This window comes from Lotus japonicus, chromosome 2, assembly GCF_012489685.1.
Source record: "Lotus japonicus ecotype B-129 chromosome 2, LjGifu_v1.2".
Classification (NCBI taxonomy): domain Eukaryota; kingdom Viridiplantae; phylum Streptophyta; class Magnoliopsida; order Fabales; family Fabaceae; genus Lotus; species Lotus japonicus.
Window position 1 is genome coordinate 968,799 of NC_080042.1, and position 72,089 is coordinate 1,040,887.

The following is a 72,089-nucleotide window of genomic DNA, read 5'->3' on the forward strand; positions in this document are numbered from 1 at the left end:
CAAACACATGCAAATGCAAAACAAAGGGGAAAAATGCATGAAAAAGGACGAAATACTACATGAGACAAAGAAAAATGCTAAAAAGAAGCAACGAAAAGGCCCTAAAAATTGTGTGGTGCTTATTTCCAGCTTCTGTTTAGGGGTTATTTTGGGTGGTAGGCTTGTGTTTGAATACTCTTTTTCCCCCTTAGGGTTTTTCCCACTGGGTTTTTCCTAGGGGGGTTTTAATGAAGCTCTTCACAAGTCTCCTTTGTCACCTAAATAACTGAAGGGTCTGTTATGTATAGTTTCCTTAGTTGGTTGAGGGATGTATGTCTTTTATCGTCATTTTTTACACAATCTACATGAGGGGATTGTTCTCATGCCTTATTTCTATTATCAATATAATCTTTTTGCTCTAAAAAAAACTAGGACAAAACCCGGGTCATCAGGCATGGACGTGGATCCATTGTGTGCTTTGTGTGGTTTGAGTGCTGAAACAGTAGATCATTTATGAGTTGAATGCTTGGTGGCAAAGAAGCTTTTGGTTTGGTTAGCCTCTAGCTCTTCGTTTGGATTCTTTTAACAGCTGTTGCTGGTTTTCTGCATAATGTTTTCGCTGTAGCTGATACAGATCAGGTGACTTTGTGTCAAGCGACCTCTTATGTCCTTTGGAAAGCTCTCAATAAGCTTGTGTTTGAGGGGAGGCTTATCTCGTGTGGGGAAACTTTGCAGCGTGCTGCTACGCTCACAGTGGTGAGCTTCGAGGTGGATGTTGTGAACCGATCAGGTATTGGGTTGTCTGCGTGTTGGGCGCGACCGGTGGAGGATGTAGTCAAGGTTAATTTCCACACGTCATTCAGGAGAGATTTTCAAGCTGGGGTGGGCTTGGTGGCCCGAGACCACAAGGGCTAGGTCCTGGCCGCAACAACAGACGAGTTCCTTTTCATGGTTTCCTCGGCATTGATGGCGGAGGCCTTGGCGCTTCGGTGGTTAATTGGTTTGACTTTTCAGCTTGGGTTTCAGTCGGTTTGCTTTGAGATGGATTGTCTCTCTTTGTTCTAAGGGTGTAAAAAGCCATTAGATGGAGATTCTTACTTATCTTCCATTCTTTGGGAGTGTGGTTACCTTTGTTGCTCTTTTATTTCTATGTACCATACTTTTGTTAGACGTTCGGGCAACATGGTTGCTGACTTTCTGGCCAGGAATGACTCCTCATTGGTTGGATTTGTGAGAATTGAGGAGGTTCCTTTATGAAAATGTTCTCTTGTAACTACTGATATTTTGGCCTCGGGGTCGGTTCTAATTTAAATAACATGCATGCATTTTTCAAAAAAAAAAATAACATCTTACTTCAGAGTTGCTTCATTTTTTATTTCATCTTGTGTCAACACATTTAAATTTCATTATAATACTTCTTTTAATATGGCTAAAAGGATAATCAATGCTTTAGCATACATGCTACTATCATAATGAAAATAACAGTTGCATTTTGTTTAAAAACAAACATACCACGAGTGCACTAAATAAAATGACAATAAAATATACACATAAATAAAGTAGTTGTAGTTCTCTTGTGTACCGATATTTCTCCTCTAATTTTCTCAAAGAAATCTGTACAGATAAAATGTACAGTATGTTAAGTTTAAACATTATTTATATCGTTTATCATATTTTGAACGATAACAATTTCAAGGAAATAAGTGTAATCGTTAAAAATTTCATATATAAATTGTATTTCAGGAAATACCGAAATATCACTTATAGTCTATACTCTCTACTGTCTGATGATAAATGTAGGACAAAGCTACAAGACAATTTACTCAAGAGAAGATTGGTCAAAGCTGCGAGACAATTTGTGCAAGAGAAGAATAGTCATATCTACTAGACAGTCTGCCCAAGAGAAGACTACACTGATTGAATGCATCAATCGTCTATCTCAAACTGATCAATTAAAGTGTTGTGCAGAGAATGAACGTCATCTTCAAATTGGAAAAATATCTCTAACATTCATGAAGAGAAAGTCAAGTGCAAAAGGATCACGTGATTCTCTAGAAAGCACACTAACCAAGAAAACAAGTACAACGTTGTCACAATTGAGTTTCCTCTTTCTTTCTCTAAAGGAATGAAACAAAGCTCAAGTGCTACCTACCAGCTGACAAGATACATTTTGGTGGTAACAAGTCTCAGTCAAAGGGTACAATGCATCTAATGCATCTGACGAAAGGAGCGTTTGATCAAACGCGTAGAACTTGATGTGCTCTACACGCTCCAACGACTCTCAACAAACCCTAGAAGCACTTGAAGTATAAAAGGAAGACTTGAAAATTTTTAGAAATAATAATCATCAACGCAAGAACTTATTCTCTGACTTAGAAATCTTCTTAAGTAAAAAGTGATAAAGTCCTTATACCGTATGAGAGAGCAAACCTTAAGAGTCAAATCTGTACATCTCATTCTCTCCTCTGTAACACCCCGATTTCGGTGGCGTCACTTTAGTAACCAAAAACAAACTTAATGCGGAAAAAAACGTGAATATTTTTTTTTCGTCGATAATGTAAACAAGACTGAAATAAATAAAACCCAAATGCGAAAAACAACAGAACTAATATACAATATATATAACAGCCCCCGCTGTAAGTAGCAACCTCGTCACGAGTAACCTCCAGTGACGGAAAGAAGAAAAGTGTAACGCCCGTAGGCAAAATATACAAACCAACAGGAAAGGTTAAGTGTCCGCAACACAACCTTCAAAAATGAGAATAAGTTGGCCTAATGGCCTGAAAAGAAGACCTCCTAAGTCCAACCAACTCTCTGTGATTCCCGTAAGGAAACCACACAAAAAGCTATAGGCGGGAAACTACCCTGTCCCCAAGGAAACAAATGACAGTCAGAGCTAAGACTCTACTCCTACACTAATCCTATCTCGAGGAGCTCACACCAGCACTCAAAACTATGTGCTAGCATGATCGTCGTCTGAATCAGAATCCAGAACGACCAAGTCTACATACACTACCCGTCCTCCTCTCGCAACCGCGATGCGCTCCGGTGCTGGACTCACGGGCTTAGGGCCCGATCCATGATCATCTATAACAGCAACGGTGGGTGAACTGGACTCTGCAGAAGTCCCTCCCACCGGCTCCTCCTCTGAGGGATCCTCCTCATCCGAAGATAACGGTGGTGGTGGTGGTGGTCCTCCTACTCGTTGTCCGCAATGCACACCGGGTGGCAAGTTGAAACTGACAGTGCATCTCCGCAGCACTCCTGACGTCAAGTATCCTACCCTATCTACATGGTCCTCCATGATCCGCCCCGAGTACGTCGCTCGATGGCTAGCGGGGTCAACCACCCACGAACCGGGGTCATCCTGGTCTATCATCTCGTATCTAATCCCCCCCGAAGGGTGGACCATTGTGAACCAGTCCGCTATGGACATCTGACAAAGGGCGTTGTCCGCCAAAACACACACAGAAGACGCGAGGGTCAACTCCAAAGAATTATGTAGATAATAAATCCAATAGATACAGATAAGAGATAGCCACTTAGGCTTATAGCTAGAGATAACATCCTAGGGTTGCATACTCCACAATGAATGTAAACAACTGTAATAACAAATAGCATGCATCAAATAGGATTAACAAGTATCAATCACACTCAGCAACTAAGTCAGCATGCATGTTGCATGAAATGATATGACAGTTAACCCAGTTAACCAAATGCATTCCGGAAGGGATGGACATCAAACGGATCAGCCCTAACACCAGCCACGGTGGGACCATTTTGGCCCGCGTGCCTCTTACTCCAACAACAACAATAGTCAGATCAGCAGTAAACCCGAAGGTCTGCCATTTCGGTCTGCTACTAAGAGTCGCCTACAAGCGCTCTTACGCGGAAATCCGGTCTTATGACCATTTTGGAATCCACCGAGGTCCGAAGTCCGTCTCGTGTTAATACCTCATTAATGTTGCATGAATGCAGGATGATTAGTCAAACAACGTCTCCGACCTCACTCGACACGTCGCCACGTGTTCTAGGTAAATTAATGTCTCTAAAAGCTTACCCTAAGGTAAAGTCGATTCTGCGACAAAAGACACTTCTTCACAACAACACAATAACTCATGATGATCTCCAAATCATCCGACTCATCTCCATCTGATGGTCAAAACTGCTCAACGAGCAAAGAGTATCACATACTCGGAAACTACCTGTTTCCCGGACTTATCCCCCGGATAGCCCAACAACACAACTGCTCCCAGAGCACAAGAGTATCAACATACTCAAAACTTACCAATCTCCTCAACACTTGGATCCGACGACACTTCTCGTTTTCCAAAACTAAGATTTGCATCCTAAGCTTCCTTTCGAGTTTATTATCATTATTTGAAGATTTAGAGGTTGTTTAATGTCTTATGAGGTTTCTTTACAAAATAATATCCTTTTAGGCTTATCGCAAATCTTATGAGTTTTCAACATCCCATAATTCCCAATTAATTCCCCGAGAATGTCTCGATCCATATAACCATAACAAGGCCCGAATCTCATTCGTCCTATCAAACTTTCCCCAAAATCTCAAAATAAAATCGACCTGCCCGCTATTCTCACTACTCAGAATCACAGATATCAGTGCAAGGACATAATTCAATCAGCACAATCAACAAACATGTCATATATCAACACATTCTAAAATAACCACGTAGCACTTAGCATATAAAGCATGCATCACACATCCTAGATTACCCACTTAGCACGTACCATGTAATTCAATCTCAAAAACATTCAGTAGATGAATCATCTACATTGTCAACCGAAGCCTCAGAAAACATTTTCCCAGGCAAACACAAACAAGTGCTTAAACAGTAAATCAATGTCGAAAGCATCGACCCTAAGCATTAACTAAGGATTCCGTGAGTAGCCCTCACCTGTAGATTCTCCAGGGTTCCCGTCTAGCGTTCCTTCACAATCAATGCCTTGCTCCTCAGAAAAATCCTCAAAAGCACCTTTAGAGCAAAACCACAGAAATCAATCACAATGAGTCAGAAACTCAACAACCAAGACTCACTAAGGTTACACGAAGTAGTATATACTCCGAGGTACGATAATCTAGCGCGAAAGGACAAGTTTTTGAAAAAGAAATTTTCCTCCTCCTCCTCTATAGCTCTCGGCCACTATTGGTAATTAGGTGGCTCGATTTTTCTTCGATCAAACTTGGTTCCTATGCTATCATTGGCCGTAACTAAGGGTATTCTAAACTCGGAAAAATTATCGGATCAAAAACTGTCACAGGGGTATTTTGGTCAATATTTTAGCTCAGAATTTCAAAACTGAAATTTCGAAAAGCAAATTGGATGGGGACGTCACCAACGACGTTTATGACAACTAATCCTACTAGCACTAAGCTAAGGCGATAGTTTTCAGCCCAAAGGACGAAGCTTTGCCCCAAAATGGGTATTTTAAGCAGAATTGAAACTCGACGGTAGTTTTTCGAGAATCGGCGCAGTATTATTAGCTAAACATACTCAAGAGAACGTAGGGAAGATGTTTAGAATCAAAAATGGAATTATCAGGATAGTTTTGCAAAAACCTCAAAACTATGAGCACAGAAAGACATAGAGAAAAGCTATGGAAAAGACGATCAGAGGTAAGGATAGTTTTGCCATTTTTTCTCCTTTTCTTGCTATATATAGAGGTTGGAAAAACGCGGGAAAATGAAAGTTTCGCGATTCTGATTTTTTCCGGCTTCATTCTCCGTGAATTCTAAGATAGGTTTTGGCGACATAAATCCAAAACTCAAAAGAGGTTTCCTTGTATTTTAGGTGACTAATGCAAAGTCGGTGTAAAACTATTTTACCCGATAAGTTGCTTTTTGCATCGGATGTCGGAATAGAAAACTTTTTTCTGAAGAAAGATTGAAATCATCAAGAGAAATGGGTGTACGCGTGTGGAATCTTCATTTGATGTTCTGAATAGAAAAAGTCTTCATCGTCGGTTGATTCTAGGGTTTTTGAACTATCAGGGTTCTAGTTTCGGCAAACTTCCGATGATTGGAATCGGACGTTCGTACATTCTAGAGTTTCGCCTTGAAACGATTGTGATATATGGATTAAGAGAAATTCTAACATTTCTCTGAAGATTTTTGGAAATTAGTTTCCATCGTGACTTTAAGTGAAAACTAGTTATTTACTAGGGTTTCAGACCTAGGTTTAAGCGTATGTCGATCGTGCTATACCTTTTATCGATTTTGGTACAATCCTTAGACTTTTCCTGAACTTTCTCCTTCATAAATTTATTTCATTTGGTAAACTCTTGTTCAGGTTTCCCTTCACGATACATCAACCCTAATCGTGAATAGGATTCTATTCACTTGACATAATCTTAAAAACTTGGGTCTTACATCCTCATCTAGAACAAAAAGTATATCTTAATAGTCAAATCTACTTCAATACTTTGTAGCTCATGTGCTCAGAAACTTTCTACCATCCCTCTTGTAAGAAGAGAACCTTGTAGAAGCAAACAATCTTGAGAAATATTGTAGGAGAAGTCCTTGATTATACTTGATTCAGGAGAAGTCCTTGATAGTACTTGGGTTAGGAGTGTTGATCCAAGAAATGCACAAGAAGAGGAGGGTTTGAATTGTGCCCTTCAAAAACTTTAAGATCCAAACGATAGTTGATGATAGACGAGGAACTTAATCGTTTGGCGCAGCGGATACGTAAGAGTAGATAAAAGAGACAATGTCACACAAGCTTTTAAATTGGTTCACCCCTAGAACGCGCGATAGGGTTACATTTAGTCCTCGGTGTTAACCGAGATTTCACTAAGTGTGAGTTCCAAGGACTCTTCCTTACATGTATTCTTCTGTTTGCCTCCTCAGGCAAGAGTATTATTTAGCAACTGCATCTCCAGGCATTGAGTATTATAGCCTATCCAGGTAAGTATTATTTCAGAACTGCCTCTCCAGGCATTGAGTACTCTTAAAGCCCCTCCAGGCTAAGTATTATTTCAGCACTGCCTCTCTAGGCATTGAGTATTCTTTGTCCCTGCCTCTCCAGGCAGAACAAGTATTATTGTACATGCCTCTCCGGGCATACAAGTACTCTTTGTCCCTGCCTCTCCAAACAGTTGAGTATTCTTTGACCATTACCTCTCTAGGCATTGATTATTCTTAACGCTTCTCCCGGCTCACGAGTATTCTAAGAATTCCTCCTCTCCGAGTATTAGACGGGACTCTTCCCTACAAGTATAAAGGATTTCTCCTAAATGATCTTTTTCAAAACCATTTCTCCTACTTTACAATCTCTTCTGAATAAGAGGGATAGTAGTAATATGAAGCGCTAAGAACTATAAAGTATTATAAAATTACTTTATGTTCTTTTACAATAAGAAAGAAGATAAAAAATCTATCTCCTAAGTTTAGCAACCTGAATAAAGCACCCTCTCACCCTAGCCATTCATAGAATCAAGCAGCTGGTTTATATTATCTTAATTTCATAGGAATCAGCACATGCATAGCAATCAGCACTCAGCACAAAAGAAAATTCACCAAATCAATAGAAACTTTCAAGAGATATTCTAATTTTCAATTTCTAGTGATTGCTTTCCCTTTCAATTTCAATGTTATCTAGTTAAAGAAAAGCTTAGCTAGTTTTAATTACTTTTTTAGTTACTAGAAGCATGTGCAAGTTAAATGGACATTGTTAGCATTAGTAGAATAGTAGTTACTCAAACTCAGAAACACACATACCAACAAGTTAGTGTCGATGTAAAAGTTATAGTTCTACCACATTTGCAATCAGTCCCTCCTGCACCCTGCACGTAAGGCTTTTTGCAGTGCAACTTGAATCATCAAGCAGGTAAAATAAAAATTTAACAGAAATGGAATCCAATAATACATGTATACTATTGTAAGCTAATTAGTTTGTGAATAAAAGAATCTGTTAACTCTACCAGAGAAGTTAGAGAAAATACTTATTTTTGAAAGGCCAATTAATATTAATTAAAAATAAAAAGAGTAGCATAAGAGATGCTACAGCTCGTACAAGGGAATAAAGCCCAGCAAAAGAAAGGAAACAAACAAAACAGAACCACAATTAAGTCGGAAGAAGAAGTGCTTGCGGTGGAGATAGATAGGAAGTTCTCGTTGGAAGAAGAAGTGCCTGCGGTAATGGAGAAGACGAATGGTGGTTCGTGACGGTCTCGCTCTCGAAAGTTCTCGTTGGAAGAAGAAGTTCCTGCGGTAATGGAGAAGACGAATGGTGGTTCGCCACGGTCTCACTCTCTGTGAACGACGCACAGCGGAGATAGATCGGAAGTTCTCGTCGGAAGAAGAAGAAGCGGTAATGGTGAAGATGGTGAGAAGGAAAAGGAATCAAGAGTGTGGATCAGGAATCGACTGTGTTTCCATGGTGAGAGTGAGAAACGAGAGAGTCAGAGTGAGATTGAGAACGAAATTAACGTGAGTGAGAGAGAGTGGGAGAGTGAGTGAGATTCAGAGTGAAAATCGGGAACCACTTAGCTAAGTATGAGGGGCTCATTAAAACCTCACTAATTAATAGAAATTAACGAAATTTGCGGGGGTTACAACAAATTTTTTGTAGTGTTTGTTCTCTACGATTTTTTATATTTAGAAAACATTTCACAATTTTTTCATTCTCCACACTATCAAATATTTCCCTCTCTATATAACTAACTAAGTAATTATTCAATCATTCTTGATTGTGTGCTTTAAGGGCATTTATTTTTCTGGTGGGAGCAACTAAATATAATACTAATAAAATATGGCATAGTAGGAAGAAATTTTCAGAATTTACATAGGAGCATTTGCCCCACCCTCTCCCCAAGTGCATATATCCGTCACTGACCGCAACCCCGTTACTAAAACCCCTAAAACACATCCTACAACATTGAACAAACAACCCCAATGTTAAGGGCAAAGCATTTGGAAGCTCTCTCTCTGCGTAATTTTATAACTATATGTTCTTATCTTGTACGGATAATGATGCAAGGCAGGGGAATGAACAGTATTAATGAACAGTTAAGTGAAATGAAAATTGCCTAAAATCGGGGAATACAGAATAATGCCAAAAAAATGGTACAGGTTACAAAGACCTGAGATCTGCTTTAATCATAGCATGAAACCTTGACAAGTTCCTTTCAAGGTAAAAAGGGGAAACATAGGAAGCCCACTGGCTTTTAACCTTTTATCCTTTTTTCATGTATGCACTCATATTCATTCTGATTCACCTCTAATGGTTAATAACATGAACAACACAAAAAACCAAAAGACATGTAGCCCCACGTATATAGTACTTCTTAATAACTACGCTTCATCAGTTTGCACCAATTGGTCAATAACCATAATAGAAGCCCCTTTTATCTGATAGCATTTGCTATATATAGTGCTTATTGTTTGTCTGTGTCCAAATCAGTGGGATTCTGTTGGTGCTTGTGCAAAAGACAGATAGTGAGTGAGAGAGAGAGATGATGGAGGGAAGCGAAATTGGAGAAAATGGAAGGAGAAAGGAGGTTGAGGGAAGTGATATTGTAGAGAAAGAAAATGAAGAGGATTTGAAGAAGATTATTGCAAGCCATCCTTTGTATGAAGTATTGATTGAATCTCACATGAACTGTTTGAAGGTAATTTCATGTTAATTTCCTCTCTTTCTGTAAATTTGCTATTTATGGTCAACAATCATGAGAAAGAAAGAGACAGAAGCCATTATATATAGCGCACTGAATAATCATTGAAAGGTACTAAGATAGCTAGCTAAGGACCACATGGAATACTTACATTGTTCCCTAAAATAACAAAAAATAGGGTCAACAAGACAATTAAAGGGTGGAGAAGGAAATAGCTCACACTTTAATATGATAAATGTGTATTTGAAAAATGAAAACTCTATTTGGGGCCTGAAGAGATTCAGGAAGGAACTAATAGAAGTAGTTTTGTGAAGAAAAAAGTGATTATGTGTAAATCATGGTCATACCAAAATCATGGAGAAGAGAAACTACTTCCCTCGGTCCTCAGGCTTCTCCAATAGTAGAATCGATTCTAGGTTCCAAGACTTAACCATGATTTGAATTTGATGTAAACGACTATACACTACAATCACAAATCCGAGCCGCCTTACTAATATTGGACAGTTTGCATTTCAATAAAAGCTAAGAAAAAGCAATTTGTTACTTTGATCTTGCTGTCACTTTAATTGTGATCTTGAAGGGAACAAATTAACTTGACGTGGGAATATAGGCTAAGAATTTTGTCAGATTAATGTCAGCATAGACCAATTTATACTTGGAAAAGTATTCAAGTAAGAAAGCTTCATTATTTTTGTGTACCTTACTCAACTTATTACGTATCAGGTAGGGTCTGAGGAAGCTGGAGAGTTTGATATCACAACTGATGCATGGAAGAATCTGATCAACTCAAATTCCAAAGCAACTAGTAGTCTAGAGCTAGACACTTCAGAGCTTGATCACTTCATGGTATTCTAAATGACTAAAGTTTTACTTGCATTGTGTTTTGGTTTTGGTGATTCACAAATTAAAAGAGTTTTTTTTTTATAAATTAATTATAAGTTTATAGTAACACATAGATAGCATGTTTTTTTTTTGAACGTTAGATAGCATGTTTTAAATATTATGAGTTATAAAATTATAATTCATGTGGGTTTCCCAGTTTCATTTATATACATTTCCTTTATTTCTCAAAAAAAAAAATTATAATTCATGGAGTGAAATAGTTTTTAAGAAATATATGTATAACAAAATTTAAGGCTTTTTTATTGGACAGGAAGCATATTGCATGGCACTGAAGCAGCTCAAAGAAGCGATAGAGGGACCTGCAAAAGAAGCAAAAGCTTTCATTAATGCCACGTATATTCAAGTGAAGGAACTTAGTGACCCAACTAATCCAGAGCTTTTGATAAGCAGCAAGGACCTTGATGGTGGTTTCTCTCCTTAGTGCAACTTGGTCTTCTTTTCCAGCCATAACTTAATTTGGTGTTTAATTGTAACAAATAACTTCCTCAAATCATATTACTTTTGCTGGGTTAGTCATTGTTTTACTTGGTATTTGGTAGGTATACTACATATATAAGTAGAAAACCTCCCTTGTGTTGTGGATATTCTTAATGTGCTATGTTAATGTGTTTTATTCTATTTTTTATGTTCATGTAAATCTAAAAATCTTGGTTTCCATTAGTGTTCAACCAAAACCCTTTGATTGGATTGAGAAATTGCCCTGAAAATGGTTGCATTTGGTTAGCAACCTGAATAAAGCACCCTCTCACCCTAACCAACTCTTAAGTTCTAGAGCTAGTGAGCTACCACCAACACTCAAATTGTGGGTCTGATGCGTTCTAACAAATGCCCTAGAGGTACAAAAGTCTCGTGTGTTGTTGGGATGATCATCCGACTAAGGGAACCTCGGTCTCGTAGTTCTAGGTGCAAATGCCAACGAATGCTTAGGGGCACAGAAGCCCTGCACGGGGTTGGCACGAGCACCGGACTACCGAAACAGTACGTAGTCCCTTAACTCTAGGCGTGTAGAGACAATAGAGATCGAGAGGTATGCCGAGTGCAACTCATGAGAGTCCTATCGCTGTTTTGGTTTAGAATATTCTCATCGATTATGAATTTGAAAGCCGTAGCAGGTTGGAGCAAGCATCCAATTTGAATGATGATGCTTCTCAATACGCATCTACCCAGTCAAATTATATATGAATTCACTTCTAATCATCTATTGTTCTTTGTCTAATTATCTAATTATTAATTCTTTAACCAAGTAGAACTTTTAATTAACTTTTTAGAGCTAATTCCTTAGACCCTAATTATATATTGAACCAAAGCATGGGAAGCATAATAAATCATGAAGTCAGCAAAATTAAGCATCACCCTTATCATGAAAGTTCCTAATTATTTAATTACTTCTCAAACACATATTTAATTTTGTACCAATTTCACAGTTGCGTAGACAAAAGCAAAATATCTACATGGTTATAGATCCAATAAAAATGAGGAAAAAGCAATTCATAGATGAAAAGAGAAACTCATATATAAAAATGAATATATCAAAGCATAGTAAAAATAATCCTTTACCAAAAAAAATAGTAAAAATAATCCACTACCTCGGCTCGTACCCCACTACAACGAGGGTTAGCCAAATTTCTTCCATAGACATAATCAAAGAGAAAGAACTCATTAGAATCCTGGAAAGCTTTGAGAAACCGCCAAAGTGAAACAGATGTTTAGAATACTTCAAAAGTCCCCAAACTTAAGTTAAAACAAAGTTTAAAATCCTTTTTTCACATGATTTAGGCGCATGTGCGCCCAATCCAAGCGCATATGCGCTCAACTTCTGGTCAACCTTCAGGAATCTCTTTTGAGGCAAAAATCTAGAGCGCAATGGCTTAAGATGGTAATGCAAATTCTGGCTTTTTTCACAGATGGTGAATTGGAGGAGAAGAACCAATGCAATAGATGGTTTAAATTTAGATGGTGCATGGCAAGAAGAACCTGTGGCAGTGAATTGAAGGAGGGTATTAAGGTTTTCTTTGAGCAGAAATTTAAGGAATATGGTGGTGATGGACCAAATCTTGACGGGATTCCTTTTGCACAATTATCAGAGGTAGATAATGTGTTATTGACATTTGAGTTTGACATGTCTGAAATTAAAGCTGTTGTGTGGGAATGTGATGTCAATAAAAGTCTTGGGCCAAAATTAGCTGATTACCATTGTCTTGTGTCGGCTCAGGGACAGAAGGCTTTGCGCATGGAGATCCATTCTCTGAATTCAGCTCCTTCTCACCAACTTTCACAGGCTGTTGAATCCTCTCTTAGGTTGGGCACGTAGATGCCGTGTATGAGGGATGTAGTAGCTGAAGCTGCTAAATCATGGAAGCTGGGAAAAGAGCTTGGTATGACTTACCAAGGAAATGATGAAGACATGATCACTGCTTTGGAGGCTTTAAAGGTAAGGGATATGGATCTTTTGAATGACCAGGTAAATGCAGGGGTAGTTGGATTAAATGAACTGTCCTGATGATCTTGTTGTCCTATAATGTGAGGGGGTTAGGAAGTAGTGTGAAGATGAGGGCGGTCGGAGAGTTGGTGAAGCATGAAAAAGTGGATATGGTGCTGATTCAAGAATCCAAACTGGAAATAGTGGATTCTAGAGTTTGTCGTTCAATTTGGGGGGATGTGGACTGTGAATGGGCCTTTAAAGCAAGCAACAATAGATCCGGAGGATTAATTTGCATATGGCAGAAAGGAAAGTTTGTGTTGCAGGATATTGTTGAAGCAGATGGCTTTATTGCAATAAGGGGACTGTGGGAAAACCAATCCTCTGTTTGTGGCATCATAAATGTGTATGCCCCCTGTACAGTGGTAGGCAAACAGAAGTTGTGGGCGGACTTAGAAGATTATGTTTCTGGTTCTGGGGTTTCTAGTATATGTATTGTAGGGGACTTTAATGCAGTATTATCTTTTGAGGAGAGAGTGGGTGTGGGTAATTCTGATGGTTATGGTCGTCGTGAAACTACAGACTTCAATTCCTTTGTAGCTAATTTGAATCTGGTTGAACCCACAATGGTGGGGAATAAATTTACGTGGTTCCGTCCTAATGGCCTCGTCGCCAGCAGATTAGATCAGTTTCTTGTATCTTCTGATTGGTGTTCTTTGTGGCCAAATGGTAATCAGGTAATTTTGAATAGAAACCTTTCAGATCATTGTCCGGTTTTGTTCCGTTGCAAAGTTGTCGATTGGGGCCCGAAGCCCTTTAAAGTTCTGAACTGTTGGTTTATGGACCCGCGATTCAAAAACTTTGTATCTAAGGAATGGGAGCAGATTAATGTGTCAAGATCCGGGGGATATGTCTTGAAGGAAAAACTGAAGAGGCTCAAAGCAAGGCACAAAGTTTGGAACTCAGATATCTTTGGTGATGTTAATAGGAATTTAAAATCCCTTGAGTCCCAACTCGAAGTCCTTGACCAGAAATTGGTGTGTCCAGGTTTGTCTGATCATGAGGTACAGTAGCGGAAAATTATCCAATCGGATTTGTGGCGAGCAGCAAAGTATAGAGACTCAATCCTATTCCAGAAATCTCGCTGTAAATGGATTCAGGAGGGTGATTCAAATTCGAAATTTTTTCATTCCTTTGTTAATTGGAGAAGACAATCTAACACTTTAATTGGCTTGAACCTGAATGGGTTATGGACTGAAAATCCTGATATTATAAAGTGTGGCGCGAAATAATTTTTTGAGCAGAAATTCAGCAGTGTAAATCCATTAGCTCCATCTTTGGACGGGGTACCTTTCCGCCAGATTCATGGGGAGGACAGAGCTATGCTAATTGCGAAAATCGATCCTTTGGAGGTGAAAGAGGTTGTGTGGGAATGTGGGAGTGATAAAAGCCCTGGCCCCGATGGTTTAAATTTTCAGTTTATTAAATCATTATGGCATCTATTGTCCAAGGATTTTCATAACCTCCTTGATGATTTTCATGCTCATGGACGTTGGCCTAAAGGAGGTAACTCTTCTTTTATAACTCTGGTTCCCAAGAAGGATTATCCCTCTGATTTATCTGATTATAGACTGGTCTCTCTAATCGGTTGTGCCTATAAAGTGGTTTCGAAGGTCTTGGCACATCGTCTAAAACAGGTGCTGCCATATGTAATTGATGAGTCCCAAAGTGCTTTTCTGGAAGGTCGGGGTCTCCTAGATAGTGTCGTAGTGGCCAACGAATGGGTCCATGAGGCAATGTTGAGAAAGAAGAGCTCTATGGCTTTTAAAGTAGACTTTGAAAAAGCCTACAATTCCGTTCGATGGGATTTCCTCTATTATATGATGCAACAAATGAATTTTGATACTAAGTGGATTTTATGGATCAAAGGTTGTATCGAATCTGCAAGGATTTCAGTACTAGTCAATGGCAGTCCAAGTGATGAATTCAGTATGGGGAGAGGTATATGACAAGGGGATCCAATTGCCTCTTTTTTTTATTTCTCATTATTGCTGAAGGCTTGAATGGCCTCTTGAAGCAAGCTGCTACTTTGGATAAATTTAAAGGTTTTAAGTTTGATGGGCTGAACAGTGAAGAGGTTTCTATTTTGCAGAAGAACCTGTGGAGAAGCAACAAGCCACCTTGTTCATTGGAGAAGCAACAAGACAAAACACTTTCTCTCTAAAGTGCATTCTTCACTGCTTTGAATTGGCTTCGGGCTTAAAGGTCAACTTTTTTAAAAGTTGTTTGCTTGGGGTGGCAGTTGATGCGAGGGAACTTCAGGTTCTTTCTGCGATTCTGAATTGCAAAGAGATGAAAATTCTGTTTCTCTACTTGGGATTACAGGTTGGAGGTAACCCACGGAATCTGGATTTTTGGTATCCTATCCTATGTAAGCTCCAGAGCAGGCTTTCGAGGTGGAGAAGGAAATCCTTATCTTTTGGTGGGCATGTGTGCTTGATTAACATCACACTGTCTTCCATTCCTTTGTTTTATTTATCATTCTATCGAATGCTTGTGGGGGTGGAACAAGAATGTGTAAAAATTATGAGAAATTTTTTATGGCGAAGTGTTGATGAGACCCAATCCAAAATAGCGTGGATTAGATGGGATGTAGCTTGTAAACCCAAATGCCTAGGAGGTCTGGGAATTAAGGATTGAGGCGATTTCAATAAAGCCTTGCTCGGTAAATGGTGCTGGAGGCTATGTTCTGGTGATAATGGGTTCTGGGCTCGTATAATCAGATCTAAATATCAGGTGTTAAATGGTCTCATTGGAGAAGTTCAGCCTGGTAAGCAATCGGTGTGGTGGAGGGATATAGTGAAGCTGTGTTTCGTTTCCCCTTCTTGATAGTGGTTTTCCAATGTCGTTGTTCAAAAGTTAGGGGATGGTAATACTGTTAGGTTTTGGTTGGACACCTGGATAGGAAATGAGCCCTTAGCTGGTAAATTCGATAGGATTTATCAGCTTTCTTCCCAGAAACAAAGTGTTTTGGCAGATATGGAATCTTGGCAAAATGGTATTTGGAGTTGGTCCCGTTCTTGGCGGCGTGATCTATGCGAAAGGGAATTATCATGGCTGGCTATACTGATGAGAACTGTTGAGCAGTGTGTGCTAAGAGAAGGGGTGAATGATAGGTGGGTGTGGAAGGAAAATGTGTGTGAAGGCTATACTGTTAGGTCTGCTTATTCGTTGATCAGAGGGAACTTAAATTCTCAACCAATCCAGGAGTTTGAGGATATGTGGAAGGCTTTTGTCCCTTCAAGTGTAAAAGCCTTCATGTGGAGACTTCTATGGGGCCGCATTTAGACCAAGCATAACCTTGTAAGGAGAGGTATTCCACTAAATCCTGCTGAATTAAACTGTCCTTTTTGTGATGAAGATACTGAAACGGTAGATCATCTTCTTTTTACCTGCAAACGCTCCTCAGCTGTTTGGTACTCGTGTTTTAATTGGTTGGGTTATTGTACTGCCCTCCCTCTTGAATGTAGGCTTCATTTTCTGCAGTTTTCCCATGGTCAATGGAATTTGAAAAGGAGGCGTGTGTGGTGGACAATTTGGGGAGCGGTGGCTTGGTCAATTTGGCAACTTCGGAATAGGTTTGTGTTTTCCAATGAGGAACCTGATTGGGACAATTTGTTGGGCTTTATTCAATGGAAGGCTTGGTTATGGTTATCAACGGGAGTGAGGGATTTTCGTAGCTCTATGGCAGAATGGATTGCTGATCCATGCTCATGTATTGTACAGATTTCGTAGAAAGGTGTTGCAGCAAGAACTTCTTTGGGGTGTTGTGTGGACTTGCAGATTTTCGAAATCTTATGTCTGCTATCTGTTTTGATTTTTCTATGCGGGTCTTGATGAGAATTACTTGGTGATGGATTTGGTTTTGGTAGATTTTTGGATGTTGTTCTCTCAAGATAAGGGGTTGATGCTTTCCTTTGCGTGGTGGGCCTCAATGGATTTTGAAAGGTTTTTGCTTGAAGAAGCTATACTGGTGGTGGTTGTTGATTATTGCTACTGTTCGTTTGTTTCTTCTCCTTGGAGATGCTTGTTGGTTTTTTATTTGGTGTTGTATTTTTTAGGGTTAATGGTCAAATTGGTCCATGTGTTTGTAGTGACTTTTAATTTTAGTCCCTCCCCAGAAAAAACTAGCTGATATCTCCTGTAAGATCAAGATTTGGTCATGTGGTACAACTCTATGTTTTGATGATAACAAGTATTTATTTGTGGATGAACAATTATGATACTCTAATGTTTGTCTTGAGTGTTTTGACAAACAGGTTCTGATTCTGACACCAGAAGATATATTCGTCAGAAGTTCTGAAGATCAGAGGATCTGAGGATCAGAGGATCAGAAGATCTGAAGATCAGAGGATCTGAAGATCTGAGGATCAGAGGATCAGAGGATCAGAAGATCAGAGGATCAGAAGATCTGAGGATCAGAAGATCTGAAGACCAGAAGCTCTGAGGGACCAGAGGCTCTGAAGGTTCAGAAGCTTTGAAGGTCCAGAAGCAGAAGTTACGAAGGTCAGAGGATCCAAGCATCCCTCTGACTCTGATCACCAAGCTTCACAAGTTCCAACACGAAGCATAACTCTGATCAGAAGTCAATGGTTAAAGGCAAATGTCTCTATCGAGAAGTACAAGAGCAGTGTACTATTCTGAAAAGCCTACCTACCAAGGTTCAGCCACAGCAGGTTCTGGAAGTTCCAGAAATGCCCTCCAACGGTCATATTCTCTCAACAGAAATATCCTTTGCACCTTGGACTATAAAAGGCTGAAGAAAAAGAAGAAAGCTAAGAGAGAAATCAAGAGCTGCAATACAAGAAAAGATTCAAGCCTCTACTTTCTTCATCTATTCTTATTTGGTTTACACTCAGCTTATTTAGAAGCAAACCTTTGTAAACACCAACCTCAAACAGTTGTTTGATTTTCCTTAAGGGACCAGGTAGGTCAGTATCCTTAAGAAGACTAAGAGAGTAAATCTTAGTGGTGATTCCTTTAGGAGATCAAGGTTGATCGGATCCTAGAGAAGACTAAGAGAGTGAATCTTAGTGATAGCTAAGTCAGTGTATTGTTAGTCACTTGTAGGTTTCAAGTGCAGTTGTAACAATTATCTGATTAGTGGATTGCCTTCATTCTAAGAAGGAAGAAATCACCTTAACGGGTGGACTGGATTAGCTTGAGGGATTTATCAAGTGAACCAGGATAAAATACTTGTGTGCTTTTCTCTTCTCTCTATCTTTATCCGCTGCACCATCTATCTTAGAGAAACCGAAAAGATTTACTTTAAATCTTAAGGGGAAAGTTTTTATATTCAAAACGCTATTCAACCCCCCCCCTTCTAGTCGTTTTTCACACCTTCAATTGGTATCAGAGCGCAAGTTCTGATTACCACACTTAACAGTGTTCAGTAGATCCGGGCCAGTGTGAAAAACTCATGGATTCCACCACTACTACAAGCAAATATCAATACAGTGCAAGACCACCTATCTTTGATGGTCAGAGATTTGATTTCTGGAAAGATAGAATCAAAAGCTTCTTTCTTGGCTTTGATCCTGATCTCTGGGATTTTGTTGTTGATGGTTACACCCCTCCTGTTGATAAACATGGTGTAAAAATCCCAAGGGAGAAGATGAGTGAAGATCAAAAGAAGGAGTTCAGAGATCATCACCGATCAAGAGCTATTCTGCAAAGTGCCATTTCATATGAAGAATATGTGAAAATTACTGATCGTGATTCAGCTAAGTGTATCTTTGAATCCTTGAAGATGTCTCATGAAGGAAACAAGAAAGTGAAAGAATCAAAGGCACTGTCTTTGATCCAGAAATATGAATCCTTCCAAATGGAAACTGACGAATCCATTGAAGATATGTTTTCCAGATTCCAGTTGATTATTGCTGGAATAAGACCCCTCAGCAATAGCTACACTACTGCGGATCATGTCATGAGGATCCTTAGAGGTCTTCCGGAAAGCTGGATGCCTTTGATAACTTCCTTGGAGCTAACTAGAGATGTTGAGCAGATGAGTTTGGAAGAACTCATAAGCATACTGAAGTGTCATGAACTAAAGCGTGCTGAACATCAAGATCACAAGAAGAAGTCTATTGCCTTGAAATCCAAATCTGAAAAGGCTAAGGCTCTCCAAGCAGCAGCAGAAGAATCTGAAGAAGCATCAGAAGATTCTGATGAAGATGAGCTGACTCTGATATCCAGAAAGTTCAACTGCATCTGGAAGCACAGGCAGAGCAAATACAAAGGTTCATCAAAGGACGAAAAGTCAAAGAAGCATTTCAAACCAAAGAAAAGTCTGATGGTGACTTTTGATGAATCAGAATCAGAGGATGTTGACTCTGATGGTGAAGTCCAAGGACTCATGGCTATTGTCAAAGACAAAGGAGCAGAGTCAAAGGAAGCTGTTGACTCTGACTCAGAATCAGAAGGAGATCCAGACTCTGACGATGAAAATGAGGTATTTGATTCTTTCTCAACTTCTGAACTTAAAGATGCTTTGTCTGAAATTATGGATAAATATAACTCTCTCTTGACTAAGCATAAAAGGTTGAAAAAGAATTTCCCTGCTGCCTCTGAAACTTCTGTTGAACATGAGAAAATTATTTCTGATTTGAAAAATGATAATCATGCTTTAGTTAATTCTAACTCTGTGCTTAAGAATCAAATTGCTAAGTTAGAAGAAGTTATTGCCTGCGATGCCTCTGATAGTAAGCATGAATCTAAGTATGAAAAATCTTTTCAAAGATTCCTGGCTAAAAGTGTAGATAGAAGCTTGATAGCTTCATTGATCTATGGCGTGAGCAGAAATGGAATGCGTGGCATTGGGTATTCTAAACCAATTAGAAATGAGCCCTCTGTGCCTAAAGCTAAATCTTTGTATGAATGCTTTGTTCCCTCTGGTACCATATTGCCTGACCCTGTACCTGCTGAAGCTGCTAAACCTCCTCTTATAAAGGGATCTTTCTCCATGTCTAAATATCATGCAAAAATTCCTGTATATTATCCTGTTGAAAGACCCAATGTTGTCAGAACTTCTGGGCTAACTAACAAGAAAGGACCCAGAAAGTGGGTACCTAGGGATAAGATTATATATGTTGCAGATATCTTCAGTAGGTCCATCGAAACTCCAACCATGGAACCTGGACAGTGGATGCAGGCAATACATGACGGGAGAAAGGCATATGTCCCAAGATCCAAAACTTGAACCTGAAGGTGAAGTTAATCTTGGAGGCATCAGTAGAGTAAGATTTGGTCAAGTCAAAGCTAGCTGAAAAAGCTTGTAGAGATGAGCATGACTGTTTCAGATAGAAACAAAGACTCAGAACTTGTCGAACCAGAAGCAACAACATCAAAAGATGCTAATACAACTTCTGACTTGCGTCATCAGAAGAAGAGTAGGTTCATAGCTTCTCATTCTGAAGCATCTGAAGATGGAATTTTTTCAGAATGGAGATGTCACAAGAACCTCTGGACTTTGACACTTCTGCTCTCATAAGAAGATATACTAATCAGCAGCCAAGTATCCATTGGTATTCATTCTGAGGGGGAGTATTTCGTCTTTTGCTCTTACTATTTTTTTTTTTTCCACCTTCATTCTTTTTGCTTATGACAAAAAGGGGGAGAACTTATAGTATCTTGACAACTCCTATATTATTTAGCTCAGAATCTAGATATTACTAACGTTGATATTAAGTATTAGATTCAGGGGGAGCTTAGCTCAGAATCAAGCACGAGTCTTGGATTCAGAAGGAGCAAGATAAACTATACACATCAGGATAAGTTTTAACTCTGATACCTTATACTCTGAGTGTATTCAGTTTATTTGTTTAGAGTTGTTCATCAAAATACATGGTTTTGTCATCATCAAAAAGGGGGAGATTGTAAGATCAAGATTTGGTCATGTGGTACAACTCTATGTTTTGATGATAACAAGTATTTATTTGTGGATGAACAATTATGATACTCTAATGTTTGTCTTGAGTGTTTTGACAAACAGGTTCTGATTCTGACACCAGAAGATATATTCGTCAGAAGTTCTGAAGATCAGAGGATCTGAGGATCAGAGGATCAGAAGATCTGAAGATCAGAGGATCTGAAGATCTGAGGATCAGAGGATCAGAGGATCAGAAGATCAGAGGATCAGAAGATCTGAGGATCAGAAGATCTGAAGACCAGAAGCTCTGAGGGACCAGAGGCTCTGAAGGTTCAGAAGCTTTGAAGGTCCAGAAGCAGAAGTTACGAAGGTCAGAGGATCCAAGCATCCCTCTGACTCTGATCACCAAGCTTCACAAGTTCCAACACGAAGCATAACTCTGATCAGAAGTCAATGGTTAAAGGCAAATGTCTCTATCGAGAAGTACAAGAGCAGTGTACTATTCTGAAAAGCCTACCTACCAAGGTTCAGCCACAGCAGGTTCTGGAAGTTCCAGAAATGCCCTCCAACGGTCATATTCTCTCAACAGAAATATCCTTTGCACCTTGGACTATAAAAGGCTGAAGAAAAAGAAGAAAGCTAAGAGAGAAATCAAGAGCTGCAATACAAGAAAAGATTCAAGCCTCTACTTTCTTCATCTATTCTTATTTGGTTTACACTCAGCTTATTTAGAAGCAAACCTTTGTAAACACCAACCTCAAACAGTTGTTTGATTTTCCTTAAGGGACCAGGTAGGTCAGTATCCTTAAGAAGACTAAGAGAGTAAATCTTAGTGGTGATTCCTTTAGGAGATCAAGGTTGATCGGATCCTAGAGAAGACTAAGAGAGTGAATCTTAGTGATAGCTAAGTCAGTGTATTGTTAGTCACTTGTAGGTTTCAAGTGCAGTTGTAACAATTATCTGATTAGTGGATTGCCTTCATTCTAAGAAGGAAGAAATCACCTTAACGGGTGGACTGGATTAGCTTGAGGGATTTATCAAGTGAACCAGGATAAAATACTTGTGTGCTTTTCTCTTCTCTCTATCTTTATCCGCTGCACCATCTATCTTAGAGAAACCGAAAAGATTTACTTTAAATCTTAAGGGGAAAGTTTTTATATTCAAAACGCTATTCAACCCCCCCCCCCCTTCTAGTCGTTTTTCACACCTTCACATGTATTGTACAGATTTCGTAGAAAGGTGTTGCAGCAAGAACTTCTTTGGGGTGTTGTGTGGACTTGCAGATTTTCGAAATCTTATGTCTGCTATCTGTTTTGATTTTTCTATGCGGGTCTTGATGAGAATTACTTGGTGATGGATTTGGTTTTGGTAGATTTTTGGATGTTGTTCTCTCAAGATAAGGGGTTGATGCTTTCCTTTGCGTGGTGGGCCTCAATGGATTTTGAAAGGTTTTTGCTTGAAGAAGCTATACTGGTGGTGGTTGTTGATTATTGCTACTGTTCGTTTGTTTCTTCTCCTTGGAGATGCTTGTTGGTTTTTTATTTGGTGTTGTATTTTTTAGGGTTAATGGTCAAATTGGTCCATGTGTTTGTAGTGACTTTTAATTTTAGTCCCTCCCCAGAAAAAACTAGCTGATATCTCCCTGCAGTTGCAAGCATTTTGGTTTTAGTCCTCACCGGAGGACGGAGCTCCGGCGAGGCTCCAAATGGCACGCTGACGTGTTAAAAAGGTCTTACGTGGATTTTTATTTTATTTTTAATAATTACACCTCAGATTTGTAAATTAATAAATTAAATAAAAAATGTAAAAAAACCCTAAATATCCTTCATTAAACCTTAAAATCAATTTCCCACAAAATCAAAACTAATAAAAACTTAATATTAAATTAATCATATTCATCATCTTCACCTTAAAGGCAACTTCTGGATTTTTCATCATCTTCAAACTTATCAACTTCTGAATTTTTCCACCAAAACACTAAATATCCTCTTCATCTTCACCATACCTCTAAAATCTAGATTTTAAACATCAAACCCCCACAACCACCAAAACCCAGGACACAAAACCCAAATCCCCAAAGTTTCAAAATCCCCTAAATTCACAAGCAGCAGCTACACGGAGGACACAATTATGAAACAAAAAACCCAAAACTCATTCATTCACCTCCCACTCACAGTCTCACATGTTCTTCCCCAAGAGCTAGAATCCTGTAAAAAAACTCAAGGGAAGGTGAGAGAGTCAAATGTGAAGGCGAACTTGAAGAGGTCGGACTGGAGGGCGCATCAGATCTCGCCGTCTTCGAGCTGCTGGAGGATGTGGAGTCATGAATCAATGGTGCAGAGGAAGAAACCGAACTGGCCGAAGTTTGGAGACGTTGGAGAGGGAGATCTTGGAGAAGTTGAGCCCGGAGGTGACCCTTGTGGGTGAAATCGAACTCGCAGAAGCGGACGATGAGGCAGTCGCCGTCTCAGATCGTGTCGTCACGGGGAAGAGAGAGTGAGAGGAGAACAAGGGAGTTGGGTTTGACACCCCACCTATGGGGCTTGGCACCCCACTTTATCAAATACGGAATTTAAAATTCCGTATTCTCCCTATTGAATACGGAACTTAAAATTCCGTACTGTATTTAAGCATGCGTGTCACATTTTCAACCACTCATTATATACTAAAACAGATACGGAATTTTATTTTCCGTATTGATACGGAACTTTAAATTCCGTATTTAATAAAATGGGGTGCAAAACCTAAGGGGTGGGGCACCAAACTCAATTCCCGGAGAACAAGGAGGAAGAAGGAGCAAGAAAGCCCCATCATCATCACCACCCTCGATGAACTATTATTTGGAGATAAAGAAAATATTATTTCTGCAAAATAAAAAAATTATGGGTTTGAGATTATTTTGGTAGGAGTGGGGAAGAAGAAGATGATGGGATTGTGTGGTGTTGGATGATGAGATTCTGGGTTTGAGTTAATTGGAGATACAATTTTTGCTTTTAAATGGAAGAATTGGGGGAAAATTGATTGTGGGTCTATGTGAAGCTCTGAATGATGTTTTCGACATCAAGGCCAATAAGGGTGTTCCGGTTCCTGTTTGGCTTGGATGATTGACAATTTCTTTGTTCATACATTCTTAGTAAAGTTTCAAAAAAATACATTCTTCGTAAAGCTTTTTTTTTTTTCATGGTATTTTTTGTGAACTTCACTATAGATATTAGATACAATAACATTAATTTCCTCAAAAAATTTGATTTTAGCATTTAATGAAGGGTATTTAGGGTTTTTTACATTTTTTATTTTTTAATTTACAAATCTGAGGTGTAATTATTAAAAATAAAATAAAAATCCACGTAGGACTTTTTAACACGTCAGCGTGCCATTTGGAGCCTCGCCGGAGCTCTGTCCTCCGGTGAGGACTAAAACCAAAATGCTTGCAACTGCAGGGAGATATCGGCTAGTTTTTTCCGGGGAGGGACTAAAATCAAAAGTCACTACAAACACAGGGACCAATTTGACCATTAACCCTATTTTTTACCATCATGCCTTGTTTCTTTTTTCTGAACTCTTCCTTGTGTATTGGGTTGAAGTACCCCTTGTACTTCTCTTTAATATACTTCCTAGCTTATAAAAAAAAAGTCCTAGGCCGGATGGGTACAATTTTAAATTCATTAAAGAATTCTGGGATATCTTACAGTTTGATGTGAAGAAAATGGTTGATGAATTTTATGCCACTGGGAGATGGCCTCGAGGTACAAACTCATCTCTTATTACTTTGATTCTCAAGATTGACTCGCCACAGAATTTACATGATTTCAGACCGATTTCATTGGTGGGATGCCTTTACAAAATAGTTACAAAATTATTGGCAGCAAGGATAAAATTAGTGCTCTCGAAAGTGATTGCAGAGAATCAGTATGCTTTTCTTGGAGGAAGAAATATGTTTGACAGTGTGGTTATAGCGAATGAGACGATCCATGAGGCCAAATGTTGGAAAATCCCTTCCATGATCTTAAAGGTGGATTTTGAGAAGGCTTATGATTCGGTCCGCTGGAGCTTTCTTGTTTATATGATGCGATGGATGAATTTCAGTGAGCTTTGGATAAGATGGGTAGTTGGCTGCCTTGAATCTTCTTATGTCTCTGTACTGGTAAATGGTAGCCCAACAAATGAGTTTAAGATGGAAAAGAGTATTAGGCAGGGGATCCTCTTGCTCCCTTCCTATTCTTAATTTTGGCAAAAGGTTTGACAAGGATCTTGAGGCAAGCTGTTTCATCAGGAATCTTTCAACCTATCAGTGTTGGAAGGGGGTTAAGGTGGATGTGGCATTACTACAGTTTGTTAATGATGCTCTATTTTTTGGGAAAGCATGCTTACAGACAGCACAAGCATTAAAGTGTATTTTGCGATGCTTTGAATTAGTATATGACATGAAGGTAAATTTTCATAAAAGTAAACTAGCTGGAGTTGCAGTTGATGCTTCAGTAACAGATCGGTTTGCTGCATTACTCAATTGCAGGAAGATGGATATTCCATTTATTTATTTGAGTTTTCCTGTGGGTGCCAATCCAAGACGTTTGTCCACTTGGGAGCCAGTTGTGGAGAAGTTGAGTAGGAGACTTGCTATGTGGAGGGGTAAACACTTGACGTTTGGAGGGAGACTATGCTTGATTAAAAGTGTACTCACTTGCTTTACCTGTATTCTATATCTCTTTCTTCAAAATTCCTAAAAGGGTAATACACAAATGTAAGCAACTGATGATGAGATTTTTGTGGGGAGGAGGAGAGGAGGATATGAAGTTTTCTTGGGTTAGTTGGACCCAGGTTTGCTCCCCAAAAGCAGTGGGCAGTCTAGGCGTGAGAGACTTGGAGTTTTTTAATGTCGCATTATTGGGAAAGTGGAGGTGGCGTTTTCTGCAGGATCCGAATCAATTTTGGTGTCAGATTTTGCAATCAAAGTATGGCAATGGTGACAAGGATTTAGTTATCTCTTGTGTGGGTGAAGTTGCTGGTCACTGGTTTGAGAGAGGTATCCGTAGGAGGATCAGAGAAGGTGATGGTACTAATTTCTGGCAGGAAGATTGGCATGGAGGGGGTTTATTTAGTGAACTGTTTCCTGAACTGTTTCATATTTCTGTACAACAACATTGCAGGATTGCAGAGATGGGTGTATGGATTGATAATAACTGGAATTGGGAATTATCTTGGTCGGAGGAAATTATGGGTAATCTTATAACACAGAGAGATACATTATTGAGAAGCTTTTCTGCTTTCCCATTGGTGAAAGGTAGAAAAGACTCATGACGTTGGAAATTTGAAAGCAGTGGAATTTATATAGTAAGCTTTGCATATGAGCACCTCATGGATTTTGATTTATCAAATATGGATACAAATTTCAGAAATTTGTGGACAACTTTGGCCCCTTCAAATGCTCTAGCTCTGGGTTGCCGAGTCATAATTGATCGTATTCAATCTAAGGTAAATCTTATTGCTCGCAATGTTCCTTTGGCTAACTCATTGTGTTCTTTGTGTTTGGTACAGGAGAAAAATACAAATCATCTCTTTTTTCATGCTCTTTTGCCTGGTGTGTTTGGTCTCTCATCTTACGGTGGTTGGGTTGACCCTCTACTCTTTCTGAGAGTGCAATGGATCATTTTAGTCAGTTTACTAGCTTTGGCTCAGGTTCAGTTAGGAAGGGTCTTGCAGTAGTTTGGGTGGCAGTCATATGGCAGCTATGGATTGGTAGAAATTGGGTGGTGTTCCGTCAAGAAGATGTGGATCCAGAGTGGGTTTTTGAACAAGTCAGGAATAAAGCATGGATGTGGTTAAAAGCTAAGAGTAGGAACTTCCGGCATGCATTGTCTGAGTGGATGGGTGAACCAATTTCATGTTTTGCAGTCATATAAATTCATGCTATTAGATGACATTAGAGCTGTTCACTCATCATCTTTCTTTGTGTATCGGTCGCTGTTGGTTTGGGTGTATGTGGAGGCTTGCGCTTTAATTTTCAGCAGCTGGAATGGCTTTTGGGCAGTTTTGCGTTGGAGGTTTGGTTTGAGCCGTGGGGTCTATGTTTTCCTTAATATTGAAGATCATTTGGTTATATTATTGGTAATCTTTGGTGGTCTCTGTTGCTGGTACATGAAGAATGGCTTGGACGTTGGAATATTGTGGATGCTATATGTGGCTGATGTTTTTGTTTTGTAGGCATTGGATTGGGTTGTAGGGCTTTTATTAATTTATAAGCTGTATTTTTTTGGATAGTCCTCTTTGGAGATTACATCTTGTTATTAAAATCATGTATTATTTTTTCTTCACTAGATTTTTCTAAAAGGGTTTTGTCATGATGAGGTTTTAATGGGACATTATTTCTTTACACTGTCTCCAAAGAGGTGGTACGGTGGGTTATTTTATTAGTTGGGAGATCATGGTTGTTGCTTTTTCTACTTACTACTTTTAGTTTTATCTTCCTTCTCTTTTCATACTTGTATAGAGTTGAAGTACCCCTTGTACTTCTCTTTAATATATATTATATATTGCCTATAAAAAAACTTCAATTTTTATGTTATTAGTCCTCATTGTTAAACAAAGTGTGGGGACACGTTCATTATATTGTTAGATGGGGTTGAAAATTTGATATGTTTTTTTTTTGGTCAAATAAAAAAAAATTGATATGTTATTCCTAACATCTAAATCTTCAATTTGAGCAGTAGAAATTTCAAGAAAATGTCTATGTAAAATAAAAATAAAAAAAAAGCAATCATGTTCCTTCACAGAAACATGCAAAACAGATAAAAATTGAGGTTGAATATGTTTTTGGACCCTAAACTATAGTAAATTATAAGTATTGATCCCTGAATTAAAATTTTAGTGAAATTCATCTCTTCACTTGTTGGTGTGCGGTTTTGGTCCCTCGGAGTATTTGACCGTTGACGTGACATGGTGACATGAACTTTTTTTTTAATTTCATTAAATGCTCACGTGGAAAATAAAAAGGGACCAAAATTTATCATCTCTCATCATCTTCATTTTCCATCATCCTCTTCGCTTAAACTTAAAAAACTCAAAAAAATTACACCTAGAAATTCTTTAAATACTCATGTGAGTTAATGAGATTTTGTTAGATACTCATTCCCTTGACGGTCTCCCTTAAAATTCTTCAGATTACCATCACTCATCTCATAGTATAGAGAGATATTGGTTTGACTCCATTGTTTTTTTTTAATAAAAAAAATATACTGATAAAATAGGCAAGAAAACACAACCAAAGTCACAAAGGTTTCATCAGCACAACACATGTTTATATTTTGGGGCAGGGTAGCTTCTCGGCATATTATTTTGTGTGGTTTTCCGTGGATGGAAATCACAGGAGTAGTCGGATGTAAGAGTCTAAAAGGGTCCATTTTGGGATACTATTCCTCTTAGTATTGTAATATATTTGAACTATTGATGTTCTAATGACTTTGTAAACCTTTACCTTCGGGCTTATGTTCATAGTATGGTGGGCTATTATTTATGCTAAGCCTTGTGCATTACATGATGAGGGAAAAACTTTCATTTGAAAAAAATATATATACTCGCTTCGCTTTTGAGAGAAGTTTATGAAAACATGTTGCATATTGATTTAAGATATTGTGACCCCTGAAAGTCAGAACGTTACAATAAGGAGTGTGATATATAATGATGATTTGTGTCTACCACACACACCTCATTCTCCTACTTAGCCCAAGTCTAGGCCCATAAAGAATTTTTCTTTCCTTATTATTTTTTTATATTTATTTTTCCTTTCAGCCACAAACAATGTAACGCAATGGTGTAGAGATGAGAGATCAAAACGGAAATTCAAAGGTTCTTGATCTATTCTCTCTTAATCCTTACAACCTGTCAACCTCATCTTAGTACCTAAAGTCCCATTCAACCCTCTGTCATCCAACACTCCACAATCACCAACAAGTCACTAAACAATACATCACAGTTTTCATAAAACAAGAATCAAACTCAGAGCAAACAAATAAAGCATAGTCTCAGCAAAAATGATATGCATACCAGAAGGAATCCTATGTGACACTAGTGTGGCCAAATAGTATACGATGCGAGAAAAATTAAAATGAAAGAAGAAGAATTTGTAGTTAAAGAATTTCTCTCATATCTGCTTAATTTGAGAGCATAACTTGAAAGCACCGGTGGTTAAGGACTTTCTCAACGGTTGGGCCCTCCAACTTTGTTGATTTTTTCAAAGAAAACACTAAGTCCTTGCAAAATGAACAAACACATTAGATACCACAAATAATCCACTAATCACTTCATCCGATACCAAAAATAATTCACTAATCACTTCATCCCACAATGTACAAACTATTTTTGTTTGAATTATTTTCAATTTTTTGGAACTTTTTGGAATTTGAAAAAAAAAAACCAGACTTGGGTTGGGCAATGTTGTGCCCAACTTGCATAAAGTTCTTGCTTTTGTACATATTTTTTCAATGTCAGAGGGAATGTTTAGACTGCCACATGTACGGCCTAGCCCGTCGCACATGCGCGTTGCTCAAGTGGCAGGAATTTAACTTATATTTTTATCATCAGGTTTTGGGCTTGGCATTGGTGCGCCAAACCCGATGCACATACACAAACTTGGTAGAAACTCTTTCCTTCTTTTTCGAGATCCTTTTTTTATTTTCAAAGACCCTCAAATACACATTTTACCGACTTAGCTAAATTTGGACCTGAAACTAGGACAATAACTCAAGTCTTAGGTTGTTTCTCAAGAAGCACAATGTAGTGCATTAATGCACTCCCTAGGCCATATAACTCATTATACATACATCTTGCTCGTATTCTTACAGCATCTTCCAAAACAAAGATAAAAAAATTCATAGAAAGATTAGAATGGTTTGAAGAGATCTCATCTAAGTAATGCTTTGGGTCTTTTGGATCACTCCCCCTTCATGAAGAATTGCTTGAGGGTCCTTATCACTCCACACCTTCATTACTTGTATCCTGAAGGGTACTTTGTATTTGTAATATCAAAAATTTAAGAAGACAACCTTCAGAATCAGGTCCAGACTTATTAGCCTTTTACTTTCACACAACTTCTTGAATGTGAAACTTGTTTTGTTACGCGCGCAAACTTTTCGCTTGTTTTGTTATTTCAACCAAATTAGTCCACTTTTGAGTTTCTGATCCCACAAAAATAATTTCTGACATCATATTCTATTACCATACACAACTATTACACGTATTCACTAGAAACGCCATTTGCGTTAAAAAAAAGAAAAAAATAAACTCCATTTGAAATATAAGTGCAAATTATTAAGAGAACGATTATATGAGATTAAATAGGTTCTTAATAATTGAAAAAGAAACTAGTGAGGGGCCCAGCCCCACCATGTTACCAAAAAAAAAAAAAAGAAACTAGTGAGCGTTTCAGAATGTAATATTATTTGCAAGTTTAAATTATTATTACAATGAATTGAAAATGATAGATATTAGTTTTAAAATAAAAAATAGGACTATATATGTGACAGTAAAGAAAAAGTACAATGTTAGGGAAACTTTTAGGGCCCGTTTGGTGCGATGTATAGTATAAGGCCTGATAGTATAAGACCTGATAGTATTAGGCCTGATAGTATAAGCCCTGATAACTTTCTTATACTATCCAGCGTTTGGCCATACTCTGTATAATTTACCATATCGTTTAAATTAATGCAATTTTATGTTTAATGAAGTATTGAATAATGATATATAATAAAAATCAAATATGGAGATGATTTTAACGGTAGTGGCGGTGGTGATGGAAGTGGTGGTAGGTTGGTGGTGGTGGTGGCAATGGTGGTAGGTTGGTGTTGGTGGTGGTGGTGGTGACAGTGGAGATAGGTTGGTGGTGGTGATGGCAGCGATGGTGGTTGTGGTGGTGGCGATGATAGGGTGGTGGTGGTGGTGGTAAGGCGGTGGAGGGTCGAGGCAATGGTGGTGGCCGGTGGTGGCGATAGGGTGGTGGTTGTGGTGTCGGTGGTGGCAATAGAGTGGTGACGACGATTATGGTGGTGGTGGCGATATGGTGATTGTGGTGTCGGTGGTGGCGGTAGGCGGTGGTGGTGGTGGCGGTGGCGGCAACACCGGTGGTGGCGGAGGTGGCGGTGGTGGTGATCAGGTGGTGGCAGCGATGGTGGTTGTGGTGTTGGCGACGATAGGGTGGTGGTGGTGGTTGTAAGGCGGTGGCGGCGACGGTGGAGGGTGGAGGCAATGGTGGTGGTGGTGGCGATAGGGTGGTGGTTATGGTGTCGGTGGTGGCAATAGAGTGGTGGCGGCGATTATGGTGGTGGTGGCGATAGGGTTGTGGTGGCGGCGATTATGGTGATGGTGACGGTAGGGCGGTGGTGGTGGTGGTGGCGGCAACACCAGTGGTGACGGTAGGGCGGTGGTGGCGGCGGCGGCGGTGATCGGGTGGTGGCGGCAACACTGGTGGTGGTGGTGGTGCCAATGGTGGTGTAAGTTGGCAGCAATGGAGGGTGGTGGTGAATGGTGATGGTGACTTATACGTCACAACCTTATCATGCCTTATCCATCACTCACATGATGGATTAAATAATACGTCTTTTTAACGTATAAGAGGACTTTGATGGATAAGCTTATACAATACAATGTCATCACCAAACAATGGATAAACTCATAATGTATTGTATAAGCTTATACTATCATGCCTAATACAGCGTGTCAAACGAGCCCTTACGGTTGGCAAAAATGAATTGTTTATTTACCAAAACTAATATGTTTTCGTATTTTTTTAACCACTCAGTTAATAAAAAAACAATAAAATGAATAACAAACTCTGGCAACCTACATTTCTCTCATTACTTTTCAATTTTTTCTTTGTTATTTTATTTTTCTAATTTTATCGTTAAAATTGATTTCACATCATTCTATTCCAGCTGAACGAACTAATCCGATCAAATCACCCACAAGAATGTTAATTGAAGGAGAACGATTGAACTCCGATGGGAGCGAGGGGGAGCACTTTGGTCGGAGTGAGTGGAGGGGGAATCTTGTGGTTGTCTACCAGTGCCAAGCTCAGGAGGGGTCCCGGAAAAGACACTTCAATGTCTAAGATAGTGATGGGTGAAGTTTGGGGATTTCTCTAAGACTTGGATAAAAATTATGTGCGTGCTGGGCTGAATCTAACCTTTATACCTGTGAAAGTGTGAGAAAATCTTTGAAGATTGTAATGAATCTTTGTTGTCGATCCTTCTGTTGTTCCCAGAGATCTGACTACTAGAGAATCTGCAGGAACGAGACCTAGGTCTTGAGCTCCTGCTGACACCTGTAGCTAGGTAGGAGAGCTCGTGATGCGACGTGATAAGGGTGAATGGCGTCTTGGGGGTTCCTGGTTCAAGTGCATGTACAAGTAGCAGTCACAAGGAGGGGCGGTCGTACGAGTCTACCCTTCGGGGGTTGTGACCAGTCTAGGGTAGTTTATATTTACGAGAGGGTGCTCATCAAGTGCGCGATTATCAAAAGTGTAGTTGTCAAATGGTTGGTCAGTCAACTATTCGAAACCCATGTTTCAAAAAAAAAACTACTCGAAACACCATCAAAATTCATTTTTAATGCTTATCGCTCTATCCTTAACACAATTATATATCTTAAGTTCAATTTTAATAAGCTTTAAAAGAAATTTAGTTTTACCAAGCATCATGCAAATCAGCCAATCCACAAGTCATTACATTCCATAAAGTTTTTTTTTTCAAAGTATCATACATTTCATAAGATTTTTTCTTTACTGAGATCATGAAATTTTAAAATATCACTTTTTTTGAAACAACTTTTTTCTAAAACAGCTGCTTATTTTAAAGTTTTAATTAATGAATAAATCACCCAAAAAGTACTGCTTAGTTAAATACAACTATTAGTTAATGAATTTCCATTGCACTTCTTACACTTAACAGTCGTCATGTGTGTGGAGACGTGGTGCACGGAAAACGCGCGCATTACGTGGGACCGTACGTGCCATATAAATACCCTCCTCCCTCGTTTTCCTTCCTTCACTTCCACAACTTCCATAACCGTTCAAACACACTCCCCTCACTCTCTCTCTCTCCATTCAGTTTCAATCTCAATCATCACCACTCAACGCACAAATTCAATTCAATTTTCTCTCCATTTTCTCGGTAACCAAACACCAATGCCAACTAGATCCAAAACTTCCAAGCGGAAGCTCCACCAGGAGCCACCGTCGCACATCCTAAGCAAGAAGCTCCGGTCCAAACTGCCTCGCCGGCGACGACGTCAGATCTCGCCGGTGCTTCTATCCTCGCTGAGGCAGAAAACCTCTGGCGAGAATCCTCGGTTCTTCTCCGTCGTCTCAGTTGACTCGAGCTCCGGCTCCGACTTCGCCGGTGGCGAAGCTTCCTGCAATTCGAGCAGAGCTTCCAGCATATTCGCCGGAAAAGGAAGGACGAACTCGAGGAACGGATTATCTGAAGAAATTGACGACGTTCAGAACGTTGAGCGTGCGGATTTGCTGAGAAATCGGAGATTCGAGAAGCGGATCGAAAATGAAGCGGAGGTGTCAGAGTCTTCATGCGTGGACTCCAATTCTGGAGTTCAGGAACGCAGCAGAACCTTGATTTTGAAGTTCAGGAGCGGAAGAGAAAGTAACGATCCGAAGGTGAACGATGAAGTTTCCGAAGCTTGTACGAAATCGGAGATTACTTGTGCCGCCGCGGAGCAACATTCCGTTCAGCATTTGAAGTTCAGCAAAGGAAATTTGAACCGAAACGACTTCATTTCGGTAAGCTCTGGTGTTCGCGCGACGTCGTTGGAGGAGAATAAGAACAGAGCATCGGAGTCCGAATTCTCTCAAGGTTCAAGGAGCCATCACGCTGGTGATAACTGCGCTGATTTGATATCGCAATCGATTCTGAAGTATGGATCGGATGATGATTCAGGCGCCGGTGATTCCGATCTTGCTTGCTCTGAGCAATTGCGATTCTCGTGCTGCGACGACGACGATGACGACGAAACGGTGTACTGCTCCAGCCAGGAAACTTCGTTCTCTGAACTTCACTCCGAGATCTTCGGCGAATCCTCAGAGATAGAGTTCTCAGATTACACTCCGTCACTGTTCGCCGATTCTGGAAGCCAGTTTTCCGAAGGATCCGTCGGAGAAACTCCTTCACCAACATACTCTCTGTTCGTTCAGTACCTCAACGAATTCTCAACTCTAGCTTCTCCGTTTAATGCTTCAATCGTCGAAGAAGATGCTTCTCTTCAGGACAAAGTATATACGTTTGCTTAATTGCTTCAATTACTTAATGAGAGTTCAAAATTGATTACTAGTTCTGTTAGAAATCTGCTTCTTCATTCAGAGATTCTTAATTTTCGCTGTTACTGATTCCAGTTTGCAAGGTTTGAAGATTCTGATGACGAAGATAGTTACCAATTGCTGAGAAAGAGAGAAAGGAAGCAAGTGTTCCTGTGGAATTATGCTGAAGCGTATTTATCTGCCACAGAATTTGGAGAGCTCGTGCTTCAGCAACGCTCACAAATGGTTCACTGGATCATTGAGGTAATTAATTTGCTCTGTAACTAAATCCCAATTATTAGGATTATTATTATGATGCTGCTTCTCTTGTTGCTTTTCGTTGTTAATTTCGCCATTGAAACAGAGTTAAGTGCTGCTCTTCATGCTTTGATTATTAGCTTGTCATGATTTGGATTAATTTGTTTTGTGGTTTGCTTAACTCGTAGTAGTTCGTTATTAAGTTGCGTTTCCGAATGCCTGAGAGAGAACACGTTTGAAAGAGGGTGATGCACAAACTGGATTCAGTTAGAGTCTTAGAGAGCATACATTCCCTGCAACGAGAGTGTTGGAGAATCATCTTTGGCTTCCAATTGTCTAATGACACGTCAGATTCTTTTGGATGTTTGATGCTTCTTCTAGTGTACTGCGGCGCACTTTAATAAATCCTTCAACGCCATGCACTTTTCGCGCATTCGTGCATGTGGGCAGTTAGTTGCTTTTTCACGCTGCTGTGGCTTAGAACCATCGATAGGTAGTGAGAAATTAATTCCTTCTGGTTCATCCTCCACAAAAGATTACTAAAATTCAACTTAGAAGTCACACTAGCTGCGTCTCTACATTATTTAATGCTTCTAGATTTCTCACAAGCAAGACGCATTGTTTTGCCATTGTCAAATTAGTTCTTACTACTATTATTACATGATTATAGTTTCAGTAAGACATGAGCAATTAAAAATTTAGGATAATAGAAGTATTAACTAAGTTAAATGGGATTTTTTTTTATCATATATAGGTTTTCTTGAGACTTGAGAGACAAACATTCTCAAGACAAAGAAACAATAGGATTTTTTATTATTATTTTGAAACAAATATTAACTAATCTTTTTAGAGAATTTGCAAATGTAACCCAAAAAATCTCTTCGGAGAATTAGTTAAAAATCAAAGTGAAAATTATATATTGGAAATAAGTAATAACGTTATATTTTAATTAAGACTTCTATTTTTTCATTCCTTAATAAAAAAAATTTAGGGTATTAATTACCAAATTATTATTTTAATATCTTAACGTTCAAATTTTGTTTTTTAATATCTTAGACCTTTAATTAATAGTCTATTCACGAAAGAATAACTTATACGCTGTATATTCAATTCGATGTGATGAAGTAATTAGTCATGATCAATTTTTGAGTGTTGGGACTTGTGGGGCATGGTATGAAGACACTAATTACAGGCAAGTGTGAAGTCAAACAAGGAGTAGAGAAGGAAATAATACGACAAAAACATATGAATTTGTTAGACATACCCCTCTTTTTTGGGTGTTAATGAACTATAGAAATGAAGTTCAGAATTGAGCGTTGCTTGGGAATGAACTATTGTTTAGAATTGAGCTATTGGATTTGAATTGCCAGCTGATTTTTAATTCCTTTTATTTCTAAAAGTTGCTTTGAATTAATGTGCAGCAATCTTGTCAAAAACAGCTTCGACAAGAGACATTGTTTCTTGGAATCAGCCTGCTTGACCGATTCCTGGGCAAAGGATACTTCAAGGACAGACGAAACCTTCAAATTCTTGGAATTGCCTGCCTCACGCTAGCCACCAGGATTGAAGAAAACCAGCAATATAACAGGTTCGTGACTTAATTTTTGCATTTCTTCGCATCGTCGTGTTGGGGAATAAAATTGTTTTCACGTGTCTCTATTTACTTATTTGGCTAGTATTGAGAGCCTTAAAATTTAGGGACAACAAAAATATACTAGGATTTAATTTGGTTTTGCTTGATCAATTTTACTTACAGTTAAACTCGATAGTAATGTACTGTCACTAATTAAAACAATTTTAATTTTGAGAAATGGAGAAGCAGCCTAGCTTATTAGTTGGTTCATATTGAAATGGAGAAACCACATGTTATCTCTCCTCTCAGCTATAATAGAGGTTTTCTTAGCCATGATTTCTGTAATAATGTGACTTACTTTATATGTTAGTAGTGTAAACTTCGTGAAGTCTTTCAATTTGTTCCATTGTTATCAAATGAATTACTGAATCTTTTAAGGCTCTGCAGACTGGGGCATAAAAATTTCAACATAGGAGACAGTGTATACAGTAGATGCGAGGTGGTAGCTATGGAATGGGTGGTGCAGGAGGTGCTCGAGTTCCAGTGTTTTCTGCCAACCATCTACAGTTTCTTGTGGTATAAGTCTTTCTCTACATTCTTATGGCAGAATCATGATCATAAATGTACCTTGTTTCAGATCTTAATTTATATATCATTCAAGATTTCAGCTAAACTACAACCCTTTTGTTAAAATATTTGCAGGTTCTATCTGAAAGCTGCTAATGCTGATTTAGTTGTGGAGAAAAGGGTCAAGTACCTTGCTGTACTGGCACTGTCAGCTAATGAGCAGCTGCGTTTCTGGCCCTCAACAGTTGCTGCTGCACTTGTAATCCTGGCTTGTCTAGAACTAGAACTCAATCAGAATGCATCCCATAAAGTCATAGGGGTAATTATTTTTGTGATACAGAACTAAGGTTTTATTTGAAGCTTCATTGCATCATCAATGTCATAAGGGTAATCAGTACATGAAAAGGCATGTTTAGTTATCTATTCTTTAGGCAAGGCTAGATATACTTCATGGATTTAATTTCAGATTCATTTGGTCCTTTGGTGGTATTTTAAGTCATCATTGTAGTTTAATGTATGTTTGGTTCAACTTTTCTTTCATTAGAATTAATTATGACACGAATCAATTATAAAAGGATTTTCAAACATGCACTTAGTAAATAAAATCAATCACAGTGGAGTACTAGGAAAGTATTTGTATGGCTGCATTGAAATTGTGAAAACACTTCCAATCTGTTCTGTCTGTGTGCCTTTTTTCTGAATGCTGAATGTCACCTTTTCTTGAGCTAATTATCCTGTAGTGTGCATCTTCCATTATGAGTAAGATTGTAATTAGAATAGGAAATAGATGATTAATTGTATGATTTTGCAGATCCACGTTAGATCAAAGGATGAGAATTTGCATGAATGCATGGAGGTATGCTATTCCTAATGTCCTATAATATGTTAGCTTACATTTTCCTTTAGTTTTGAGGTTAAAACCAAAAAACAAAAGCATCCTCCAGAAATGTCATATGATGCAATGCAGATATTATCAAATAAATCACATTTCATTTGCTATGCTGACAAAAGCACCACACTACAATTAGAATGAAATGGATAATTTCCTTTATTATCATTTCATGTCTCTAATTATTGCTATGATTTAATATTTATATCTTCACTTCAACAGAGCCTGGAATGGTTGTTACGTTATCTATGATAACATGCTAGCTGGAGGGGCACATTGGTTACACATTCAGTTTGGTGGCAGTAGTTCCTACTCATCTGAAGGAAAGTGGCTTTCTCATGCCTGGTTGATTCATCATTTATAGTTAATAAATCTCATTTGTTTGCCTACCCTAGAGGAAGGAAATTCCATTATTTTTTCCCATGTAACTATATCAATAGTTCATAACCAGAAACCGATATACCACACAAGGTATCTAGATTTTATCAAAGCATTGAAACCTAGCAACGAGGCAGAAAACTCAGCTGTCAACAGTTATTAACCTTCAAAGAGACATGATACAGGATTATACAGATGTTATTCTTCTTTCAATTGCATTATATATAATTGTTTCTTCCTGAGATTATATTGTCTTTTGTCACCTCCTTGTATATCATGGATGCATTAGATTTGTTAAAAAGTTTAGGGTTGGATTGGATAATGTAAAAATACTTATGTTTGATTTTCAAAATAATTCTGAGACAAAACAAAAGATAAATGATATGACAAAAGTCTAAATATTTGTTACTCAATAAATGACAGCATGCTCTTGTCTAATATCTCCCCTTCACAGTTCACACACTGAATTCAGCAAAGGAACTCAAATAATTCATAGAAGCGTCCTTGAGACACTCCAGTTTCACATTTTGGTACAGATCCAACTTAATACATTATTAAATACCCTATGATAGTTAGTGACCGAGACAGTTACCTGTTTGCAAGCCAAATAACTTGTTTCTTACTGATAAAGATTGGCTTTGCCATAGTCACAAGTGTACAACATGAGTTGAACGAACACAACGATGAACGCTGGCTTGATTTATAACAAAGGCTGATGATGGTAACTGAAAATACAATCTCTGAGATCCGCAGCTTTAATAAGAACGGAAATATTTTGACCATGAATTACCAATGATCAAATATGCATATTGTTTTTACATTATGTAGTAGACCTGCATGTATAATTACTTACCAAAGATATAGAACAACATCTAAGGAAACAAATCTGTCTGATGGAAACCCAAAACAGAAAATAGAACTGAAGGAATGAAACAGTAATCAGGATTGTTTATTGATGAATTGGAAATCGTTACAGAGAAGGAAAAGCCTTTCCTAAACTGACCAGAGCCAAGCTCCTATAGGAAGCTATTGCTTCCTACTCATTACTACACGCTCAATGATTTCAGAATGCCTCCCTACCTCTCACTACCTTCCTTATATTATGGAATGGATTACAATCCTACCTCCCCTCTCTCTCGCCAGCTCACCAGCTGTGCTGTTAGTTAGTTACTACTCCCTTTGTCCCTTTTGCCCCTTCTAGAGTATACCTTCCACTCTTTGGGCTTCGACCCCACATGGGCTAATGACTCACTTGGGCCAGCTGCTGGATCATAGTTCCTAATAATGCCGCCGTCTGAACTCACAACCTTGTCCCCAAGGTTGAAGTTTGGGTATAAACTCATGATGGTGAGGGCATCCTCCCAGGTAGCCTCCTCAGCAGTTTTGCCTTGCCATTTAATTAGTAGCTGCTGAATGGTGTCACCCTGCAACTTCACCAGGCGAGTGGCTAAAACAGTGTCGGGTGTGTCCTTGTCATCACACTCGCCCTCCAATTGATCTGGCAAATCTGCTTCTGCAGAGTAGTCCCCAATCGCCTTCTTGAGCAATGACACATGAAACACAGGATGAACTCGCGATCCTTCTGGTAAACGTAACCTGTAAGCCACCGCACCCACACGAGCCACGATAGGATAAGGCCCATAGTATCGGGCTGCCAGCTTTGCATGAACCCGGGTTACTACAGATTGTTGACGATGTGCGCGAAGCTTCACAAAGACCCATTCCCCGACAGTAAATGATTTTTCAACCCGCTTAGTGTCAGCTTGTGACTTCATTCGACCCTGGGCTCGCAAGAGTTGTGCCTTCAACTGGCGCAGAACCTCATCTCGATCAACCAATTCACGTTGCACTGCGTCAACCCTGGTCTCCCCGAGTCCCCAACGTGTGATTGCTGGGGGTTTGCGTCCATAAACAACCTCGAACGGGGTCATATGTGTGGCTGAGTGGTAAGATGTATTGAACCAATACTCAGCCCAATGGATCCAAGTTGCCCACGTTTTAGGTTGATCAGCCGAAAAACAACGCAAATACGTTTCCAAACAGCGATTTACGACTTCCGTTTGTCCATCCGATTCGGGGTGGTACGCGGAACTCATATTCAACTGTGTGCCCTGCAACCGGAAAAGCTCTTTCCAGAAATGACTCATAAATACTGGGTCCCGGTCGCTCACAATGGTTGAGGGAACTCCATGCAAACGTATGACTTCCTTGGCAAACAATTCAGCGATGCTCTTCGCAGTATAGGGGTGCTTCAGCGGAATGAAGTGACAGAATTTGGATAGGCGATCCACGACCACTAGCACTGCCTCGTATCCCCTGGATTTAGGTAGGCCAGTTATGAAATCAATCGAGAGATCTTCCCACACCTGATTTGGGATGGGTAGAGGCTGCAGCAAGCCTGCGGGCGATGAGGCCATGTACTTTTGTCTTTGGCATGTATCACAGCTACGAACAAACTCTTGCACCGTGTTCTTCATGCCTACCCAATAGATGTTGGCCGCGAGCCGCCGATAGGTGCGGAGAAATCCGGAGTGCCCGCCATGTGGGGTGGCATGAAATTCCTTTAACATCTGTGGAATTAGAGAGGAAGTATGTGACAAAACCAGCCTCCCTTTGTACAACAGAATCCCCTGCTGTAGACTGAATTCCGGATGAGTTGATGGGTCATTTTGTAACTCCATGATCACATGCTTAAGTTTTGCATCCTGCTGAACCTCTGTTGCTATCAACTGGTGATCTTCCCAGCGCGGGTACGTGCACACGGTCCTGATCTCACCATATTCCCCAACGCGCGATAGCGCATCTGCTCCCTTATTTAACTTCCCAGGTTTATAAACGATATCAAAGTCATACCCCAATAGCTTCGCGGCCCAATTCTGTTGTTCCCCAGTAATAATCTTTTGATGGAGCAACTCTTTAAGACTCTTCTGATCAGTAGACACAAGAAATTTCCGTCCCAATAAGTAAGGACGCCAATGCTGTATCGCCAAAGCTACTGCCATAAGCTCTTTCTCATAGGCGGACTTAGCGAGGTTCCGTGGTCCTAAGGCCTTGCTATAGTATGCTATGGGTTTCTTGTCTTGCATCAAAATCGCCCCGAGGCCACACCCTGACGCATCACACTCAATTAGGAATTCTTTCTCAAAATCTGGAAGTGCCAAAACAGGGGCCGTTGTGAGCTTCCCTTTTAGAGTTTCAAATGCATTTTGTGCTGTAGCTCCCCACTGAAAAGCATCTTTCTTTGTCAAATCTGTGAGTGGCCTTGCTATTTTCCCATAATCCCGAATAAATTTCCTGTAGTAACCGGTTAATCCAAGAAAACCTCTCACCCCTTTTACATTCTTGGGCACGGGCCAACTCTTGACACTCGCCACCTTGCTAGGATCAACCGCCACTCCCTGTGCTGAAATCAGGTGCCCCAAGTATTCAACTGAGTCTTGCGCAAACTGACATTTCTTCTTGTTTGCTGTCAAGTGTTGCTGTTGGAGGAGTTGTAAGACCTTCTCAAGATGCAATAGGTGCTTTTCCCAATCGCTGCTATACACTAGAATATCATCAAAAAATACAAGCACTCCCTTCCGGAGCATGGGACGAAAAACTGCGTTCATCAAACTCTGAAACGTCGATGGTGCGTTCATGAGACCGAACGGCATTACGAGGAATTCGTAGTGCCCTTCATGGGTACGAAATGCCGTTTTATGCACATCCTCTGCCCTTACGCGAACCTGATGATACCCCGACTTGAGATCAAGCTTTGAGAAAAATTTAGCACCATTCAACTCATCGAGCAGCTCTTCAATTACAGGAATGGGAAACTTGTCAGGGACTGTTACCTTATTGAGTGCGCGGTAATCCACGCACATACGCCATGACTGGTCCTTCTTCTTGACCAAGAGCACTGGACTGGAGTAAGCGCTTGAGCTATGTCGTATGATGCCGGCTGACAACATCTCCTGAACCTGCCTTTCAATTTCATTTTTATGGGTATGGGGATAACGATATGGTCTGACGTTGACTGGTCCCTGCCCTTCCTTTATGTTGATACAATGCTCTTTGCCTCGACTCGGGGGTAGCCCCTCCTGAGCTTCAAACACACTGTCATACTCTTGCAACAACTTCTGCAAGCTTTCCTGTTGCGCTGCCTCTAGATGCTGACCTTTGGGAACCTCATGCCGGTGCTCCAAGAGTCCAAACGCTAGCTTGCTGTCAAGGTCAGACCTTCTCAGGATGCTTTGCAACGCCCCCATGGAACTTCCGCCAGCACTAAGACCCTGTAGCCTTACCCACTGTGTGCCGTGCCAGAAACTCATAGTATGCTTTCCCCAATTAGCAATTGTATCTCCCAACGTCTTGAGCCATTCAATTCCTAGCACAATATCAGGGCCTCCCAGATCAAACAAATGGGGTGTGCACGAGAACTTGTAATCCCCAATCTCCAGGTCAAGCTCCTTACACTTACCTCTGGTGTGAGTCTGGAAACCATCTCCCAACTTGATGGACATCCGTGGAGTGTCTTCCACTTCCCAGCTCATTCGTTGCACAACCTTGTGGTCAACGAAATTATGAGTGGCTCCGCTGTCGACTAACACGAGCACGGGCACCCCTCGCACTTTTCCTTGTAGCCTCATGGTTTGTGGCGGCTCACCATGGTCGACGAGATTGCACAAACTCATTATACTTAGCTCACCATCGACCTCGTCTTCCATCTCGTTCATCTCTACGGCGAGAATGTTCCCATCGCCGGCGTCGTCGTCGCCGTCTTCGACGAGCAGCACTCGGAGTTGGCGATCGGGGCATTTGTGCATTGGGTGGAAAGGGCCTCCACATTTGAAGCACTGACCCTTTTGTTTCCGCTCCAATAATTCATGATAAGTGAGATGGGAGAATCCCCTGTCACGTGGACCGGCCCTCCTAGCTTCTGTTGTTGCCTTGGGGTCTCCTTTTGGGCCACCAAAAACTGGTTTATTAGTAATCGCGGGCCCATTATCCTTAGCGCCTTTGACCCAGACCCAATCGGTGCTTCCCGGGCGACCCGGCCCTGGGCGATCGCCAGTCCGAAAACCCGCTCCACCAATCCTCGAACTACGGTTATAACCCGACCCGGCTTCACCCCTTACTTCCTTCTCCACCGCCCGGGCGATCAAGAGCAATCTTGAGCGGTTCACTCCGCCCATCGCCACCAAGCTCCTCGCCTTTCCCCGTATCTCTTCTTTCAGACCATGCAAGAAGTATCCCTGGTATTGCTTCTCAGGTAATTTTGGGATTTGGGCCGTCAAATATTCGAACTCGGTAATGTACTCCTCCACCGTACCTTTCTGACGCAACTCAGTCAATTGCTCGTACACGTCACCGTCGCCGTGACCGCCATAACGCTCCAGAAGAGCTTGACGCAACTTCTCCCACGTCAGGGGAGCTTCTGATTCGAGCAAAGAGTTGTAAAAATGGATGGTGGGTCCATCCATGCTGAGCTGAGCGAGGCTCACCTTGACCTCCGGTGAAGTCTCTTGCACACGGAAATACACCTCCGCGCGTGAGATCCAGCCCGCCGGGTCTCTCCCGTCGAAGATCGGCAACTCTACCTTCTTTACTGACTGGCGAAACTCCGCCAACGCATCGCCGTGTAGAGGTTGCGTTCGTGGTCCTCCTTCGTTCGCTTCAGGTTGCTCAGGAACCTCAGCGCTTGAGCTTTCTCCCTTGTCTCGGTTTGCACTTGCATCTTCCCTGTGTGACATTTTTCCTAACGATCGTTCCATCATCGCAATCAACGATGCAGGAAGATCCTTCATCGCCGTCGTAACAGCTACCAGCGACGTTCGCATCTCAGCGAGCTCGCCTTCAAGAGCATCAAGCTTTGCTTCCATCGAGTTTGTCGTGTGTTTGGATTTTCTGGGTGGCATTCACTGGTTCCGGCGAATCAATCCGGCAGGTCGGACCAATTTGATGGAAACCCAAAACAGAAAATAGAACTGAAGGAATGAAACAGTAATCAGGATTGTTTATTGATGAATTGGAAATCGTTACAGAGAAGGAAAAGCCTTTCCTAAACTGACCAGAGCCAAGCTCCTATAGGAAGCTATTGCTTCCTACTCATTACTACACGCTCAATGATTTCAGAATGCCTCCCTACCTCTCACTACCTTCCTTATATTATGGAATGGATTACAATCCTACCTCCCCTCTCTCTCGCCAGCTCACCAGCTGTGCTGTTAGTTAGTTACTACTCCCTTTGTCCCTTTTGCCCCTTCTAGAGTATACCTTCCACTCTTTGGGCTTCGACCCCACATGGGCTAATGACTCACTTGGGCCAGCTGCTGGATCATAGTTCCTAATACTGTCCTAATATAAGAAAACTAGTACCTGATTAGACCTGTTATATTTCCATTAGAAACATACTCTCAAACAATCATATTGTTGCCGGTGAAGTAAAAACAAAGAAGAAAAAATGAGGTGAATTTCATTGTGTTTAAGACATCAACTGAACTATTATCAGGGAGCTTAGAACTTAAAGAACTTGCATGCGGGAAACAATCCAAATGAAGACGTTCATCATGACAAACAAATATAGATGCGAAATCACCGAAGAGAAAAATAGAAAATCAAAAGAAATAGAATTATCTTATCTGCCATGCTCCTCATGAGATGAAGTTCTGTAAAATTGAATCATATTGTTGATGCTATTACACTTAAAACTCCTCCATAAACATGTGAACTAAAGGGAGAGGTGAAGGAAAAACTCAAAAGTATGGTAAAAACAAATAAGAATGAATTATTTTACATGAATGTTGATTGCATATAGGAAGAACATCTGTAAGATACACCTTTACAATCACCATAAACAATCAATAAGACATTTCATAATACAGCGAACTTGCAGCAACTGAAGATTGAGAAATACTATGCAACTAAGTCAATCCCGTTGTGCTTGTGAGCACACGTGAGTTCAAGTTATAGAATTCACAGCTTACTGTCGTTGTCCGAATTAACAGGAACAACTGCAGGACCCCAATCTGAAGACTCATCTAAGTGCATCTGTGCATATTCATCAACACTCCCTTTCCTTTCATTGTAAATGGTATCCTTCTTTTCCACCTCGGCTTGTTCAAGCTTCTCCTTTGTCATCGTGCTGACATCCTCTGCCGCCTTTGCAATAGCAGTGAAGGCACTTGACAGCCATGAAGCTCCAGTGGATACGTAAGGATTGCTCATGATAGCAGAACCAGCACTACTCGCCTTTTGCTCAGCGACAGCAATTGCGGACTTTGTCATATCAGAAATCTGAAATCTTCCATCCACCTCTCTCACCTTATCATTGACAATGGCTGTTCCAATACTTAGTTTATCACTTATACCCATTTTACGGTCAATGGAAGCAACTGTGGAAGAAGCATTTGAGGTCCAATGATGGCGTTCATCAAAGGATTTTGTCTTGTTGATTGCATCCTTTCCCAAAATGAAACCCCTGGCTAGCATGGTGCTTATTACGTCTTCAGCCTTCTTAACGGCAGCAGCACTTTGGTTTGTCTATTAAGAAGAGCATTGAACATCAGAATCATTAAAGGTATTAAGAAATAAATAGCACAGAAATTCGAATTTCCTGTTGTTTATGGTTGAGAATTTATTTGTAACACATTTGTTGTATACTTTGGGGACTGAAGAATTAGTATATACATGCAGAGATTGTACAAAGTTTACAGTATATTTATTTGAGCACCAGATACAATACCCACAATGCAGGCATTTAGTTATGAATCTAATTTCACAAGAAAATGTTATAACAGGGCAAATTTCGATCAGGTTGGACAAAAGTAGTAATTTGGTGTATATAAGATATTGCACCATCATCTTCAGGCCAGAGCTGTTTTCAGTTCACTGCTGCAGAAAAGTTGCCAATATCAACAGCAAAACAAGGAAAGGCCCTGTTTGGAAGAGCTTATTTGATAGGTACCAGCTATGAGCTATGAACAAAGAGAGATACTGAATACTATTGAAAGAATGACATGAAAAATACACAAATCCCTGGTATTCGAGAGACCAGGACTCTCCCTAAATTCCCAATTACAAACAAAATACCCTCACTATTCTCCTCACCCTCTTATTTATAGTCTCTCTTCACTCTCTCTAATCTCTAACCAATTCACTAACTACCCACATGACTTCCCTAACGGACTAACTAACTCAAGTAGTAAAGGGGTGGTTACCTACCATCATTTGAGCTTATCTTACGTGTTAGAGAGAGCTTATGTAAATAACTTATGACCTATAAGTTGTTGCGCTTATTTTCATAAGCTGCTTAGATTATCTTATAGATAAGCGTTTACACATACTTAAAGCTTATTTTGAGTATATTTCAATAAGCTTTGGAAATTAGCTTATGATAAGCACATATGCGATAAGCGCTGAATTAACCTGTTTACTCAAACGCACCCCAAATCTAAAATAATGTATTGATATCATACCCAAACAAAGATATTAAGCACCATACAATTTGGCTGCTACAGTGAAGCCATATGTTTCATATCCTACAAGTCGGTCAACAATAATAATTTAATGTCAAATGTATTAAAAATACACATTCTATGTATACTTTGACACTTATATTTTGGGCACATAGTTCAGGCATGATAAGCAAAAGAGTTTATATTTCGCATGATTAACTGCAGCACAATGAATATCAGAATGAACAAACAATTGAGTACTTACTGGACTTGAGGGAAGAGCATCAGGGGGAAGCTGGTACTTCTCCACAGGTGTGATTGTGACATATAGGTCAGCTATCTTGGAACCCTATATTAAAATTCAAGAATAAGTACATGACTTTTCAATATATATATAAAAAACTAAGTTTCTGTTTCTTTCTATCTTACTTTTATCAGTTTTAGTGCTTGAATAGTTGAATGGAAATAATAGATAAGATACATTGGTGCAAAGCTCTCAGTAAGATTTTCAATACAAAAAGTTATTTGCATATAAACATACTGTTAAGAGAACTGCTGTCTCTGCTCCCTGTGAATTCTTAAAAGTAACATAAGCAACTTGGGTGCGATCAGATTCCCTGCAGAATGACAACAAAATATTCAGGTGACATTTAGTATAAAACAATAACAATCATAAGAAATGAATAAAGATAAATTGCAAGTTCCCTGACCTTTGCATCTCAATATATTGAATATCACCTGAAAATGAAAAGAATTCTTCAATATCCTTCTTGGAAGTCATCAGTGATATGTTGCTAACCTTGACTGTACTTATCTGAAATCAAAATGGAATGAACTTTGAAATTTGTCCATCGAGGAATATCAGAAATCGATACTACTAAGAAAAATTGACACAGCTAAAATAGCAACAAAACACAGTGGGCAGGGACGTGTTAATAAGTCTTAATTGTAATATATATCACCAGTTTTGAAATGCAGTTACTACGATGCACATTTATAATGCTGTGAGCAGGGAATAGGAATCCACACTGGGAACCTAGTATTCATTCCCGACCCATCTATTCTACTATCATAGTGCTAACAGTAACCAATTTTACTATGTAAAAATTTCTTCCTCACATCTGAAACATGATTAGTCCGATTTGGTGAAGCTGTAGAGTGGGAAATCGCTTCAACTCTTTGATCCGTATGGTCCATTACGGTCTGCACATACGTAAAATGTAAAATTAAAGTAAATATCAAGGATGGCATTCTGTAAAGTAGGGAGAACCATGAAGCAAGGCCATGTGCAAAATGAGATCAACTAGTCAAATAGAAATAGAAACCCATCTCTACTTTGAAATAATGGAAAGAACGGTCGAACTAAGAACTAAATGAAAGAATGACAGCAAGATACAAAAGCCTAATGAGTAGCACTGTAGCAGCACTATCCTCATAGCTCAGAAGACAAAGCAATTGAACAAAAATTTAATAAGCCAAGCGGGAACGTTATACTAAGAGACAATATCAATGTGATAGGGTTTCACTTGGAAAGAACCAATTCAAATGACAATATGAATCAATTCCAAAATGTATTATCATTCATCAACAGGTGAATGAATCACTTAACATGTATTGAACCTCATAGGGTTCCACTTGAATTGAAGCAATTCAAATGTCAGAGTGAATCAATTCAAATCATGTATATCAACAATAGGTGAATGAACCACATAACACTATAACAGGAACAGGTACAGAACCAACTCTCAAAGTTTTCTCCTTTTTGGAGGGAAAAATATAATACTGCTACTTCCATCACTGTAGATCCAAACCCCCAAAGCAGTACCTATTGCTTCAAGTTCAAGAAGAGCAGTTATAGACTTATAGTTATAAACTACATCATCTAAATTATAAAACCATTCATGGATATGGTCATATATCACTTAACAATTTCCAAGAATGAAAATTTAATATATCAATCAAAGAAGAGTTCCCATTTTCCATTTGACAAAATACAAGGATTTTCATATCCAAGCAGAACCAAAACGCAACACAATGCGCCATAAACAAACTTAAAGAGAAGAAACCCACATAGAATCTGAAACGATAAGAAACTTCAAGGAACAAAATTAACACACGAAATGGGGAAGGGGAAGGGATCTGAGAAGAGGAAAATGAAACTCACCGACATCTCGGATGGTACGACGTGAATTTGTCGGAACCAGGTTGACAATGTGTAGTTTTTGTTTTGAAGGAGCAGGACGGTAAGGGTGATTACGTAATTTCAGAAAAGGAATAGCGTTTCCTTGTGACTGTGTATCTGTCACTCGTTTTCTGGTGTGATGTGAGTGGGTATGGGGGTGGGGTGGGGGATTCAAACAAATTGTGGTCTGGTGTAGTGGTCTTGCATTCTTGAATTATAACTCAAGTGTTAAGAGCTGGGGACATATAATGGAGGGGTAAATAATAAATAATAAACATGTTTTTTTTTTTTGAAACTAAATAATAAACATGTTAATCCATGAGTTTCTCAATCGGTTCAAGTTTCTTCAACAATCAAAAAATTTAGGAATTTTTTTTTGTCAATGAAATTGAGGAATATTATGTTTTTAACCTGATTGGAACTCTGCAAAAACTCTTAATTCAAACAAATTGTGGTATGGTGTAGTGGTCTTGTATTCAGTCATTGAATTATAACTCAAGTGTTAAGAGCTGAGGGACATATGAATTGGGGAGAGAAGGGATCCAGGTCTGGGATCGAATCCCTGGAGGAGATATTTGGCCGTTAAAAAACTCTTAATTCTAGTTAGTTAAACTAATTTATTTCTAAATTAACTAAACAAACATAACTTTAATCATCTTCATCCTTCTTATTCTTCATCTTCATCCATCTTCATGAAAAACCTCCTAAAAAAGAAGAAAACCCTCATTAGGAAACAAAAAGGCTTATAAAAGTACCAAGGAACAAAGCCAAAAACCTCCTAAAAAAGAAAGCTCTTCCACAACAATAAACAACCCAAAAGAAATAGAGAGCTAGACCAAAAGACCATGGGCATGAGCATAACAGAAAAAGATCTATCCTCATCAACTCAAATCCTCAAAATTGGTCGGGGATATCAAACGAGGCTTACGACCTTCCTTGGTTTTTTTCCGAACGACCACGCCCATAAGGTTTAAGAGTAACCTTATTCAAAAAATCATCAGATCAAGCCCCCTCCCAACGCGAAGAACCAACATCTGCCATACCTAGTAAGAACTGAAATAGAAGACGAAACAAGCTTCTGCAAGACGGCTTCATGACCCCCCCCCCCCCCCCCCCCACAAAGGACCTTAAGTGCATACCTCATTAAGAAACCAAAATATACAAAATCAAGTATCATGGAACAAAGCCAAAGAGTATAAAAAAGAAAGCTCTTCTACGACAATACACAACCCAAAAGAAACATAAAGCTAGATCAAAAAAACCATGAAAAAGAAGCTAAGGGCGTGGCCATAACATAAAAAGAACTACCATCCTCAGTTGTAACCAATCCTTAAAATTGGTCGGGGACATCAAACGAGGCTTACAACCTGCCTTTGTGTGTTTAGGACAACACGCCTACGAGGTTTAAGGTCAATAAGAGTAACCTTAATCAGGAAATCATTAGATGAAGCACCCTCCCAACGTGAAGAACCAACATCTGCATACCCCGAGAAGTAAGGACCAAAACAGAAGATGGAACAACCTGCTGTGAAACGCCTTCCTCCGCACCCACCTCGTCAGGAGAGAGAACAACAACCAACATATAAATGGGGTTCCAGCACAAGGCAGCTTTTTTTAAAAAAATAATTTAAAAAAAGTTGAAATAAACATCTTAAAGCTTTTTAAAAAGTGGTTTTGTAATTATTATTTTTTCTAAAAATAAGCTGAAACAAATGCATTTATAATGTCTTAATAGTAACCACCAAACGAGTGGATCAACTTGTGTAAAATGGTTTTAGCTTAAGAGACCGTTTGGTGAACAAGGTAGGATAAAAAATGATAGGATAAGAGAATAGGATAAGAACATGATAATGGTAAGATATGATATAAATTAAAGTACATAATATTTTTAAATTTTAGTTTTCTAAATTAATAATTTTAAAAAGAAATTAATATATTATTTTAACACTGAACTATCAATTTCATTCAATGGAATCAAAACACACAGGCTATGTTTGGCATGCCATTTCAGCTAGCTTATAGCTTATTTGACTAGCTTAAAGCTTATTTGACTAGCTTAAAAACTCTTCAAAAGTGTTTGGTAAAGGAGCTTATTTTAGTAGCTTAAAGCTTTAAGCTATAAGCTATCTCAGGTAGCTTATAGCTTATTAAATTTATTCTCATTTTTATCCTTATTATTTTATTAAAATTCTACCATTACCCTTATATATTTATAAAAACACTAAACTTATTTTCCCCTCACACTTACGTATGCAGTTTCCGCCACCATTCCCGCCACACCGCTGCGCACCACAAGTATTATAAATATTATATTAATAAAAATAAATAAAAATAAATATTATATTTTTAAGATGATATATAACTGTAGCTAATAAAAATATTTAAAGTGATAATAATTTTAATATTAATATCATTTTGGTATTAATGTGAAAATAAAGTAATGTTAAATATAAAAATAATTATACAAGTATGTCCTTTTATGTCATTTTACAATTTCAGCTTGTTTAACAGCTAGTTCTACCAAACACATTTGTTTCAATCACGTAGTTTTTCAGCTTTCAGCTAGCTTATCAGCTTTCAGCTATCAGCTAGCTTATAAGCTTTCAGCTAGCTTTTCAGCTTTCAGCTAGCTTATCAGCTAAACATGCCAAACATAGCCACATTTGAATCAAACAAAAAAGTGGAATATAATAGCAAGCTTTGAAAATTGGGGTGTCCCTTGCTTTAAGAATGCTTCTCCATCTGAAGCTTGGACTGAAGCCCAAGCGTGTCTCTCCAATACTAGAGGCATGATAGTAGCAAGCTTTGAACACTTTGGCCACCAAGGAATCCTCATAAGTTGCTAATTGTTAGAATCTATCTATCTATCTATAAACTATATAAAGGAAGAACTTTTGCAACCTTGAGTGTAAAATTGTAATTTAATATTTTAATGCATATGGGTGGAAAACTTTCCATGGTCAAATAGGTAAATTTGTGAGTAATTCAATATAAAATCTATCTATCTATCTATCTATCTATAAATCTATCTATCTATCTATCTATCTATCTATCTATCTATCTATCTATAAACTATATAAAGGAAGAGTTTTTGCAACCTTGAGGGTAAAATTGTAATTTAATATTTTAATGCATATGGGTGGAAAACTTTCCATGGTCAAATAGGTAAATTTGTGAGTAATTCAATATGAAATCAATCTTGACCATTCATTTCTTCTAATCCTAACCGTTAATCCTTTTCTTATGAAATTATTTGTACAACATTTCCATATTCTTTGCCGTTTTATTTGTTGCTTTTGTAACTCATGATCATAGATTGTGGTTACAATATCACCAAGAGTGTCTTCCTTCTTCTCCCATGTATAAAACATCTTTCCATTCATCTTTCAACTTATTTTCATCTCTCTCATTTTGATATTCAACATCTCCATTCATGTGCAGGAAATCTCTCTAATTTGGATTCTCTAACAGCATCATTTCAGCACAAGAATATCTTCCAATAGGTTAGAAAATTTTCTTTTGCATCATTTTCCTCTCCACCGGTCACTTCTTCTTTATCACTTTTAATTCTCAGACATTGAGTTTTACTTTATCATCATCTTCCATCCGGTAAGTGCCCTTTTTTCTTCGCCTTATTTATCCCTTTTGATTTATTTGTTCTGATTTCGCCATCATTTCTTCTTCAGATTTTATTCTCATGCTACGGTTCTTCCCAAACGGTCTTATTTTTTCTCATTCTTCATCCCCCACTCCTGTAAGATTTAGTCTTTATTCGCAATATGCATTTTGTTATCACTTATTCAATAGATGAAAGTTACACATTTTATTTTACTTTTGTAATTTATGCATGTTTTTGTTCTTTGCTATTGATTATCAATATTATTATGATATGTTCATAACTTCTATTTCGTTTCAAAAATATTTTTTCTACATAAACCGTTAAAGTCATCTTCTTGGTTATTTCTCTAATTGTGTTTCATTATTTTTCTTGAACAATTTTATGATGTTTGCTTCAATTTTTTTGACAATTTAATCTTCAACCAATGTAAGTTTCTTGCTTTTTTTTTTTAATTTTGATTAATTTATTATGAACTTAGTTGACCAAATGACAATCTTTTCTTCTACTGTGGTACAATGAAGCTTTTTTTCTCCTTTTTTACATTTCATTGATTTAGTTTCAATTTGTTTTTTCTTTCAGGTTTTTTCAATGTTGTTTTCCATTCTTCCAATGTTACATCTTGAAAACATGTAAGTTTCTTGCATTTTTCGTAATCTTTATTGTTTCATTATGAACTTAATCAACTAAATGGGAGTCACCCTTATTTTATTTTACAACTTGGTGTGGTGTTGTCATCTTCATCGTCTATCTTAAGTTTAACTCAATTTATATCATTTTATTTATTTCATATGAGTTATGAAAATTCGAAAAGTTATTCATATTTATTTATATATAATATAAATGAAAAGTTTAGCAACCTCGAGGGTAAAATAGTCTATCAATAAACAATGTTTCATATATTTATTTTTATCTATGAGCTTTTAAGTAATTATACATATTATTTCATATGTGATTTTTAAGAACCGTTCGATATTCAGCAGACTTTTAATCTCAACCGTTTGATATTCCTCTTGAATTTCCTCCATCAATGTAAGTATATAACTGTCTACTATTAAGCTCAAAATTATGTTAAATAAATTTATTATTATTTAATTGATATGAGTTATGGAATGTCATAGGTCAAAGTTAATATTAAATATGATATAAGTTATGAATTTCATAAGACACATATTATTAGTTTAAGTTTGTTGAAGTATTAATCAACTAATAATTAATATTAATAATAAATCTTGAAAGTTAAAGGTCACTCAATAAAAAAAACTCCTATCTCTTCCTCTTGAACTTCAGTCATTCATGTCATTTTATAGACTTCTATTATTAATTTTTTTTAGAAAATAACTTCTACTATTAATTGAAAATTACTTAAAAATATTATTATTATTTATTTTATATGAGTTATGAAATTTAAAAATTTTTGCTTAATACTAAATAAGATCTTACCAAAAGAAAAAAAACTATCTCTAACCATTTTTTCTACAACTATATAAAGTAATAAGTGTCAATACTCATTTAACATATGCACTTCACATAAGCTTTGTTGAGGTAATTGCCTTTTTATTTTCAAAGGCTCACGCTTCAAGACATTTTTTAAGGTACATATATCCAACGACTAACTATTGATGGACTAGCCTATAATGTTTACGTGTATTCTAACATGATTTTTATTTCATGATGATCTTCAACTTGATTTCATCATGTCAAATTGAAACACCTAAAACATTATTTTCTTTTTAATTTTCTCAACTTTTTATTTTGTAGGATGACTCAAACAGTTTGTGTACTTCATGCGTGGAAAACAAGAGATTTCAAAAAATCTCAAATTGTTAATAGTATTGAACTGCTCTTAATCGTTGAAAATGTATTAAATTTCTTTGTTTTCCCCACTTTCATGGTACCTAAACCAAACTATTTATTGTTGCCATAATTAAGTGAATTTTTTAAATTGTAGTTTTTTAAATGCTACAGTTTAGTGACACACTTCATGTATGACAAGTTTATGGGATTCAACATTTTATGGTTCAAGCATCTGCTATAAAATATAGAGTCACAAAACACAAATATAAGATTACTTGAATGAGCATCTCAAAAACTGAAGAGGTTACAAGTGACACTACTCCTACTGCAAAATATGATTTTGTACAATTTAATATAATTGACATCATTTTCATGTAAGCGATCATCTCTGAAGAAATCAAGGTTTATAGTGATAATTTAATATGGACTTATACTGTTAACTTCAAATTATTTTAAATAAATTTATTATTATTTATTTCGTATGAGTTATGAACCTCAAAAAGACAAACTTAATATTAAATAAGATCTTACAAAAAAATACTACTTCTATATGTAAAGTACAATAAAATTGTTATATCAAAAGAATAAATCAAAAGTATCAATTAGATAAACAAGGACAAGCAACACAAATTAAAAAATAAATACACTCATTAAAAAACCTACGACAAAAAAACCTATTTATAAAAAAATAAATTATTTTTTCACATTTTCATACAAATAAATAATTTTAAAAAAACCATAAAAAAAACACAATACAAAATAAAATAGAAGGCCCCATGCAACGCACGGGTAAAAAATACTAGTATAATATAAAATCATTCATCTAACTCTTATTATAACCGGCCTGTGCATTGTCCACTCTTCAAGCTCAAATGACTCTTGTGTGAGGGGCGTGTTAGAATATAATATAAAATCATTCATATGACCGTACCCAACAACTTAAACTTTTGGGATAATTGATTATTTGACTCTAACCTCCACCAATGGTTACATTGAAAGAATTAAACATTCGGAATCACAAACCATTATGTGTGTGTGTATGTTTTAAAAGTAACTAAAACTAAATTTTTTATTAATTAGTCTACCTAAATTTAAAATGTATAACTAACCAATTGATTTTAATTTAACAGTAGCAAGTGATGATAATAATATTAATTAAATTTAAAAATAATATTAATATTATTTACTTTTCAAAATTGATCTATATTTAAATTTTTTTGTTATATCGGAAAGAGAAATTACACCCGATAATAAGTACACAAATAGTTTTAAGTAACTAACAACCGGTGATAAGAGAAATTAGTTCACATTTACTATTAGTAAATAGATAAATTTTTATAATTGAGTAGTCTATTTTATAGTGTTAGTGAATAATTAGTTTACATTTTTTATTATAATATAAGTAATGAAATAGTATTCACTGGGAAATAGCAAGTGATAAGGAAAAAATTATCTATTTAATACGAGTAACCGTGTAAGACTGATATTTTTCTGATAAAATAAAGGACTAATACTTTGACCATTAATAAGTTAATTCATTTCTTAATTACTTTTATATGAGTAACTAAATAATTCTAACTTTATATTAACAACTAGTGATTACTCAAAAAAAAAAACTAGCCGTTAATAAATAATAAAAGTATATTATTAAAATTAATATTTTTACATCTATAAATTAATATATTTTTTTAGAGGAAGCTTGTAAGATTGTTATTAAGCTAGACATCTATCTGCAAATACTTCATGGAATACACATTCAGGAGGCTCATTCCACCATTTATTAGGTGTGAACGTATCGGCCTTCGAAGCTACCTTTTGTGCAACCATATTAGCTTTCCTACAAGCATGAGAAGACATTACATTCTGAAAATTGTTGGCTAGCAATCTACAATCCTGGATCAGAGCATCAATGCAAGGTGGGCAAGCCCCAAACCTCCAACACTCACCACGCTGGCAGAATCTAACTCAAAGATGACGCAATCCAGTTCCAGTCCTTGTGCCATAGCTAAAATCCACTGCAACTCTGTTGTTTCCGCCTCCAATGGACCCAGACTATGCGCTTCAAGGTGTGACACTGCGTAAATAACTCTGTAGTATTGTCCCAAACTACCATGCTAAAACATGCACTACTAAAAAAAGTACTTTTCACATCGGTTATTTTTTAGTTTTCACATCGGTTTTCGTCCGATGTGAACAAAGGTGATGTGATAAGTCTTCACTTTTCACATCGGTTATACAACCGATGTGAAAATTACTTTTTCACATCGGACGTCTAATATAACTGATGTGGAATCTATCACTTAAAACTGAACGTACATGATTTCACATCGGTTATTTTGCCAACCGATGTGAAATGTATATATTTCACATCGGTTATTTTGCCAACCGATGTGAAATGTATATATTTCACATCGGTTATTTTTCCAACCGATGTGAAATATATACATTTCACATCGGTTATTTTGCCAACCGATGTGAAATATATACATTTCACATCGGTTATGTTACCAACCGATGTGAAATCTTTTTTTCTTTTTTTTCTTATTTACATATTTTTGCGCTTTTTTCACACTAATTTGAGCCGAATATTTTGACATCACCAATCTTACCTTAGTTTTTTTTAAAAGGAGAAATAGATATATTGATAAAAAAAACCTTGGGAACAAACTCTCCCAAGTAAGGATAAAAGTCATAGCATCTCTTAAAAGAAAAGAGCAGCATAAAAAAGAAACAATAAAAACATGAAGCTACAACTTATAACTAACTGATAACAAAAAACAACAAACTGCAGCTGCATAACAACAACATAACACATATCAACAAATATTTTTGTTGTCTAAGATCAGATATAGGCACCCCTCAAAAAGCCGTAAAGCACCTTTGCCTTCTGCCATACAATCAAACGCACATCAACAAGGATCCAGGTAGACATCACTGGAGTAAATCGCAGCACCCTTTTAGAGTTCTAGCAGCAAGTAACCACCCCTCAAAGGCCATAAAAGACTGAAATTTCTGCATTAACCATCATCTCACAGTACAATAGTTGAAATCACGACAGCAGCTTGCTTGTACACCAAATTCTGAAAACACCGACATGGACCACAATGGACTAGGAAGCACAACACACCAAGCAATCATATATCAGCAGCAGCAAGCATCAGACATCTTCCACTCACTCACACAATGAAAGCAAAGGTATATCAGTAGCAAAAGCGAACCAGATCAGATGCATCAATTCAGTGCAGAAACAGAAAACCTCCAGTAGCAGAATTGATAAATAAACCTCTGCAGTCCAACCACCTTTAGCACGTCTTATAGGGCCAGTGGTCCTCCTGTACATAAAATTATTCACATGAGAAAAATCAATATATGAACATCACACTGAAGATTTGTCAAAATAGATAAATTTTCCACTAGTATAATGGGAGTTAGCTACTATTGAAGAATGGGAAATTAAGCCAATGCAAGATAGGCATAAAACATGCAGTCGAGCAAGCTTCCCTCAAGGTTCAATAGGATGATCACATTTCTAAGTTGAGGCTCCATAGCACTGATGCAAATTCACATCACTCCACAAAATTGACCTGAGAGAAGCTTGATTTGCAGGAGCTCATATATATAGAAAAGAATCACAGATAGATTAGTTTTAAAGATATTACCATGTTTTCCATCCTATGCACCTTAAAATCCTTAAGCTTGCTTTCCAAATCCAGCAAGTGACTGCTAAAAAATAGAATACTCCTTCCTCTCCAAATCCCTTCTTAATCCTTGCTGCCACATTTTAGAGTGAACTTTGTTATTAAAATAGTGAAACATATAATCTTTCAAAAACTAAGTTTGATTAATAATAAAATTCATTGAACAAACAGCACCCCTTACCTCAAGTTCTAAATTAGAATCTACTTCCCTCGTGTAAGTTATAGGCATCAGAATTGGTTGTAATAATTTCAGAACCATTTTCCTCCATGATAACATCAGAATTGTTACCGCCACAGCCAAAAAGGTCAGGTGATTTCCTGATATGTTTGTTCCTTCTTATAGATGCATTCTAGATTGCATAAGATGATGTGTTGCCACCATTACTTGCACCATCGTTACAAGTACAACAAAGTTTTTGGACCCGTTATGCAGAGCAATAAAGGCCAGAATTTGGATCACAATAATAGCCCAAACTGCTGCTGTAATAGTACCTGGACCATTATATTGATGTCAGATCAAGTTTTCAACAGAGCTTTTTGATAAAAAGATTCATTTAAAGAAAGAAGAATCGAGTACTAAACTAATTTTTTATGGCACTGCAATATAGGTGACCTAATGTCACATTTGTCAGATTATTTCCAAAAAAGAAGAGGGAAGAGAAGAGTCATACCCAGAAGATTCATCATATACATTGTTGTTCCTTTGTTGTCATCAATTTTGTAAAAAAACAACCTGATGTCCTAGCCGATGTTGTGACATCTGCCTTGATGAAGGCCAGGACATCCGCCCCTGCTGGCATGCAAGTGGGTCCCTTGTGGTTATGCTTTATGGTATGATCTGTGCTTACTTGAAGGTCAAGTAACTGTGTGTTGGGAGCCAGTTGCGGGTTGTTATTGTTGAAGCAAATCTGTGATTAAAAATATTTGTTTCTATTTTTACTTGTTGATCACTCATATCAGATCTTGAAAGATTCTCTGCTGATATGAGTTGGATCAAAGTGTTCTTCAGCCCAAATAAACCCTAGCCGCCTCTGCTGAAGTATATATTGACAAAGACCTGAAGCTTGAAGTTGATCGAGAGAATTACCTTGAAGATCAAGTGTTCTTAAGAGTGTAAGTTGTTCTTTGTCTTTGTTAGTTGTGAACTCGTCTTGCTCACTGATTCTATAAAGTGAGACTGAGTTCTGTGTTGTGTTTGAGTGTCAAACAAACTCTGTGTTATTGTTGTTCACCAATCACTGTGGCAGTGATTGAGGAAAAGTGAGAGGGGCTCTCATACTTAGGCTGTGGTTCTAAGTAGAATACCACTGGGTAGATTAGGTTAAGAACAATGAACTTGATGTGTTCATGTGGGTCTGTAATACCTAGTTCTTGAGATAGTGGAATTCCTTTTCATTGGGCGAAAGCTAACCAGACGTAGGTGTAGTTTCACCGAACTGGGTTAACAACTTCCTGTGTCTTGTTTCCTTTTAGTTGTTTGTTGTTTTGTGTTCAGGTCTTTCAGTTGTATGATGTTCTAATCGATTGTCCCAGCATCGTGCAGGACATTTGTTCTAAGGGATCTAGAATTTCAATTGGCATCAGAGCAGGCACCCCTGTTCTGTGTGGGTGAGCTCCAGGGAGATATTTTCTTGATCTCATGGACAATAAGGAGGGAGGATCGATCAACAGGCCACCAATCCTGGATGGCTCCAATTATGATTACTGGAAGGTTCGAATGATAGCCTTTCTCAAGTCTATTGATATCAAAACTTGGAAGGCTGTTGTCAAAGGCTGGAAGCATCCTGTCAAAGCTCAAGCAGAAGGAAGTACATCTACTCCTGAAGAAAAACCTGAGGATGAATGGACAAGTGCTGAAGAAGAAGCTTCTCTGGCAAACTCAAAAGCAATGAATGCTATCTTCAATGCTGTGGACAAAAACATGTTTAGATTGATTAATACTTGCACTGTTGCCAAAGATGCTTGGGAGATTTTGAAAACAGCACATGAAGGTACAACCAGGGTGAGGATGTCTAGACTCCAGATGCTTACTACTCGTTTTGAGAACTTGACAATGACAGAAGATGAGACTATTTCTGAATATCACATGCGTGTGCGTGATCTGTCAAATGCTTCATTTGCTCTGGGAGAACCTATGTCAGATGAAAAGCTTGTGAGGAAAATCTTGAGGTCTGTAACCAGCAAGTTTGCAATGAAGGTCACTGCTATTGAAGAAGCTCAAGATATCAGCAGTTTGAAAGTGGATGAGCTGATTGGTTCTCTGCAGACTTATGAGTTAAAGTTGGGTGAAAAACCTGAAAAGAAGACCAAAAGCATTGCTTTTGTATCCAACACCACTGAAGGAGATGATGCTGATAGTGAAAGTGAGAATCTATCTGAAGCTCTGGCCCTTCTTGTTAGAAAATTCAACAGAGCTCTAAGGAAGATAGACAGAAGGACTAGGCCAAATGTCTAGGACATTAAGTCAGACAACTATAAAACCTACAATTCCCAGCGAAAGGTCAAAGAAGAGGACAAATCAGGCCAAAACAAGGGTGTTCAGTGTCATGAATGTGAGGGTTATGGTCACATTAGATCTGAGTGTGCAACCTACTTGAAGAAACAGAAGAAAGGCATGGTAGTGACATGGTCAGATGAAGATACTGAGGATGAGGAAGAATTATCTGTCAACAAGGTTAATGCTTTCTCAGGGGCTGTCAATGACTCAGATTCCAGTGGTGATGAAATGACATTTGAGGATTTGGAAGAGACTTACAAACTCCTACATGTTAAATGGAAGGAAACTTGCAAACATCTGAAGGAGCAAGAAGATGAGATGAAACAAGTTAAGACTGAAAATGAAAACCTAAGGGAGACCATTGATAAACTGCAAGATGATTTGGATAAATGGAACTCAAAATTAAAGGATGTTGAAACTGTTGAAAAAGCCAAGCTTCTGTTAACCATAGCTGATCTTCAAGAGAAAGTAGCTACATTGACAGCCAAACTGGAAAATACCTACAAGTCAGTGCGTATGCTGAATAGTGGATCTAATATGCTTGAAGAGATTCTGGAAGAAACAAGCAAGCAAGGAAAGAGTGTTAAAGGCATTGGTTTCAGTTATCAGTCTGGGAGTAGAGGAAATCAGAAAGCATCAAGGAAGTTTGTAAGAGCTAAAGAAAACTCTGAGTTTAAAAACCCAGAGAACTATCAGAGGTCAAGCCCGATGTCACAACATATACCTCCACATCCTACTACTCAGAAGGCTACTGCTCAAATTCCATGGAGATGTCATTATTGTGGTAGGTTTGGTCACATTAAGCCCTACTGCTTCAAGCTATACGGATATCCTCAGATCCAGAAGGTTCTCAAGACATCTAAGAGAGCTTGGGTACCCAAAGGAGAAGTTTCATGTCTTATAGCACACACATCTTTTAGCGTCTCATCAAGTGAAGACTGGTATTTTGATAGTGGCTGCTCAAAACACATGACTGGGAATAAGGAGTATCTGGAAAATCTCAAGGAATACTCCAGTAAATCAGTCACCTTTGGAGATGGGGCTAAAGGAAAAATCAAAGGCATTGGGAAGTTGGTAAACACTGGATCTCCTAGTCTGAACAACGTTCTTCTTGTCAAGGGGTTGACAGCAAATCTAATCAGTATAAGTCAGTTGTGTGATCAAGATCTGGATGTGAAGTTTAGCAAGACTGAATGCATGGTTACCACTAGTGATCAAGAGATTGTGATGAGAGGTGTCAGGTCCAAAGACAATTGCTACATGTGGATTCCACAAAAGAAAGCCCAAGTGTCTAGATGTTTGATATCAAAAGTGGATGAGTTGAATCTATGGCACCAACGTTTAGGTCACATCAATCTCAAGAGTATGCAGAAAGTTATCTCTAAAGATGCTGTACGAGGGCTACCAAAACTGAAAATAGATGAAGAAAAGATATGTGGAGAATGCAAGATTGGAAAGCTGACCAAAACATCTCATGTAAAGCTTCAGCATCCAACTACAACAAAAGTCCTTGAACTTCTTCACATGGACTTGATGGGACCCATGCAGGTAGAAAGTCTAGGAGGTAAGAAATATGTTTATGTCTGTGTTGATGATTATTCCAGGTTCACATGGATTGACTTCATGAAGGAAAAATCAGAAACCTTTGACATATTCAGAAGGCTATGTCTGAAACTTCAAACTGAGAAGAATTGCTCTATAGTAAGAATCAGAAGTGATCATGGAAGAGAGTTTGAGAACTCCAAATTCTCTGACTTCTGTGATTCAGAAGGAATAAGCCATGAATTCTCAGCTCCAATTACACCTCAGCAGAATGGAATTGTTGAAAGGAAAAACAGGACTCTTCAAGAATCCACCAGGGTTATGCTTCATGCAAGGAAGATTTCCAACAAGTTCTGGGCAGAAGCCATGAACACAGCCTGTTACATTCACAATAGAGTAACCATTAGAGCTGGAACCACAGTCACTCTATATGAACTCTGGAAAGGAAGGAAGCCAACTGTGAAACACTTTCATATCTTTGGGAGTAAATGTTATATTCTGGATGATCGTGAACAAAGAAGAAAGCTAGATCCTAAGAGTGATGAAGGAATTTTCATGGGATACTCTACAAACAGCAAAGCTTACAGAGTGTACAATTCCCGAACAAAGGTAATGATGGAATCTGTAAATGTCTCTATTGATGATCAACCAAATGAAAGAGAAGACACTGGTGCAACTGAAGATGATGATGGTCCACATGTCACAGCCGATGTCCCAACTATTGACCTCGACATTGAATCAGAAACCAGTTCTGATGAGCAAGATCACCAGATGACCCCTGCAAATAAAGCTCCATCGATCAGAATTCAAAAGAATCATCCTCAAGAGAATATTATTGGTGACCTCAAAGAAGGAGTTACTACCAGGGCTAGAAGCTACATTGCTCATGAATGTTTTATATCCAAGGTAGAACCCAAGAATGTCAAGGAGGCTCTGACAGATGAATACTGGATAAATGCTATGCAAGAAGAACTTGATCAATTCAGAAGAAATGAAGTATGGGATCTCATTCCTAGGCCTGAGGGAGTAAACATCATAGGAACCAAGTGGATTTTCAAGAACAAGTCAGATGAGAATGGTGTAGTAACTAGAAACAAAGCAAGACTGGTGGCTCAAGGATATACTCAGATTGAAGGAGTAGACTTTGATGAAACCTTTGCTCCAGTGGCTAGGTTGGAATCCATAAGACTTTTGCTTGGTGTTGCTTGTCTTTTGAAGTTCAGATTATTCCAAATGGATGTTAAAAGTGCCTTTCTAAATGGTTATCTGAATGAGGAAGTTTATGTTGAACAGCCAAAGGGATTCACAGATCCACATCATCCTGAACATGTCTACAAACTCAAGAAAGCCCTGTATGGATTAAAACAGGCTCCTAGAGCTTGGTATGAACGCCTTACAAAGTTTCTGGTGAGCAATGGTTATTGCAAGGGAGGAATAGACAAGACATTATTTGTGAAAAATGAAAGAGGAAAACTCATGATTGCACAGATATATGTTGATGATATTGTGTTTGGTGGGATGTCGAACACGATGGTGGAACATTTTGTCCAACAAATGAAGTCAGAGTTTGAGATGAGCTTAGTTGGTGAATTGAACTACTTTCTGGGACTTCAGATCAAACAAATGGAAGACTCAATGTTTATTTCCCAGAGTAAGTATGCTAGGGGCATCGTCAAGAAATTTGGACTTGAAAAATCTGGACATAAAAGGACTCCTGCTGCTACACATATCAAGCTGTCTAAAGACAATCAGGGAGAGGATGTTGATCAAAGCTTATATAGAAGCATGATTGGAAGTTTGTTGTACCTCACTGCTAGCAGACCTGACATTACCTTTGCTGTTGGTGCTTGTGCAAGATATCAAGCTGCTCCAAAGACCAGTCATCTCTTACAAGTGAAAAGAATCATTAAGTACATAAATGGTACTTGTGACTATGGGATTCTTTATACAAATGATACTAATTCTTCTCTTGTAGGGTATTGTGATGCAGATTGGACAGGGAGTGCTGATGATAGAAAGAGTACATCTGGAGGGTGTTTCTTCTTTGGAAACAACTTAATTTCTTGGTTTAGCAAGAAGCAAAACTGCGTGTCTTTATCCACAGCTGAAGCTGAATATATAGCTGCTGGAAGCAGTTGTACTCAGCTTATTTGGATGAAGCAGATGCTCAAGGAATACGAAGTTGAGCAAGATGTCATGACATTGTACTGTGACAATTTGAGTGCTATCAATATTGCCAAGAACCCTATACAACATAGCAGAACCAAACACATAGAAATCAGACATCACTTCATCAGGGAATTAGTGGAGGATAAAATTGTTACTTTGGAACATGTCCCCACAGAGAGACAATTGGCTGACATCTTTACCAAACCCTTAGATGCTGCTACATTTGACAAATTAAGAGGAAATCTTGGGATTTGCCTCTTCGAAGAAACATAGCAATTAAAGCCCCTTTTCTGTCTAACGGCTAGTTTCCTCGTAACTACCATTAACTGCCGTTGTGACATCATTGCTTCCTTCTCACTCAACTGCTATATAATCATCACCAATGACTTCATCACAATCTCACCACAAGTTGCCAATCTTGCTCTAACAATTTCTGATTCTCATCACTTACATTTCTCTCAATTTCTTGTTTTTGTTCGTTTGCTTTACCAGTTCATCATGTCTTCAAGCAAGAAAGAGTCTGTGAAAGGAAAGATAGAGAGAACTGCTGGTGGTGCTAGGGTTATGGGTTTGCACACAAGTTCTTCCTCTCAATCTAAGAAGAACTCAAGAACTCCTTCCAAGAAGCACTACAAGTCTCGTGCAACCCCAATGCAAAACCCAGAAGCCCCTGTGCCTGAGGAAGTCTCCAATACTTCTGTCTCTGCAAACGTTGAAGACGATGTCGCGACATTGTCTGATAAGCCTGCCAAGGAAGTTTCACTCTCAAAGGATTCTTCCTCTTCATCCAAGAGTTTTGATTCCAAGGCTGCAAACTCAATGGATGTTTTGTCAGAGGAATCGATGAAGACCCCTCCCATTGTTCATGATGTCTCTGATGATGAAGATTCAGAGGATGTGCCTCTGGCGAGTGTTGCTGCCAGAATGCTTAAGCGAAGAAGAGCATCTGTTGAAGAAATCCCTGTTGTCAAGAAGAAGAAAACCAAGATCCCTACTGGATCTTCAAAATCAAGGGCAACCGATGCGTCACGGAAAGGCAAGCAGAAAGCTGTGGAATCATCAGGGAAGAAAGCCAAGAAGACTACTGGGAAAAAGCCTAAAGTTTCCAGAATTGATTTGGAGACTGAATCAGATGTTGAAGGCGATGTCCTGGACATCACTGCCTCTGAGAAGAAAATGTTCTCTGGTAAGCGTATTCCCTCAGATATTCCTAATGTTCCTCTAGATAATGTGTCTATTCATGCTCCAGAAAATGCCTTCAAATGGAAATATGTCTATCAAAGACGTGTTGCCAAAGAAAGGGAGATTGATTCTGATGTGTTAGCCTGCAAAGAGATCATTGCCTTGATAGCAAAAGCAGGGTTGAGGCAGACTGTGATGAACATAGGAAAATGTTATGACAAGCTTGTGAAGGAATTTATTGTCAATCTCTCTGATGATGTTAATAATTCTGCCAGTCCTGAATTCAGGAAAGTGTTTGTCAGGGGTAAGTGTGTGAATTTCTCTCCTGCTATCATCAACCAAACCCTTGGAAGAAGTGTGGTTGAATTTGTTGAAGAAGAACTTTCTCTGGATACGGTTGCTGAGGAATTGACTGCTGGAAGAGTAAAGAAGTGGCCTGCTAAGAAGCTTCTGTCAACTGGGGTTCTGAGTGTGAAGTATGCTATTTTGAATAGGATTGGAGTGGTGAATTGGGTTCCCTCTAACCATACTTCTGCTGTTTCTGCTATGCTTGCCAAGCTTCTCTATCGCATTGGGACTGAAATTGCTTATGACTTTGGCAACTTTGTGTTTTCCCAAACTTTGAAGCATGCAGATACATGTGCAGTGAAACTCCCCATCTCTTTTCCTTCTTTACTGACTGCTATCATTCTGAAACAACATCCTAATATCCTCACTGTTGATGATGTTCCTGTGCCTAAAGGCCCTCCCATCACCTTGGACCAACGGTTGTTCCTGGACCCTCATGTCCTGGACATTGATCTGCCATCCAGTAGGACATCTGTTCCTGCCTCTATGTCTGCCTCAGGCACTCACAGTGTCATTGCTGAACTTGAGGCCATTTCCAAGGAACTTCAAGAGACGATCAGGATTGCTGCTGCTAGGAAGATTAAGGTGGATGCTCTCATTCAAACTCTCCAGGGGGAAGCTGGTCAAGAGGGTGAGCATGCAGCTGATGCTGAGAGGGAAGGATCTGCAGAAAATGATGAGGAACACTCCTCTTCTTCTGGTGTTTAGTGCATCTCCTAGTTGATTTTTAGTTGGCCTTGGTTAAATTCTTTCCATCTTTGCCAAATTTGTGCTAAAAAAGGGGAGTAGTAGTAGAGTAGTAGTTTGTTGTGGTTTGTTTTTTTTTTGAAGACTTGGTATTCTGGTTATGTTATGTAATAAGTATGCAGCTTTGTCAAGACAAGACCAGTTCAGGAGATATTTTATGTTCAAGTGTTCAAGTGCTACAAGCTAGCTTCTGTTCAAGTAGTACCAAGTGTGCTTGCTTAGTTTGTACTGTGTTGCATATGGGTTCTATATACTTTATGCAGTGTTTATTTGGATGCATCTTTTGAGGGGGAGTTCCTCCATGTTTTGGCTGTTGTGGATGCATTGGTTTGAGGGAGAGTATTTCTGCTGCTGACTCTGATGATTTTGATATTTTTTCCCTCTCTGGTAGTGAAGTTGTTTTTAGTCAAAATTTGACAAAGGGGGAGATTGTTGTTCCTTTGTTGTCATCAATTTTGTAAAAAAACAACCTGATGTCCTAGACGATGTTGTGACATCTGCCTTGATGAAGGCCAGGACATCCGCCCCTGCTGGCATGCAAGTGGGTCCCTTGTGGTTATGCTTTATGGTATGATCTGTGCTTACTTGAAGGTCAAGTAACTGTGTGTTGGGAGCCAGTTGCGGGTTGTTATTGTTGAAGCAAATCTGTGATTAAAAAGATTTGTTTCTATTTTTACTTGTTGATCACTCATATCAGATCTTGAAAGATTCTCTGCTGATATGAGTTGGATCAAAGTGTTCTTCAGCCCAAATAAACCCTAGCCGCCTCTGCTGAAGTATATATTGACAAAGACCTGAAGCTTGAAGTTGATCGAGAGAATTACCTTGAAGATCAAGTGTTCTTAAGAGTGTAAGTTGTTCTTTGTCTTTGTTAGTTGTGAACTCGTCTTGCTCACTGATTCTATAAAGTGAGACTGAGTTCTGTGTTGTGTTTGAGTGTCAAACAAACTCTGTGTTATTGTTGTTCACCAATCACTGTGGCAGTGATTGAGGAAAAGTGAGAGGGGCTCTCATACTTAGGCTGTGGTTCTAAGTAGAATACCACTGGGTAGATTAGGTTAAGAACAATGAACTTGATATGTTCATGTGGGTCTGTAATACCTAGTTCTTGAGATAGTGGAATTCCTTTTCATTGGGCGAAAGCTAACCAGACGTAGGTGTAGTTTCACCGAACTTGGTTAACAACTTCCTGTGTCTTGTTTCCTTTTAGTTGTTTGTTGTTTTGTGTTCAGGTCTTTCAGTTGTATGATGTTCTAATCGATTGTCCCAGCATCGTGCAGGACATTTGTTCTAAGGGATCTAGAATTTCATACATAATCATTTTGCAATGCTTCACCTGGAAAGAAAAGTAGAACCATGTCAAATAAAAAACTTGTCAGATAAAAATCAGCAACAAAATTTCCAATTCAGATGTCAATTTGTTGTGGTAATATATTTACCCTCTTTACCAGAATTTATGGCATCTGATGATGGTTGACTAACAGTACTATTTTCATCAGTAGATGGCTTAGTGTTAGCAGGCTCATCATCGTCAGCAAACATATCAACGTGGATTTGAAGTCCCTATGGCAGTAGTCAATATAGAGGCCACACCAGAATCCCGACCATCAGAAAGGAATTTTTCCTCCCCATTCAGATAAAAATTCCCTTCACCTAAGTGCAGAGATGTGCCTTTTCCTTTTGCCCGGGCAACCTTCTCATATCCTTCTGAAAAAGGAAGATTATAAAAGGCATAGGCTTTGAGCAATTAGTTACCCTTCTTTTCTGCTCATAAACATATGTCAGTATCATCATCGAAGGAAAGAGAAGAGACAAAGAAAATGTTGAAATTAAATCCAGCTGAGGACCAACTTCCCAAAATCCAAAGCTTAAGATGGAGGCTCGAAAAATGGTTTCTCTGATACTTAGAATTGACAAACACTATGATATAGAGAAGCTAATTTCATCTCATATCATGACCATATTTGTAGCAATCTCTTTTAATAACTAACATGACAAACTAAAATTTCAGATTTCAAATGAGAAATACTATCAAACCAAACCAAATTTCAGAATAATGACTTTCAGCGAGATAAAATACCAAATAACTTGTATATTATCAAACCTATCCAAAATGACATTTAAGCAAAATCAAATGAACCAAAACCAGAGGTAATGAGGACAAACATGTTCTTGGTGAACTCTTGAATTTGCCTTCCAATTCTCTGCCAACTTAAATGAAGCTAAACCAAAACTTTCATTGATGTACAATGTCACCAACTTATCATCATCCATTTAGAAGAAAAATAATCAATAACTTCAGAATCAAACTAATATGCATTTGGTATGCAAGCGAGGGAAACTCTCAGCTGGTAGGATCTTCACTTCAAACACATCTCCTAAACCCACAAGAATTTTCACAAAAGACCCAAAAGCTATGTCCACAATGTTAAAAGTGTCTCCTCCAAAGAATTTCACAAAACTGAACAAGAGCAGTCTGGAACACAAATTGATTACCTTGATAGTGTCGAAGCAGGAGCGGCGGCGAGTCACAGAGCAAGAGCGGCGGCGAGTCACAGCAGGAGCAGCGTCGATTCAAAGCAGGAACGGAAACTGAACAATAGCAGTCTGGAACACAAATCGATTCGAAGCAGGAACACAAAACCAACGGCGCCACCACCAACGGAAGAGTCGAAGGTGGTTTAAGATTAGGGTTTTGATTCACATCTCAAGAATAGAATCCCAGGAACGGAAACTGAATTACAGTAACAGAATCGAATTGAGAAGAAGCAAATATACGTCGATAAAAAAAGAAGCAAAAACACCATTGTACCTGAGCGAGCTTCTCGAAGCCAAACGCACAGCAATCGGTAGGAGGGCGTAGAGGGTAACTGAGGGAAGGCGCGGCGGATTCGGAGGGCGAGTGGTGGGGCTGGGAGTCGGAGGAGAGGAATGAGAGGTCGAGGTGATTGACGTGGCGGAAGGAGGTCGGGAAACGGTGGAGGAAGCTCCGGCGTTAGAATCTCACGAGAGGTGATGGTTGTGACTTGTGAGCGAGTTCTCGAAGAAGAAGAGAGGGACTTAGGTTTTTTCGTGAATGGATGAAGTACTTTTCACATCGGTTATAATATAACCGATGTGAAAACTAAAGAAAAGATGGGTTTTTTACATCGCTTATATTATAACCGATGTAAAAAGTACTTCATTAAAATTTCAAAAATGTCACCGCATTTAGCTTTCACATCGCTTATTCTAACAACCGTTGTAAAAAGTGTTTCCTAATTACTTTTCACATCAGACATATTCCTAACTGATGTGAAAACTATAATAAAAGTTCACCATAATTTCAATATTGCCACCGCGTCATCTTTTACATCAGGTAATTGCTTAACCGATGTGAAAACCCTGATGTGAAAAGTCTTTTTTCTAGTAGTGATGTGTTCTGGGTTCCAGACCAACCAGCACCGACATTGATTTTGACCAAACCTGACGAAGGAGGCTGCCATCGTTTCTCCTTGGATCACTACAACATTTTGGTCCTACGGCAACGCATCGCCCTGCTACGGACAGAAAAGCGTTGTCATAGATGACATTTGTACACGGTTTTCATATCTGTTCTGTTTGTGCGTAAAAAAAATTGCAGTTCACATCGAGAACGCTTTTATCACATTTGTTTTATGAAAACACTTCAAATGATGTTGCTAAAGATCATTACTAAATAAATAACTATAACTAATAACTAAATAAAAATGAAAAACTTCAATCATCTGAAAAATAAAAACCAAAAGAAATGTAATGGGTAGGTTCAACAAAAAGTGAAAATATTCTCAATTTCTCATCTCGTGTTCATGTCTGCGTCGTTCCCATCGCCGAAGCCCATCCTCGCCGCGCATCGGTCATCGATCTTCACCGCCGTTTCTGAGCCACCGCGACACCACCAACCCTCGCCGGTGTTGAAGGCGAACCCGAACCCAAACTACGACTGGCAACGGTGAGAGCGACTGGAGACGATGGCCACAAAATCGACGCTGGTCATGACCTAATCGATGCACTCATGCATCAAATCGCGAAGCTCCATTCTTCTTCTCGAAGCTCCATAATCGCTGCCTCTGCGATGATGAAATCGGAAGGATTCAGTTTCAAAGATTTTTGGTTTCTGGAAGAAGAGTGATTGATTCGTTTTGTGTCGACTTAATTTTGATTTTGTTCATTTTCAGGTTATCCTGTATGGAGATCTCTCTCGCGCCCTTGTGATCCTCCTTCCTCTGCCCTTCATCTATGGCGGTGTCTGCTTCTACCTCCCTGGCTTAGTGCCGCAAGATTTCCAGAAGGTACACCTTCATTTCCATTTCGATTTTCTAGGTTTTCTATTCTTTGAAGTTGATTCTACCAACTGTTTGATGAAATGCCAAGCACTTATGCAGCATTTAGTTGGTTGTTCTTTCCTTCACATTTATCTTAGTTGAAAAACTACCATAAAACTACATGCTAACCAAAACTGGACTTGGATTAGATTAGATTAGACTGGAATTCATTTTCAGGTGTCAATGAATCCACCTATTTGTATGATAATCTTTTGATCTATGATTGGTTTTGGTGCTGCAATTTGTAGTCATTACTGTGACCCCAATGCCGAAGTGAATAGAGCAACTCAACACAGTGAAGCCTTATATTACATTGATGCATTCTTCTTTAGTGTATATGATGGAGGGGAGACATATAACACATTTGGTTCCATTGATAAGTGTCAATGTTGTATAAGATTTTTTATTGCATTTTTGCTCATTGTAGGCCATTACAGCGGCTTGAAGGTTACTTCACCCGTTCAATGGGAAACAACGGTGAAGACTCTTCTCAACAAAGGGTTCAAGAAAGGCTATACAATACAATGTTTAGGTACCTTAAATTTTGGATTCTCAGTGTTTCTTATTTGATATGATATTTGTAGTTTATTTATGATTCCAAACTCATTTCTTAAATCATGAATTTAGATTTTAGCTTTCATAGCTCTTGTTTCACTATGGTAAAAAATTAATGAGTTTTAAGATAAGGTGCATACAAAATCATTTTGAGATGAAGACTCATAATTTTTCCTTCTTTTGTCTCTCATTTTTCTTCGTGATCTGTCTTCGGTTGTACTTATTCCTTTCTATTTGGCTATGATTCATCCTATATTTGATTGCTGCAAATGTGGTTAACAATCATTATTGGTAAATGGAGCATTTAAAATATCTTAGGAATCCTTGAAGTTCGGTTGTATGGTTTGGATGTAGTATACAAAATGGCAATGGTTGCAAAACTGTTCCCTTTGACCTACGAATAAAAAAGTTCTCAAATACCTATGACTACGCTTTTATTTATGTTCTCCTTATGATCGTGGGGAACGCTTTTTCTATGACATCACAGAAAACGAGTGTAAAAGTGTTTCCTTAGAATACTCGAGAAACGTTCTCTAATAACTGAAACGCCAACGCTTTTCTGGATGTGTTTTCTTTGATCCCTAAAAGCGTAGCGCTAGGATTAGGCAACGCCTTAGACTACCACACCTGTGAAAACGTTTCTGAAAGAAAAGAGAACGGTTTTTATGGATTCTGCTACACTTTCCAGGCGTTGCCGTAGGACCAAAATGTTGTAGTGGATGCTCTTTCCCCTGCTCCACGCCTGCTTTTCTGTGCCTCCATCCATTCTTCCAAACAACGCAGAGCTCGTGCCATTGTCTCCCTTAGATCGAGCCTATTATTATTGGAATGAGCTTCGTTTCTGGCCTTCCAAATCACGTACATGCCCTGTAATAATTGAGCCACCAGCTCCCTTTCTTTCTCACACAGCACGCTCGCAAGCCAAGGAACAAATTCAGAGTTAACCTCATCTGCACGAACGCCCAACAGGTGGGAGAACCAAAGCAACACGACCCTAATTACATTGCAGAAAGAGATGATCTTTGTAACGCCCCGATTTTCAGGGGTTACTTAGTAACCTTGAGCCGCCTTAAAATGCAACCTGTCTTAAATGCATAGGTATATTTTTTTCTTAGTAATGCTCTACAACATGCATACATAATACCCAACATAAAT

General features: G+C 38.6%; 3 protein-coding genes and 1 long non-coding RNA gene across 4 annotated transcripts; 3 read left to right on the forward strand and 1 right to left on the reverse strand.

Annotated features, from left to right (window-relative positions):
- The first annotated feature begins 9,425 nt into the window (after positions 1-9,425).
- LOC130735159 (homeobox protein knotted-1-like 2) lies at positions 9,426-11,116 on the forward strand. The gene is made up of 3 exons (XM_057587255.1): positions 9,426-9,612; positions 10,339-10,461; positions 10,769-11,116. Exons 1-3 carry the CDS (start codon positions 9,457-9,459, stop codon positions 10,937-10,939), a joined length of 450 nt encoding a protein of 149 aa, XP_057443238.1. The 5' UTR covers positions 9,426-9,456; the 3' UTR covers positions 10,940-11,116.
- A 21,920-nt stretch (positions 11,117-33,036) lies between these two features.
- On the forward strand, positions 33,037-38,065 carry LOC130735134 (cyclin-SDS). Its single transcript, XM_057587233.1, has 7 exons — positions 33,037-34,134; positions 34,255-34,422; positions 35,838-36,004; positions 36,437-36,565; positions 36,692-36,875; positions 37,368-37,412; positions 37,668-38,065. Exons 1-7 carry the CDS (start codon positions 33,037-33,039, stop codon positions 37,695-37,697), a joined length of 1,821 nt encoding a protein of 606 aa, XP_057443216.1. The 3' UTR covers positions 37,698-38,065.
- A 6,501-nt stretch (positions 38,066-44,566) lies between these two features.
- LOC130737362 (binding partner of ACD11 1-like) lies at positions 44,567-50,012 on the reverse strand. Its single transcript, XM_057589110.1, has 7 exons — positions 49,865-50,012; positions 48,423-49,144; positions 47,378-47,461; positions 46,969-47,072; positions 46,800-46,875; positions 46,524-46,607; positions 44,567-45,344 (listed from the first exon to the last, which is right to left on the reverse strand). Exons 2-7 carry the CDS (start codon positions 48,426-48,428, stop codon positions 44,778-44,780), a joined length of 921 nt encoding a protein of 306 aa, XP_057445093.1. The 5' UTR covers positions 48,429-49,144; positions 49,865-50,012; the 3' UTR covers positions 44,567-44,777.
- A 19,762-nt stretch (positions 50,013-69,774) lies between these two features.
- On the forward strand, positions 69,775-71,017 carry LOC130737363 (uncharacterized). The gene is made up of 2 exons (XR_009018629.1): positions 69,775-70,346; positions 70,807-71,017. It is a non-coding gene; the product is annotated as an uncharacterized LOC130737363 (long non-coding RNA).
- The last annotated feature ends 1,072 nt before the right edge of the window (positions 71,018-72,089 follow it).

Excerpts from the sequence above, each read along its gene's own strand:
- LOC130735159 (XM_057587255.1), top strand. The coding sequence starts at position 9,457 with ATGATGGAGGGAAGCGAAATTGGAGAAAATGGAAGGAGAAAGGAGGTT. Across the intron at positions 9,613-10,338 it reads CTCACATGAACTGTTTGAAG|GTAGGGTCTGAGGAAGCTGG; the intron begins GTAATTTCATGT and ends ATTACGTATCAG. Across the intron at positions 10,462-10,768 it reads CAGAGCTTGATCACTTCATG|GAAGCATATTGCATGGCACT; the intron begins GTATTCTAAATG and ends TTTATTGGACAG.
- LOC130735134 (XM_057587233.1), top strand. The coding sequence starts at position 33,037 with ATGCCAACTAGATCCAAAACTTCCAAGCGGAAGCTCCACCAGGAGCCA. Across the intron at positions 36,566-36,691 it reads ACCATCTACAGTTTCTTGTG|GTTCTATCTGAAAGCTGCTA; the intron begins GTATAAGTCTTT and ends AAATATTTGCAG. Across the intron at positions 37,413-37,667 it reads ATTTGCATGAATGCATGGAG|AGCCTGGAATGGTTGTTACG; the intron begins GTATGCTATTCC and ends TCACTTCAACAG.
- LOC130737362 (XM_057589110.1), bottom strand. Across the intron at positions 46,608-46,799 it reads AGACAGCAGTTCTCTTAACA|GGTTCCAAGATAGCTGACCT; the intron begins GTATGTTTATAT and ends ATTTTAATATAG. Across the intron at positions 45,345-46,523 it reads ATGCTCTTCCCTCAAGTCCA|ACAAACCAAAGTGCTGCTGC; the intron begins GTAAGTACTCAA and ends TCTTCTTAATAG.